We start from the raw sequence: 61,508 nt of genomic DNA, 5'->3' as shown, positions 1-61,508 counted from the left end.
GTTTTCAGTCAAAACACTGCAGTATTGTGAATTGCCGACAGGTCCAGATATTTAGGCCCTGTCCCAAATGGCACACTTCATATGCACTTTCGGTCTTATGGACTTACAATGGCTGCCGTGTGCGCATGTAATGAGAGTGTCCCATTTGTAATTTTTTGTGCTTGCGAGTCCCCATGCGGTCGATTTGCGCCCTCGATGCGCACTTTTGCTGAGCCCGCACTAATGAGTTCCGCAGCAGACTTCATCCCGACAGTCAAAGCTGCGTTACTTCACGAAAGTGCTGACTCAGAGGAAGACTGCGAGTGCTTAGGGTGCCATTTGGGACAGGGCCTTAGCATGCCAAATATCTCACGGGCGTCGGCGACTCGTCGGCGATTCTCTCAGATCGCGTCTTTGAACATTCACACTGCGTGATTGTCACTCACGTGAACAAGCACCGATTTGCCTATGATTTCGGGCATTTGTCGGTGATCTCCCAAAACCTGTTGGCAAGCGAAAATCGGGCTTAAAATCGATACACAAACAAGAAATGAGAAGCACCCTAGTAGGTTTAAGTTTTAGTGGCATTTTGTGTTTAGCAATATGCCATTTCAGGTTGCATTTTTAATGGCTAGTCTGTAGACGTAGGTCGTAGCAGCAAACAGTGGCTGCATACGAAATTGCATACTTCCCTATACAGTAGGGGAAAAACAGTGGCCCAATTGACCCTTCGCAGGGAGTTTGATTGACAGGTGATCTGACCGATAATAATCTGCCATCTCCCAAATCCGCCCTTTTTGTCCGACAAAGCAGTCAGGGGATTTAGTAGATTAACGTTGGAGGATTTGAACTTGAAAAACGTAGTGTAGGCCTACTGATGTCTTTCCGCGGTTAAAACAAAATTTTGTTTTTTTGATGCTATAAATTAACTAGAAGGAAGAGATGATCGGTTCACGAACAGTTTTAAGAGGCTCTACAGCGATCTGTCATGACACATTAAAGAGCCACAAAATGGTATTTATTTTTTAATTTTCTTTTAAAAATTACCAAATTTGAAAGTTGAGACTTTGTTTCATATCAAAAGTAACCTGGTCTGTCCTGTTTGTCAGCGAGTTGTCGGCCATAACAACAGTAACTAAGGGGGGGGGGGGGGCTTTGCGAACAGTCAATTCAAAAGTTGCATCCTTTGAAGGACTCAAACTTTAAAGGCCATGCCTTCGAAGCCCACGAAAAGAAGGACTATTGTTAAATGGGACAGTTTAGCCTACGGAGGACTATTCTTGTCGCCTAGCAATTGTGACAGCTATTATATTAATATATAATATTATTTTCAACTGCCTAAAAACAAAACAGGGTTCCCAACCTGTCTAAATATGTTCACCTTGGTACATAATAAAGAGTATAAACTATATAAAATTGCATCTTGGTAAGATATAAGTCAACATTTGAACCGCTTTATATATATATATATATATATATATATATTATTATTATTTTTTATTTATTTTTTACAATTGTATCATTAGATACATTCGTTATATTATTCAAGCAAGTAGAACCCAATACTTAAATTTAAAAGAGTAATTTGCCAATTTCTCTTAAAAGAAAATCCTGCCTCTAGGACAGAGTCGTTCATTCTTTTGTCAAGTGGCGTGACAGCCGGTAACCTCGTAAAGAAAGCAGCTGAGCTATTTTCTGTTTCTGAACAGCATTTAAATATTTCAAACAGCCATTCAGATTTTTCAGTCGCAATGATCATTAGTTATTAACTTAGGGGCCGCTTACACAACACTGTTTTAACAGAAAACTCTTAAGTTCTTTCTGCGCAAACTTCAAAAACGCAAACCAGTGAGAACACGGATGGCATGCACATGCGTATTACGAGTTCAGTCTATAAGTATGCGCGTTTGAATATATGTGCGCAGGCGTGTAGTCCTTCCCTACAAACCAACCCTCAATAAACTACTAGTCTGGCCTTAAAATTTATAATACAGAATTTCTATCACTTCTGTGTAGCCACGCGAACCAGAATCATCCCGACAACGCTTTATCTGTACAGAGGTAAAGAGAAGGGAAGGAGGCCTTCACAGGGGATAGACTAGTTGACACTTCAGGACTGTGTTGTCGTCGCGCCCAGGCGCAGGTCCTTCATCAGATCTGGATACGGCCTGGATCCGGCCTGCAGCTAACCTCGGGATAAACAGAGAGACTAATATTAGCGTAGACGCCATTCTTCTTATGATGTAACAAGTACATCAGGATTTATGAGAAGTGTTCCCGGTTCCGGCAGACCTAAACTATGCAGCCTAATATTGAATTATAGAAGTCTATAATGTGTTATGTGTATGCTATGTCAAAGAGATGTGTTTTTAGTCTAGCTTTGAACTGACAGAGTGTGTCTGCTTCCCGGACAATGGTAGGAAGACTGTTCCAAAGTTTTGGTGCTAAATAGAAGGATCTACTGCCAGCAGTCGATTTTGATACTCTAGGTATTATCAACTGGCCGGAATTTTGAGATTGCAATAGACGTGAAGGACTATAATGCGTTAAGAGCTTGTTCAAGTACTGCGGAGCTAAACCATTTAGTGCTTTGTAAGTAATCAGCAATATTTTAAAATTTATACAATGTTTAATAGGGAGCCAATGCAGTGATGACAGAACTGGGCTAATATGGTCATACTTCCTGGTTCTGAAAATATTGTGGATCATTCATTGCAACATTTAACCTGATTCTCATGTTTCAGTATCTCTTATCGGACTGTGCTTGACAAATAATGTATGCTATACTGACATGGTTTTAAAGCTATTGTTATCCAATTTTTTTTACCTTTAAACATATTAAATGCACATATGTAGACCAGTGAATCAACACTTTCTCAGGGGCCCGAACACCCTAGCATACTCTATTTTTCGTTGTTTTCTCACCACTCCAGAGACTGCATCTACCCAATCATCTTACCACCAAGCTTAGCCAGTCCTCCAACCCCGCTGCTGCTGGATGTCCACAGCCCTGCACCGCCTCTGGGGAGTCCCCCTGACGTCGAGCCACCTCGGCCTCCAACCTCGGTCTTCTGCACTCCATCTCGGCCTGTCGACCTGCTGGCTCCGTCTTGGCTCCTCCCACCATCAGCTCCGCCGGAGACCCTCGAACCTTCGACTACATCGGGTTCCCTCATCCTGCCAGCTCCTCCTTGGTCAGTTGTCACTATACCTCCGCCACGGACTTGCTACGCTCCATCCCTCCTCCCCTTCAGCTACTGCGGGCTCCTCCTTACCCTCGGCGTCACCTCTGTCCTCCCTCACTCCGACTCTGCCTCAGCTCTCGGGCACTCCAGCTCCATCTCCAGCGCTCGTCGCCCCGACGTCACCTCGATCTCCAAGTCCAGGGACGTCTTTTGCGTCCACCGGCTCTCCGTCTGCGCCGATGGATCCACCTGCCGAGTCTCCGTCAGTCGTTCCCCAGCTACCGGCAGTCTTTTCTCCACCTGGTCTCCTCCCTCCATCTACTCCGTTGTGGGCTGTCGGTACTGGTCGGCTCTGGGTCTGTGCCACCAGGCTCCTTCCATCTGTGCCGCCAGGGATTCGTCGTCATCCCTTCACCGGAGGGGGGAGTAATGTCGCCATTAAGTTCTGTTCATAGACTTTCTGTTTGTTTTCATTCAACACCTGTGTTTCCCTGTCTGTTTCCTGCCACCAATCTGTTACCATGGACACTGATCACCTTCATCACAGCTGCCTGTCATTTGTAATCATCATCACTGTGTATTTAAGTTCCTGTCTGTTATCAGTTCTTGGTCCGGTATTGTTTGTGTTTCACACGCTGTCTCACCCGTTCGCCTGTTTCTGTATATCCTGAGTTATATTATTTAAAAAAGTGTTTGTTACTACATTCATCTTCGTCATCCTTCCTTCAAGCCGTGACAAAAATAAAGTAGGTTGAATCCTAGGAGCTCTAAAATAAATTTAGAATTATTTTCTGAATCTAAAGGCAGCATCTGCTACTGAAGGCAAGCCACCCACACTCCTGGACCTGTGTTGACAACTCTGTAGACCATTTAAAAAAATGAACTAGCTACACAAATAATATGTATGGGTTACAACCATAGATATCATATATAAAGGCTAGATGTCTCGTGCGCGCTGCTGGCCAATGGAGGTCGACGTCCGCACGTGGCGGCCATCTTGCGGCAGTGCGCTCGCTCACTCGTTTAATGGTGCAAATACTTTTAAATAACCATAACTTGCCCAATTTTCTACCGATTTTCAATGGTTTGGTTTGTTATAAACGTCAGAGATGTAGTTATGACACTACATACATACACTGACTGCATACATATGAAAAATTATAACATACATGTTCAAGCATTCGGAATTATAGCCACGTTAATAACATTTGTAAGAAACCAAACCGTTTGTAAATCCGTCAATATTTCAGCGAGATATGAGGATTTGTGTGCATGCTGATCACTCACCTTAATGCACAGAGCACTGACATAAGATGGCCGAACGGTGATGCCGGAAGTGACTGCGCCATAAGACATCTAGCGTTTATATATGATATCTATGGTTACAACTGCATCTGTCTCAATTCGTTTTTAATCCAGTTAACTTCAAAGATCTCTTATCCTCAGATCGCCATCTAGTGGACAGCATTGATATTACAGCCATCTCTCAGCCAAAGTCTATAGGATTTTTGGGAGTTTTGTCATCATTTATATGAAAACCAGAAGTCCGGGGGAAAAAAATGAGTTTGGTGCTTGTAGCATTAAAGCTCTAGGAGTAGCAATCAAAAATTTTGTCTCAGGAGAAGCAGGAATAGAAAATAAGTTTAAATAGCATAATAATTTGTTGGCTTTCCAACATAATAATCGCTTAATTTGCACAGTCTAGTTTTGTAAGCTGAACAAACTATTTCGCTGTAACAACCGAAAGCGATGCAAAATTAAACCAGGGAAAGAACACTAGAAGGATTTAGTCCAAATTTTCTGAAGGGACACTATCAGTATCAACGTATAATAAACAGACTGAATTTAGACTGTTACTCACCTATAAACATTTATCAGCGAACATAAACAGAAACTCAAATGAACTTGCTTGACGTGCGAGAACAAACCTATGGAAGCTTGTTTCCGCCACAGAAAAAAAATTTCTCGCAATTCTGACTTTATAACACGCAATTGCGACTTTATTTCACGCAATTCTGACTTTATAACACATAATTGCGAGTTTATATCTCGCAATTCTGACATCTTTTCTCAGAATTGTGAGATATAAACTCAGAATTGCGAGATATAAAGTCAGAATTGCGTGATATAAAGTCGCAATTGCGAGAAAAAAAGTCGGAATTCTGACTTTATAAGAATTGCGACTTTATTTCACACAATTCTGACTTTATAACAAGCAATTGGGAGATATAAAGTCAGAATTGCATGATATAAAGTCGCAATTATCTTTTAAAATGTTTTATTCTGTGGCGGAAACAAGCTTCCATACAAACCTCATTGGTTCTTGTGGAAGCTCAAACGTGATGCGTAACCCGAATGTCAGCTTCCCTTTACCAACTGCATTGATGAATGTTTATGTGTGAATGATGAATGTTTATGTGAATAAAAGCCTAAATTAAATCTGTTCATCATCGATCTGTTCATCAGCGATCGTGTCTCTTCAGAAAATTTGGACTAAACTGCTCAAATCATATGGATTAGATCTCTTTATGAACTTAGTGGAGGGACAGTAATCTCTTAATTTTCATTAAAAATTCTTTGTGTTCTGAAGATGAACGAAAGTTTTATAGGTTTAGAATGAAATGAGGGTGAGTGATGAATTTAAATTTTTGGGTGAACTAACCCTTTAACCCTTTAACTGTTCATTTCTCTATTTTCTCAAACAGAGCGGAAGATTTAACCCCCAAAAAATGACACACTGTGGTCAGGTACTGTTGTTTGTTGTCACGACCGTCTCAAAGCCGTGACAAATGAGTGGAGGACATAGTAGTTGGTAAGGTTGCAACAGAAATATATATTTACATAAATAGAAAAATATATAAAACAGGAAATCATTTACAAAATAACTACCATTTCTGTCTGACAAATGACGTTTTTCTCTTTTTTAAAAACCTTGCTACATGTACTATACTAGAATAACGGGGACTAGGCACAGCACTTGCATATTGTTGCCCTATTGTTGGTTTGATTGCTTCTATTGGTCCCCTCATTTGTAAGTCGCTTTGGATAAAAGTCTGCTTCTTTAAATCGGACTTCAGATACAACACAAGCAGCTGTCACCTGCAGAGGTTTTCTGATGATACTGCCATCATTGGGCGTGTATCAGAAGAGAATGATCAGGAATTCTAGGAGGTCATTGCTAACTTTGTCAACTGTGGGGAAGAGGAGGATGTTAGCTAAGCTGACTTCCATTATAGACAACATCTCTCACCCCCTCCATGAGACTGTGGGGTCCCTGAACAGTTCCTTCAGCAACAGACTGGTGTACCCCTCCCTCAGTGCAAGAAGGAGCGCTACTACAGGTCCTTCCATCCAACAGCAGTTAGACCCTTTAATTGCAGTAACAACACTATGTAGCACTTATTATATCTATTACTATTATCTGGTATTTTTTTATTCAATGTGTTTTTCCGTACTTTTGTATTTATTTTTTTGGAGCTGCTGTAATAAGTGAATTTGCCCGGTGTTGAATTAATAAAGTCTACCTATCCTAGCTAAATGTAAATGTAAAAATTTTGACAGAAAAGATGATGCACATTTAATTGGGTTAGAAAAAATAGCTTTATAAAAGTAAAATGCCCATAAAAGGTAAAAATCAAATCAAACTTATTGGAAAAGATCATTTCTGCCACTGTTGCAAACTGATGAAGAATATCAAAAGCTTTGGGAGTCAGATGTCCATGGCAGTCCTAAACCTATCATCTAATTATTGTTATCGATCAAATCCCTGTCAATATCACACACTCCTAGTTTGGAAAACCTGTTTTGTTTTTGAATATTCATCATCTTCGTAGCTGCTTACCACATTGAAACATTTATATAGCAAATAAAATCTGCAATAATATCGCGATATTGAATAACCGCAAGGGAAATTCCTTTACCGTGACAATCCTAGATTTCCTAGTTTTCCCTTTCCCTGTAGGTGCATATCATATTATGCTTGTCAAAATGAAACATTATCATTCGTCAATTTCTGTTAGATATGATGTTATCTTTACAACGCAAGGTTGTAAAACTTGTAATAGTAATTGGCATGTTTGTGGAGCTGAATTTGAAAATGGCGAAGCAAATATCAATCAGTTGATACACTGTAAAAAAAAATCCCGTAAAAAAACGGTAAATCTCTGGCAGCAAAGTTTCCAGACGGGTTCCGTTAAATTACAGCAAATAACCATTTCACAAAATTACAAGCAAAAACCGTAAAAATACAGAATTGACTTTACGGTCAAAATTAATTAAATTACAGTACATTACTGTTAATAATGGCTTATTAAACCGTGGAAAAACGGATAAATTATGTCAAATTACATAAAAAGAACATTTAACTTTAAGGTTAAACTGTAAATTTAGGGTTTTATAAAGTTATTTTATAATAATGCTCTGTCTATCTACAGTAATTATCTTTTAATATATAGTTTTTCTGTGTAAAATAACTATGAATATATGTATAAAAATGTAATAAGTACATAAATTCAAATACAAAGTTTGTATATTTACTGTTTTAATTTTTGCAGATCCAGTTTCACAACTTTGACCAATCTCTAATTAAGTACTTAATAATAGCAAATTTACAGTCAATTTCTGTTAAATTAACTAAATGTACAAGTACGGAATACCTGCACATTTACAGTATTACTCATTAAACAAACACAGAACATCAAGATACGTGAATAATAGGAACATGTAAAATAGAACAAGTAAAAATATCCACATTAAAAGACAATTGCTGTATGCTTTATACTCTAATATAACTTATTTCAAACATTTACAATTACATTTTATCCAAAGTGACTTAAAATTAAGAGAACAATAGAAGCAACAAGTGCAGTGACAAGTCCCAGTTAGTGTAGCACAGTGCACAATTATTATTTTTTTTTATTAAAACAAAGATTTAGTATTATTGGGTCAAGTGTTTATGAAAAGATGGATCTTTAGCAGTTTCTTGAAAATGTGTTGAGTTGGGCAGGTCATTCCACCAGCAGGGAACAGTCCAGGGAAAGGTCAGTGAAAGTGATTTTGTGTCTCTTTGGGATGATTGCACCACAACGCGCCGTTCAATTGCAGAACACAAGCTTCTGGAGACACACAGATCTGAAGCAGTGAGTTTAGGTCTTGCTGCAGCATCTGGATCAGTTGCAGAGGTTTGACTGATGCTGGAAGGCCTGCCAGGAGAGCATTACAATAGTCCAGTCTGGATAGAACAAGAGCTTAGACAAGGAGTTGAGTGGCTCCGATAGGAAGGGCCGGATCTTTCTGATGTTGTAGAAGGCAAATCAGCAGGATCACACAGCAAGGATGGATTGGCTGAAACCATAAGCAGTTCTGTCTTGGCAAGGTTGAGTTGAAGGTGAAGGTCATTCATCCAGCAAGAATTTTCCATCAGGTAGGCTGAGATAAACGTCAGATCCACTGGCTGGAATGAAAGGTAGAGATATGTGTCATTAAGTGAAAGTCATGTTTCTAAATGACAGAGCCTAGTTACACTACCAAAAAAATAAATAAAAATGTAAATAGATGGGTGGAATCTAACACAATTGTGGTCTTACTGTACGTTCACACCGCCGCCGGCGAGAGCGGCAAAATTCGCTCTCGCCACCCTGCCACCGACGCCGTAGAAAGATTCGGGGACGCTCTGACATAAATTAGAATGCGTGATTTTTTTCCTCTCAGCCGGAGGACTTCTATATTACGATTGGTTGCCGCCGAACCGCGTCATAGCTTATTACCATAAAGTTGACTTGATTTCAACTCCTCTCGCCGCTCTTGCCGTCCAAGACGCGCCGCCTTCGCCGGAGCTCGCCGCCGGCTCTCATTGAAAACAAATGGCTTCCGGCCACTTTGACGCTCTCGCCGCCGGCGGTGTGAACGCAGTTACTGTAGCAAAACCAAACCTTGTGCAGCTCCAGTGGTCTCACAAGGATCAAATGAATATTCACATGAGAAAATATACAGTGTAAAACAAATGACATTTTCTGCCACTTTTAGTGCAATCATATGGAATCAGAAGACTCTGCCATTACAATATTTTACTATTTTACTTTTTCCCATACCTTGTTTGCCATGATCATTCTGCTTTCCACTTGACCTGAAATCACACAAAAAAATATATATATATATTTTTTTTAACAACTCAGTATTACATTTACACATGTCAGAATATGTTCCACTGAGACAATGCAAAACCTCAACTGACTATGATCTGGAAGCTGAGCAGGAAAGGCTAACAGTGAAGTTTTGAGCTGAGACACCTAGGGGTGTAACTTTCTGTTCATCTGGATCAATGCAATTTTCATAACCAACGATCAAAAGTATCCTATGAAAAAGGCTACTATGATGACCCCAGGCCATCCAAAATGTAGATAAGTTCATTTCTTCATCAGAACACAAACATTCTATCAACTTTTATTTTATAAGCCTAATATATGCACATGCATTCTATAGCTAACGTTAAGGTTACGTGTTGGCAAGCAGATGCAGCCAGAATTTACAATTTATCATGATGTGTTCATATTCTAGTCTCATGTGCTTTCCTGTATCATCAAGTACAGTATTTACTGAATTCGTTTTCTTAACAGTCTTGATAGCCACGTCAACCCTTACGAAAATTAACTATGGTTTAACCACACAGAAAAAAAAACAAACAAAAAAAACATGGTAGGCCTATTTGTAGTATAACTGTGGTTATTAAAAATGGTAATAAAAATCCGCCAAAAACGTGGTTACTATAATTTTACTAACTTTATAATTAAAACCAAGGATATTTTTTAAGAGAAGAGTTTTCAGCTTCCAGACAGTGTTTCAAAATGTCCCACCATTTAAGAGATTGATTGACAGATACTATCGCGTATTAACGAAGATTTTATACACAATTAAACTGACTTTGATATGTATAACAAGTCTACGAAAGCTCGTTTTAGGTCTTTTGAGGTGTTGGTTCAACTGATCGTTCTTAAAACAGATGAAAAATGTAAAGACGCATGCTACATTTTCAGTGTTTTGCCCTCCAGCTCTCGCCAGTTAACTGAACATCATACATGCTAACGTTAGCTTGAAAACTGTAAACGTAACACAAATGTAATATAAAATATCGTTCACACATGTAACTTAGTATAATGAGACTCTTACCTCAGCCGCTGATCGGTTGGCATGATGTCCGCCGTGACGAACAAGGCTCACTGAAAAGGGCGTTTATTTCCGAAGAATCCAACGGACTGACTGACTGACAACAGGACTCCTGCTCACGGCTGCTCTTGACGAATACGATTGCTTTGAACCACTGTTGATCTCACAATCCACTTCACGAGAGTAGACTGAATTCAAATCTCCCGCTTGCCCAAACTCGACTGATCAGCTACAGCTAATGTTAACCGTTGTGGGCGGGAGTAAACAGCGGAAATTAATTTGAATCTGCGTCATCGCGCGCGCGCACTCTCACACACACACACAAAGCCCTGAATGTGAAGCAACGGAGATTTGGAAAAATATTCATAAAATATAACATGAAATTATGGGAGAATAAGACAATGAAATAATGATCAAAATGAGTATAAAATAAAATGTGAAATAAAAAATAATTCAATACAGGCCTACTGTAGCCTATGTAGGGTACTGTATGTACAAATACTATTATTTAACCTTAAAAAAGCTCACATTAACCCCCACATGCTTAATAATCTGTAAGGAAAACATATTGAATAGATGCTGATTTCCGCAGTTATACCTTCTTTTCTTTGTTTTCTAATTTCACAGAAAAAATCTGTAAAATATTACTTTATAATTTCTGTAAAATTACACATAACTCTGTAAAAATACAGACAAGTTCCTTTTAAAAAACGTAAAATTGCTGTAAAACCAAAATACAAGCAATTACCTGTAAATTTAACAATGGACCTTTAAATTACAGGAAATGCCTTTTATTTTACAGATATTTGCTGTATAATGACAAAACGGTAAAATTCTGTAAAAAAATACAGACAATTACCTGTAAAATTACACTTTTTTTTTACAGTGTACTTTCAAAAGCCATATTGGATATCCAATAATGTTCTGCTGCAAGAAAATAAGGCTAGCAATGCATCCGGGCGATTCCTTTAACGCAAACTGATAAAGACACTTGATTATGATGAGTTTATAGCCTTTTTTAACCAGAAGCTCCATTGTTTCAGAACAATATTGCAGGAGGACATGTAGAGGTAAGTACAAATATTTTCTCAAATATTCAAATGTTTATAGTTAAAAAATTCGAAACATATAGGCCTAATATTTACACTGACATACTTGATAGAAAAAGGAAGTTACTAACGGCGTTATTTTTTTCAGTAATGAGTAATCAAACTAATTACAGTTTCCTCCGTTACAACGCCGTTACCGTTACTGACAATAAAATACAGTGTTACTATAATTGAGCTCACTGAAGCAGTTTTCATACGAGTAGGCTCTCTCTCTCAACCATAGGACCTGCAACGTTTTTTTCTATGGTGTGTGTGTGTTTATGGGATGCCGGACTCGACAAAAGCGAGGCGAACGCCGCGAGCGCGCTCGACAGTGCGTGAGAGAGACATAGGGCCCTATCTTGCACCCAGCGCAATTCCTATTTTGCACCCACGCACAGCGGACTTTTCCCTCCACAGACGCACGTCGGTAAATTAAGAAATTAACTTGTGCTCCCGGGGGCGGTTCAGCGCAAAGAGGACGCATGTTCCAGCGCAAAGGTTCCCTAGTGCTATTTTGCAGGTTTAGAAAACAATTCCGCATGTTATTCATATGCTATTTTAAGGGCACATGCTTGTCCAATCAATGTAGCGTGTGCACAACGCGCATGCACTTTGCTCATCTCATCTACCCACAGACGCAGCAGTTCTCATTTTTAGAAAACCATACATTATTACAAGGAAAAATATTAACACACGAGGGAAATCATTGTTGTGTCCATGAAGATGTGAAAAAATAGGCATAAATCTAGCTTACACATTTACCCAAATTTTTATACGCCTGTTTAACCGAAGCTAATTTGGGTGGGTTTCTCCCATCCCCATACAATGTCACTTCTCTGTGTTTTACGGCCCTGACGAGAACGTCGGTCTCCTCGGCTGTGAACCGCTCCTGGTGTGTGCCTGGCAAATCCGCCGTTATAATAGCAATTCACCATGGAACAAGCGTGCCTGCTCTTAAAGGGAATGTGAGATGTCGCTCTGATTGGTTTATTTCACGTTACGCCCAAACCACACCTATGAATAATGAAGCTACTTCAGACCAACCCATTTTAGATTTGCGTCGGGCGCAAGAGTCGTTGCGTTTCGCGCTTGATACTTGCGTTTCAGATCGTTAAAATAGGGCCCAGAGTGTGTCCGAGAGCGCGCTCGACAGTACGCAAGAGAGGCCGAATGTGTCTGAGCAGAATATAGTTTGTTTATAAATAAATTACACATTTCAGCATTAGAATAATCTCTGTAACATATTAGTATCATCTGCAAAGTTTTAATTAGTTTAATTGAAAAGGAGGTTCTCTGCGCTTCTGTAATCCACAAAAATCCGGTGCAACCAGGGCAGGACAAAACAGAGCAGAAAAAAGGGAATCGCCGGTGCAGCACAGATGCAGAAGGACTCTGATGAAGATGTAACTTTACATCGAAACGTTAGTCAAGTCATTGTTATGCACCTTAAATAAAATAAAAAAATTATTAGTTTACTTTTGTAATGATGTAACTCAGTTACTAACTCAGTTACTTTTTGTGAGAAGTAACTAGTAACTATAACTAATTACTTACCCAACACCGGTCATGACAACATATGTTTTTACATTAGCCTACTTTAATTTCACAAATAATTTAAGCAATTTCCACTTTCTTTTAAAGTTAGTTTTAATTCAATTTAAGTTGAAATTATTTGTACAGCCAATCAATTATACTCAATTTAAAAGCAACAGAACTTAAGTTAAGTTGAAATAAGTGGACATTTTTTTACAGTATAGTTTTTATAGGTCATTTGTTGTTGTTTGCTGTTTTGAAACTTTGAACTTTAAACAGTGCTGTTCAAGGTTATAATCGTTAACGAAAACGAAAGAAAAAACTAAAACTAGGTGGGAAAAAACATTGTCGTTAACTGAAATAAAAATAAAAACGAGGCATTACAAAAAAACGATAGGCTAACTAACTAAAACTGTAATGTGTGTTTATGAAAACTAACTAAAATAAAATAAAATTATAGAGTAAATGTCCTTAGTTTTCGTCTTTGTCAAGGTCTTTAATTTTTTTAACGCTATTTAAAGAGGCTACATGCGATTTTCTGAAATTTAAACTCACGACTGACACCTGTGGCCAAAAAACGGAACTGCTCTTCCTTTCTGCTCGCTCTCGTACGTGCACACTTCACAAGTCATCCGCTGCAAAGAAGTCAACATTATGTTTACAGAGGTAAGAAAAGTCAAATACATATATTGTTTGAGAAACTAAGTTTGTTTGCTGACTAGCGGTGGTGGCAGAGTGATCTGAACATAGGATCTGAAACGTTTAACATGAACGCGCTTGACGTCACATCCGCAGACAGCGCGCGAAAAATCCGACCCGACAGAAAATAGGAAAAATAGGATACAGGCTTATAGGTGCACCCACTGTGAGCTGACAAGGTGTCAGTATGCTCATCAGGAGATGTTTGAGTCATAAATGGTCAAATAAAAAGGCTATTGTTACGTTTATTTTGGGGAAAAGGTTGCATGTAGCCTCTTTAAAACACGCAGCGTATTCGTTCAGCTGCATTTCCTTTCCCTGCTCTCCCTCCGTCTCTCTCTGTCACTCGCGTCTCTCACATGCGCACACACACAGCCCCTCCCCTCCGTGCGTCTCCGTGAGAACGAGTGTTCGTTCGAATTTCGACGTTGAAAGCAAGTTCGCGAAAGGTTGGTATCTCTATCTCGTGAACACCTTTACACAATCACACATTAAAAAGTGGTATAAAATATTTTAAATTTTGAATATAATTTTGTTAGTGTGTTAATGACGACCCGAGAAGCGATTACGCCTTCTTTAGAAAGTTAACTAGTCGCAAGTTTGAGGTAAAATGCACTTTTTGGTTGTGGCTGTCGATGTCAAAACACCAAGTTATATAAGCTGTGATTCAAATATTAAATAATGTTATGTCATTTTTTTTACTTTTACACTGAATGTTTGCTGCTTCAATCCAGATGAGTAGGCTATTGACTGTATAGGGTAAATTTAGTATAGGGTGTGAAAATTGTACAGCTGTGGTATTTGTATAGGTGTGAATTCTGTATAGAAGATGTGTAGATTTTTGGTACTGCGTGTGGATTTTGTAAGAGGTAAAGGAATTTCAATGGGGTGTGGATTTTTTTCTAATATTGTATGATGTTTTTGTTGAGTTATTATTACACAATACTTTTTCTGACCTTTTTGAATCTTGCCCCTGACAAATAACCCAAATTACAAAAAAAGACTAAAACTAATAAAAACTAAACTAAAACTAAGCATTTTCAAAAAATAAAAACTAAACTAAACTGGCAAACCCACTTTAAAAACTAATTAAAACTAAACTGAATTTGAAAACAAAAAGTCAAAACGAAATAAAAATAAAAACTAATGAAAAATGCAAAACTATAATAACCCTGGTGCTGTTATATGTTTTCCTGGTAATTTGCAATAGCATCCAGCTGCAGCCCCGCAGACTCACCTCCGGCTAGACACCACTGGCTGGACACCAGTGGATAGACAGCCTACGTCATATCCATTTTCTCCGTCATTTCCGTTTCGCCGCTAATTTCCGTTTTCACCGCTGGATGGACAGCAATTTTATTTCCTATTTTCACCTCTGGATTGACATATATTTATTTTATATTTTCACCTCTGGATAGACAGCATATTTAGTTCTCACCTCTGGATGGACAGTATATTTATTTTATATTTTCACCTCTGGATTGACATATATTTATTTTATATTTTCACCTCTGGATTGACATATATTTATTTTATATTTTCACCTATGGATAGACAGCATATTTATTTTCTGTTTTCACCAGTGGATAGACAGCATTCTTTGCAGGCTTAATTGCACACGTCTTTTCCGTATTGTCATTTTACTTTTATGACTTAAAATATATAATATAAAAGCTGTGTGCAAATTGAAATATGATCTTTATCATATCTCTTTACATAAAACAATTCTCAATAATATACTTAATATTATAACATCAATAATTCATGCAAACTGCATTCACAAGAACCACCTTGAAAATATATATTGTTCAGATCATATCACTATTTTTTGTGACTTAAATTCAGCCTAGATCAATGGACTATAACGTTTTGTCAATACAACAGACTTGTACATGTTAATTGACCACAGTTTTTTGCCTTGCCCATTTGGATATTCAGTTCTTTTTTTCTTTTTTTTTTAATGTAACCACTTCTGTTTTTAAAATATATGCAGATTCACATGAGCAGACAATTTACCAAACAATCCAGATCAAATTAACACTTCATGGTTTTGCAATATTTATTGGAAATTACACAATCTAATTAGTAAAATTAGTCAAATCTGACCATCAGAATGAAGATGCCACAGTCAGGCCTGTAAGGTTGTGGGGGAAGTCCCTATTTCAAGAGAAAATAAAACATGAACAGTTCCAAATAAACTATTGCACACTGTGCACACCACACCTCATTCCTGCCCCCTAAAACTGGCAGTCTGGGCTAGTGTTGTCACGATACCAAAATTATTGTTCCGATACCAAGTCAAGTATTGCGATTTCGATACTTTTTTCGATACTTTTCCTGAAAAGGGAGAAACACTCTCAAATATCATTGCTGTGCTTTATTTTAAAACCGGGACAACATTCTAATCATATAACACACTAATAAATGAACATATGAACAGCAGATATATTAAACATTTGAACAAAATATGAAATATCAAAATATAAAAAATACATTAGAGCAATGACATTCAAGGTAAAAAAAATGATAAATTTAGCAGCATTATCTCATTTATCATAAGAAACATAAGAGCTTTATCTTGATTCTGAACTTTGAATAAAAATATGAACAGCGATTATATTAAACAATGTTTAATATTGGTAACATATGATAAGCCTCATTGGTGATATATTTGACGTGGGAGAGAGAGTTGTGGAAGGCCTATACTTCATGTTAAACATAAATAGCAGCAAAGACAACGTCGGCAGTGTTGACGGCAAAATAGGCTACAGAATAATTCGTTCTGTATTGAGAGGTGCAATATTTGAAAATCGATCATATTTTTTTTAAATTACATTTATATTTATGTCAAAACTTTCAAACATCAAAATGTCATTTATTAATATGTATTCGTGTCAAAATGACATGACATGACAAATGACATATTTTGCCTAGAAACGCTTCCAACACGCTTGCGTGTCGCGTGAAAAATAGGTGTCGGTTCTATTTCTAGCATGCACACGTTTTCCGCGCGTCTCGCGCCCAGACGCGTGTGTCACGCAGGCAGTTAACATGGGAGCCGAAATAAAAACGGACACGACACGTGTGTCACCGGCCTTACAAATCTTGAACGCGGTCATTCTTAGAAGTATCGATACTAATAAATTAAGGAATCGTGACGTTTTTAATTTCCGATTTACTTTTGAAGTATCAGTGCACCGTGCAACAGAGCAAGGTAGGCAACGTACTTCCATATGTCACTCCTCGCGTCATCTTTTTCTACGAGTCGTGGGCCACTTGTGCTCGCACATGCAGCCATCTCGCTGTAGTGTTTTGTCACATGACACTGACAGCGGCAGGTTCTTTGCTGCGTGCGTCAGGAAAAAAACACAGACGTCCATAGGGAGGCGTTTTTTTTTTTTTTTTAAGTATCGATACTGATAAATTTAGGTATCGTGACGTTTTTCATTTCCGGGTATCGCGATACTTTTGAAGTATCGATACACCGTGCAACACTAGTCTGGGCAATGCTCAGGAAATTCAGGGTCTGTATAAAACCCTCGCAGGTCTCCATGTCTTCCGTTTCCACAGTACCCCACCCAGTCTTTGAAAAAACATCTGCAATTTCTACATTCTACAATTTTAAAAGGGACACACATGTCTCTTACAGCCTGGGGCAGTTTTTTTTACATTCACCACACCTAAAGCAAGAACAGATGTACAATATGATTAGAATGAGCATGTTTATATTTAACTATATTAGAGTACAAGTGTTTAAACTTTAAACATCATCATAAACATATTAAACATCAGGCATTTACACGTGCATAGGGAAAAGTACTACTTCAACAAAAAACAAAAAAACATAGCTAGCTAGCAAACTCTCGTGTGCATAGACAACCTAGCATTTTAGACTATTCTCTGCCAAGACTGTTCTATAAGATCTCGTTAACTGGGTACAATCTTCACACATCCAAGTGAAAAAAAACGTATTTACAATATTAAATCATACCACTCAAAGAACGATTTAATTGGAAAATCTATTGTAGCAACCTAGCTCTAGAATTGAGGCACACCAGAGTTCACTAATACCTTTAAAAAACACGACACAGTACCTTGAAAACAAGACGATTTTTTTTAACTAGCTAGTTTGTGCATTTGAATTCTGACATGACCTATAAATCATCGACAGTTTATTATTTTTTCTTACCGCTGACATCTGCATGGCGCGTCAAAATTGAAAAGTGAATGACGATACGGAAATGACGTCTGCTGTCCATCCACTGGTGTCCAGCCACTGGTGTCTAGCAAGAAGTGAGTCTGCGGGGCTGCAGCTGGATGCCTCTCGTAATTTGCCGTGCAGTTTTCATACTCTACACTTTGCCCTCCCTGTTTTATGAAGGCCCAGCCCCTTGAACATGTCTGGCCTTGCCCCTGACTGAAACTAGCTGTTTTCACATTCCTGTGTCAGACTGAATAGGGTTTTTGCCAGTTTTGACAAGATAAGGTAACTTAAACGTAAGTATAAGTTATGTATTTACATTTATAATGTATTTTGTAATTGTTTTTTAGTTTTTTTACAGTCATTGTGCCATAATCATAATATGTTTACTTCTGTTTTTCTTTAAAAATTACGATTATTATGTCAGTGCAATAACTCTGAAGTGTCTGAGGTATCTGTTTTGATTCAGTCTAAAAGTATTTTGGAGGGTTTGTAAGAAAAGTTGGGCTCTGCTTTACCTGTTATATAAGCTTTTAAATACAAAGACACAAGTGTACAAAGGCTGGAAAGGATTACCAGGACAAAGTCAACAAAGAAGTCTAGATTACTCCATATAAAATGTTTAGGTATGAAGGGAAACATGATTTTTAGCTGATGATGTGTTGCAAATGCAGTGGCAAGCTCAAAATGAAAGAAGATTTCTCAACGAACTTCCTGTTTGTGGTTTCTGCTTCATGCGATTGTGAAAGTAACTTCCCTGGTTTTCTGGGTTTCTTTTTGAGAGACAAGGTAGTCTCATTTTAACATGCAGTAATGAAGTAGTTTTCAATGATAGTTAACTTTCTTCAATTATTTTATGGTAGTATACCTTTCATTGGAAACATTTATTATGACAAGAATAGTGCTTCTAACAGGAACGAGAAAATGGTGCGCATTGATTTGATTTTGTAAGTTTCACTTCTCCTTTCATTATAATGCATGAGAATAGATGCCATAAAACATTCTACGTTTTTGACATGTATTGCCTTTACTTTTCTCTGAAGTTTGTTTTTCCATGATTGCATTTGTTTAATTTCTTCATTCAGAAGCAACAATGAAAGCCATTAAACATGCATTTCAAATTTAACCTGCTTTGATGCCTCCTGTATAATAAAACTGTAAAACCTTTACACCCTATGAACCTCTGTTAGCTATATAGACTGAAGTTGTCAAGTGAAAATATAGCTGTAGAAAAGCAAAGGAGAAGTAGGTTTAAAGGTAATCTGATAAACATTTGATATCTGAAAAAAGATATATCTTGTCATGGGGAGATTATCATGATGGATATATTTCTGTATATTCAGTTCCCTATCAGTCAGGCACGTTCGACATTACGTCAGAACTGAACTGAACTGAAGAATTGAGAACTCGCCTGAGAGCCCAATTACCTTCGAGTGTAAACTAATAAGCCATTTTGGCGTGCGAGCTTTGCATTACACCCTGTGAAGCGGGTATGTAAGGAAGCACTGACAGTCACGATCGCTGCCTAATTTCTGTCACTGCGACTTCCCGAACAGGCGAGCACACACACACAAATTTAAAATTGAGGATGCGGTGCATTGTGATGCATCGTGATATCAAATTGGACTGAATCAATGACATGATAATCGTAATCGAACCGAACCGTGAGACCAGTGTCGGTTCACACCCCTAGAGTGCACATCCAGTTTTGTCCGCTAGTGAAAGAAATCCGCCTGCGAGTGGAGAGATTTGTTACATGGATGCTCTCTCGCGTTACAATAATGCGCTCTTGACATCTGTGATTAAAATAATGCCATAGAAACAGCTTCAAATGAACTATAAAAAATGAGAAGAAAGTCGTGTCTAAGGGCGTTTTCACACCTGAAAGTCTGCACCAAGGTCCGAACCAAAGTTCATGTTTTGATACATTTTATATATTCGGTAAGTTTTGGATTGGTTTCACATTGCAGTTATGCGAGCGCACTAAAGAACTTTACATGACATACTTGCGTCCTGTCATCATCATCTATGTGGGCTGCTTCTTTACATTGATTGGTTTGTAAACGGACATGCGTCTGACGTCAGCGTATTGTCAGTTCGGCGGGTAACTTTGACGAATGGAAAAAAAGAAAAAAAAAACGTTGACAAGAATGAATAAACAGACGCATATCGTTACCACTATACTGTTTTTATTACGGAATTACTACCTGCAGCACCACCTATACTAGAGGCTAGTTCAAATTCGCCAAATGAACGTCCTCGTTGTAGGAACATTTTATTGTTGCCGGCAGGAAAGGAGGAGAAGACTGCAAGCAATCCTGCGAGAACCACCGGAACTTCCTGTAAATGGTCTGAAAGTCTGAACCATACAGAAAATGCTTTCACACTAGAAATGAACCAAACCTTTGTTCAGTTTGATCCGGACCGAGACTACCTCTTTTCGTCGGACCAAATTTCGTCTGTTTGGTCCGGACCGTGGTCCGGGGGAGGTTTCACACCTGTAAAAAAGTCCGAAAATCCAGACCAAACAAGGTAGGTGTGAAAGGGCCCTAAAATCTGCAATTATTTTTTATTATTATTATAATTGGTTAAAATGAATGGAGAATATCTTGTGTTTTTCCGTTGGTGCTCGACCATTTCCGTGGGTGCTCAAGCCCCCGAGAACCCATGGGATCACCGCCTATGACTCTGACCCAAACAAATTAAATCCTGAAATCCTCACTGAAGTAAAGGCCGAATTGTTGTTTCAGTCAAGTCAAGTCATCTTCATTTATATAGCGCTTTTAACAATGTAGATTGTTCCAAAGCGGCTTTAGATTAATAATAGGAAATTAAAGTAACAGAGATTGTTTTGGCTTTATAGCAGCTCTAGAATAAAGCTATTGTCCAGCTAAAGTTAGTTTGATTGATTCACTTCAGTCGCAACGATCATTAGTTATTAACTTAGGGGCCGCTAACATGACACCGTTTTAACAGAAAACTCTTAAGTTCTTTCTGCGCAAACTTCAAAAACGCGAACAAGTGAGAACGCAGATGGCATGCACATGCATATTACGAGTTCAGTCTATAGGTATGCGCGTTTGAATATATGTTCGCAGGCGTGTAATCCTTCCCTACAAACCAACCCTCAACAAACTACTTGTCTGGCCTTAAAATTTATAATACAGAATTTGTATCGGTTCTGCGTAGCCACGCGAACCGGAATTATCCCGACAACGCTTTATCTGTAGATAGGTAAAGGGAGGGGAGGAGGTGGGGGGCCTTCACAGGGGAGATACTAGTTTACATTTCAGGACTGTGCTGTCGTCACGTCCAGGTGTAGGTCCTTCATCAGATCTGGATACAGCCTGGATCCGGTGGACTGCAGTAAACCTCGGGATAAACAGAGAAACTAATATTAGCATAGAAGCCATTCATCTTATGATGTAACGAGTACATCAGGATTTATGGGAACTGTTCCCGGTTCCGGCTGAGCTAATCTATGCAGCCTAACATTGAATTATAAAAGTCTATAATGTGTTATGTGTATGCTAGGTCAAAGAGATTAATTATAACATTTACTAATACATTATTAAAATCAAACCTTGTTCTCGAGCCACCAAACACTGTTTTCTGTTTTCAGTTAAAACGATGTTGTGTAAGCGGTAAGTTAATAACTAATGATCTTTGCAACGGAAGTGAATCAATCAAAAACTAACTTTATCTGGATAATAACTTTATTCTAGAGCTGCTGTAAAGCCAAAACAATCTCTGTTACTTTAATTTCCTATTATCACTGTAAAGCTGCTTTGAAACAATCTATATTGTTAAAAGCGCTATATAAATGAAGGTGACTTGACTTGACTTTTTACCAATGATCCTTGTGATAGAGCTGTGCTTTCCTTACTGCAAGAAGGACTGGAGAAAGGCTGTCTTCCAGGCTACCAAGCCCAAGATCAGTTATACCCCCTGGGGGTGAGGGCTCATTCGACCCAAAATGTTGGAATCTGCACGGCGCCTCGCTAGCAGACAGCAGACATTTGTAGAGCTGCGGGTGACACCCAACACATTTGTGAGGTTTTACAACCTCCGTGTAGAGCCTGTGTACTCCTGTGTACTTGCCACAAGTAGCCATTAATGCTTTGGACCCGCTCGGTGTCTCGCTTGCAGCGCCATTCCCCTCTTAGGACCGGATACGTGTACTTATTTGCTCTACAGGTGAGTTCCCTGGCGAACCCTGCATGGAGTTCCTCCAGCACCCTCAGCGGTCAGACACGGCGAAGGCGTCCGATGCTAGGTCTAGCACTCATGTGTATGCCCAGAAAGTCAGCCCACTAGGTGCCCATGTGTTGTGATTCCCCTACAGGTGATCCCACATATGTATTCTTCCACGGAACGGCTTCCCAATCAGCAGTCCTGTGTCTTTCCCTTGGCAGAGTACACTCTTCCGTCTCTGCTCGGTATTGACTTCACCCTAGCTAGGCTGAATCTACCACAGAGACCTTCATATGTAGCACTCCATATGTTGAGTATCCATATCGAAGTAGCCCCTTTGTTGGCCAGCAGAGGAACTAGATCGGGGCATATCAGAGGGGACTCCACCTCGTCTGAGCACACGTATGTTGGCCAGTCCATATGTGTAATCCCCACATGACACCTCCCTACGGGCAGGAAGTGGTCTCCGTAGCATCCCTTTCCATAGGTACTTTTCCCAGTGTTATCCAATAGTCTCACTGTGTGGTCAACAGCAGCAGTTGTCAACTCTCCCTGCATAAAGCCCTGTCCTTTCTCCGCCCCAGCAAGTGTGGTGGGATTAGGTGGCTCACGCAGGGAGCTGGAAGGGGCAGCAATTGTACTGTTTTGTTCTGACGTCTGTCGCCACAATTGCTGTTCCACTGCTGAACGGCCAGCACACACCGTCTCGGCTCCTCGGCACAAAGTTTGAAGTACGATCACACGCGTACTTCCTTATATATCCGCTTCGCGATGCAAATCTCGCACGCCATTGTGCATTGGCTTGTTTACTTTACACTCCAAGGTGATTGGGCTCTCAGGCGAGATCCCAATTCGTCAGGTCAGTTCTGACGTAGCGTATCTGTTCCCTCCATTAGGGATAGTAACCTAGATGTTCTATAAGGTATTTAGTATTAGTCACCGTTTTTTTTTTTTTATCTTCCATTTTTGTTTAACAAATTGGTTTGTGTTTAATTTTTACTGTTGACATTATTGCAAATTTACCAGTTAAATAATCTGTACTGGATTTGTTTGCTTTAGAGTTTATTTTATTTTTCAAAATAAAGCATCTTTCACAAATCAGTCAGTAAACAGTAGATTTCCATTGTGACAACTTGACATCATGCTTCCGCCATCCAAGACACTTAACCTTAGAAATATTTATTTTTAAATTAATTTATTTCCAGCTACGATGGACATCATAGAACCAATACTGGCCATTGCAGAAAAACTGTACGCCCTGTGTGGGGAGGTCCAGGCCAACAAGAAGCGCTGCAAGCGTTTAGCCGACCGCGTGTCCACTCTGGCTAAGCTTGTGGAAGCTGTGAAGGTTCATGGCTTTGGGAGTGAGCCTGAACAGGTTATAAATGGACTTAAACAACTTAAACTCACTCTGGAGTCAGCAGAGATGGTGGTAAGGAAATACACTTCCTTCAGCTATATTAAACGTATCACAAAAGCGTATGAACTCGGCGAGGAGTTCAACGGCCTAAATGAAAGGCTGAACGATGCGGCTCAGTTACTTTCTCTAGCGCTTCAGTTTGAGCACAGAGGGAGTATAGAGAAAGTGTTTCAAGAAGCAACAAGGCGACGGGAAGATGAAGACGACAGGCAGAGTGACTCTCTGGAATTTCGGAATTGTAAGTTATAGGCTACTTAAATTTAATGTTCTATGGATTTGAATTGGATTGAAATGGCTACTTTGTAGGATACAACTGCGTTTTACATGGTATACATTTTCCTTCTAATAGTGCTCCAGTCTTTAGTCCAGAAGAGCAACAAAATAAGCACGACAGTTGACCAAACGCAAAGAGATGTGCAGGACATTAAAGACATCCTGGAGTCATGTAAGTACAAACAAGTTGGTTAATAAAACTGTCCACAAAAAAGAAAGAAATGTATGCATGTATACACTGTATATCATGAATTATTAATTCATAAATATCAATTAAGAGTTGGACTACATGACATTTTACAACCTGAACTAAATTTTCTTGTCATAAAATATGTTTCAACATACTTACTGACCCAGACACACATAATTTTATATTTTGTTACTTTTGTTTCCATGTTGGTTGCACCACGTGACTTTGATTTGGGAGACAAAAGTTGTATTATTTAATTAGAATTAATATTTAGATTGGTTGCTAAACTGAACAGTTTTATTTGTTATTTGTTGGCAGTGAAAAAACCCTGCCTTCATCTGCAGGACATTAGAGAGATTAAACCAGAAGAGCTGACCTACAGTTTCCCTGCTAAACCAATTCTGAAGTGCAGCCATTCCGAACTATACAAAGGGATGTACAACAAGTTCACTGTGGCTATCAAGAGATACTCATGTCCGCTGAACACCAACCCCAGCCCCAGGTAGATGGTAAAGGCAGACTCTATGGGAAACTGTTCCATAATAGTAATAAAATATATTTTGTGGTCAAATGTTATCATGCCATTACATTTTTATTATGAGTGAGACCAGTCTATAGGGGCTTTCGCACCGGAGGAACCTTTTCATTGTTCCTAGAACTATTGGCAGAAGTACCTGGATATCGGCGTGTTCGTACCGCAGGAACTAGGAACGAACCAGCACTATAGGAACTATACGTGACGTTAGTGTACGTGGATTGGCAGAACACACGCGAAACACCAGCACCCGCCATTTTTTAAAAAGCTTTGTAAACACACAGATTATAGCCTATATATTTACTCCAGAAACGAACTCTACAGACATGGAAAACAGTGATAGATGGGCCTCTTAATCTTTACGCTGAGGAGAAAATTCAACGCAACTTTGAGGGGACCAAGCTAAACATGATCATTTATTTCTGCTCAGTTAGCAACACTGGACATCAACCACACACCATACGCTAATAACTTTTCATTTACTATCTACTTTCTATGTATAACAGTTCTATCTAATAACGTGTTAGACAGATCGTAAACTAATGAACACGGAGAATGCGAGCACCGTTTGTTTGCTCAGGCTCAGTCATTCTCAGCGCTGCCGCCGTCAAAATAAAGGTCTGCAGCGCCATCAAAATAAAAGTCACAACAACGAGCGTGGCTTACATCACTTCAGAGTTCCTACTGGCAGTGAGAATGCAACCAGAAAACGTTCCTGGAGGAACCATTAGTTCTCGGGGGAACCACTCCGGTGGTTAGTTCCTAGAACTAAGTTTCTAGAACTATCCGGTGCGAAAGCCCCTTATATGGTTGCAATCAACATCTTGACTGATTAAAAAACTAAAATTTCTTTGTTGTATTTGTTCATTCTCTCCAGTGAGTTGAGGAGTCTCTTTAACAAGGAGGTGGAGACCATGAAGCGCTTTGAGTCACCAAATATCTTAAGAATGTTTGGTATCTGTGTCCAGGATGAGAATGGTATGCTAATCTAATTAAAATCTATTTTCAAAGATTGAACTTTTGAGTTCAAAGATTTGTCTGCTTTTGATCTGATTGTCATTGTTTTCTTACAGGACCAAATCCAAGTTACTTGATAGTCATGGAATACTGTGAGAAGGGTAGTCTTCGACAAGTCCTGGACAGTAATAGCAATCTGCCCTGGGATAGAAAGACTCAAATGTGTCTGGATGCAGCACAGGGGCTCTACAGGTAGAAATCCAGTTAATTTATTCTCATTTATGTCTCTTGACTAAAAACAAAGTTCTTAAATACTAGGGATGGGCATGATTAATCTACGATCGATAATTGATTGTTAAGAATTTCGTCGATCACGTTAATTTGTTATCGATTAATCTAATGCATTTTTTTTTATCTAATGCAGTTTGCGTTGCGTAGTGTGAGTCTTGAAGCAATTAAATGAATTTCACTGTGTGGTAGCAATTAAACATTTTACCACCTGGGGGCAATATCTGACACCATACTCGGTTATCTGTGATCTTCCGTTTTAATTTCAAAAGAATAATCATGAAGAGGTCACAGCGAAGTGTGGCGTGGGACCATTTTGATTTAAAAAGCGAAATAGTTCACTGCAAACATTGCGATGCCGTGTATAAGTACAACACGGCCACGACTCAAATGATGTACCACTTAAACAAAGTGCATCCGTCCCTGGTTAATGTCGGTGGCGGTGCTTCCTGCTCTCAGTCTCAACCTAGCATCAAGTCGGCGTTAGCACGGACTCAGAGCTGTGATGCACAACGAGCAGAGAAAATTACCCAAGGGATCTGCAAGTTCATTGAGATAAATATTCTGCCCTTAAATATTGTATATATACATAAGGTTCCCCGGGCTGGCCAAGTTAGCGCGGAGGTACCTGTGCATCCCGGCAACGTCAGTCCCCTCCAGTGTTGTGCAAGTTACTTCCAAACTGTAATACATTATACATTACTTGTTACTGTTATTTAAAAGTAATTCTTTACCTTACAATATTACTGTCTCAGAATTGTAATGCGTTACATTACTCCTGTATTACTTTCGAGTTACTTTCACCAAAATAACTACAGAAGTAGAACTTAACATTCTAAAATGACTAGGGCTGTAAAGATATGTTATATGAAACCGCGACACTCAGATCCACGAACCTGTGTCACGGTGCGCGGTGTGAGAAGGCAGAACTCCCCCTTCCAATTCCCAGAGTTATCCTTCCCGTCCAGATCCAAAGCTACCACATCTTTAAATTACTATTAGTATTATTTGAAATTAACATTATAAAATACGGACCTACACCACAAAACTAGTTGAGAATAAATTCTTTAAAATTGAGCAATTCCAGCGTGGACCTGACATTTGCTGTAAAAACGTGAAATATAAATTCTCAGAAAATGCATTTAATACCAATATATTGAAACGACTGTTTATATATCCATAGGCTACTCCCTTAATAAAGGAGACCAGATATTAGAAAAATATCAATCTACACACATGCATTTTATATTTAATATGAGGGAAATAGACATGTATGCATGCGTGACACAAAAAAATCTTTAACGTTTAGGTAGCAAAATATTTTTTAGTAATTCTGTGAATTACGCTAAGCAAACCAAAATTAATACTACCCACCGGATGAAGAAGGGTTGGCTCTCCACAGAACATAATATATTCATTTTATTTTATTTTATTTTATTTTTCGCATTTATGAGGAAAAAACAATGGTCGTGTCAGTTCTCAGTTACGGACGTGAGCGCTCTGAAAGCGGCACTAAAAGACTGCTTTAAAACTTTCACAGAGACCTCAAACAGAAAGCACAAAGCCTTTCTTTAAAGTGAATTTCGTTTTGTATTAATTGTATCTTAATTTTAATCAATGTTTCATCAACCAATTGCTTGGATAATGATTTAATAAATAAGAAGTAAATATAGTAGACGAGATAATCAGGGCACGGAGGCGCCCGCGCGTGAATTGAAGCGCGTCTCATAAATGAACCGAAACTCAGAGTCTACTTGCCTCACAGTCAGACATGTCTACTTTTAAACAGAGCAATTCAAAACGAAAGAAAACATACTGCTCTCTGGTTAGAAAGAAAACACAGAACAAACAGAGTAATGCGCATATGTCCATCCCGCGAATGTACAGTCTTCTTCTACCATATTCTCATTATTAGCCGCTTTTCCACTGGCCAGCGCGATCACAGAGACCGAAATCATGCCTCGCGGCACTCCTGCTAAACCTGTCCTACACACGCTTTTACTGGACTATGTCACACAATACAAAGGTACACCAGCAAGAGGGAGATGGATGAAATAAATCGCCATACAAATATATCAGAAGCTGTCATTTAGTCGTTATTTACAAACTTGGACACCACACGCGGCTATTGACTGACCACGAACATGTAATAACTTAGGCATTTTTCATTTGTTAATGTCTCGCGGTCTGGCTGTTTTTTCCCCTGTTTTTTTTTTTTTTTTTTTTTTTGAACAATTAAATTTTGGGCTAAAAGTGTGTTGTAACGCAAGCGTTACTGAACATGTACCGAGTAAAATATTACTGAAAATTGATTAGTAATGCCTTACACTACTGCGTTACAACAAAAAGTAATAAGTTACTGTAATACATTACTTTTGTAACGCGTTACTCCCAACACTGGTCCCCTCAGAGCGGGTGTTTTCGGCGGCTGGACTGACGGTCACCAGGTTGCGGTCGCGTCTGACCCCAGATCATGTCAACATGCTTATATTTCTGATAACTAAAATCAGTAGACTGGTGCAGAAGTTGTATGCGAGTTACTAAAGTTAGTTATTTTTCACAAGGCTTTAAGTAGCCTAATTTGTTAAGTTAGCCCAATTGTCAGGAAGGCTAATATCTCTCACCCTCTTTCTTCTGGCTTGGATAGTTTTGAGTTACATTTTGACAAAACCTGTGAAGGGTTACAAATTTAAGAATCTATTTCAAATATGCTTCTGTACATAACATCATGGTAAAGAATCTTTTAAGGTTAAGATCTCAGCAAAGTTGCAATTTCTGTTCTCTCCTTATTGTCAGACTGATGGGATTAGCACACAAATGATTCACTGAGAATCTCACCTTTTGTTCTGCAAATGGATTTCTGACCCAAATGGCTCTTGGAGCCTTATGCTGATTGAATTAGGATGGGCCAGACCCTCAGTCTAGGGTGTTACCTTAACCTGTATACTTAATTTGCATGCTTTGTTCAGAATCTCCACCTCTATGTAATCCCTCCCCCTTGGAATGTATATAACTACAATGCATACTGTATTAGAGTTAGATCATGTTGGAAGTACTACAGCAGTGGTTCTCAACCTCTCCTGCAGGGACCCCCTGACAGGCCATGTTTCTGTTTTAACCCTGAAATGGCACACCTGATTCAATTAATGAGTAGTTATTAGAGTAGGAAGAGTAGGAATTAGTCAATTAATCAATTAGTCAACTACTCATAAAGCCTTTAATTAATTGAATCAGGTGTGCCATTTAAGGGTTAAAACAGAAACATGGCCTGTCAGGGGGTCCCTGCAGGAGAGGTTGAGAACCACTGTACTACAGCAACGTACAGCGGAGTTCTCAATAAAGAATAACTTCCGTTGAACGCGATCCCAACTGTCTCCTGGTCTCTGCTTCGATGAAAGAAAACTTTACAACAGATGGTGCCGTGAACCGGATGGAGAAAAAGGAAACTCAAAGAACTTCAAGCTCAAAGAACTGAATCTTAAAACTTCAAGCTCAACAAAAGATCTGACAAAGATTGCCAGACTGAATCTTTCCAGCTTCCTCCAGATTGAAAACTTCAAGCTCCAAAAAGATCTCAATGCCTGACTGAGTTCCAGACTGAATCTTGAAACTTCAAGCTCAAAGATCTCAACAAAGCTGACTGAGTTCCAGACGAATTTTTTTCTGTACAACCAACGATTCGGTGAGTTTCACTCCATTCAAAGAACCAATGCAGACCAGTACAAATGTGTTTTTCCTCTGCGCCGTTCAGAGAAGTAGTTAAACAGCTGTAGAGTAACTAAAGATGAGCCTCTAAAAAAGTTTTTCTTTTAGAGATGAAATTTATCCTCTGTTGTTGGCAGGGAAGATTAACAGTTACATGTTAATATTGTGTGTATGCTCTTGCTAGAGAAGACCTATCTGTAAGCTAGAGAAAGTTAACATCAAGTGCTAATAGTTGGTATCCTTTGCTTTAGGCAGAGAAGAATTAGCTTTACGTGCTAGTTATTTCTGTTGATCCTCTGTTCTTGTCGGCAGGGAAGTTAAGTGTGGTAATTTGGAAAGTTAACAATAGTTAAGCTGTGTTAACAAGATTGTACCCTCTGTTTGTAAGACAGTAGAGAGAAGTTTTGGTGTTTTGTGATTGTGAAGTAACAAAGGAACTCACAAAATGGTTAGAAGGAATGCGAGACTATTTCCCACAACTGAAAAAGCTGGACGAGCTACACCGTTATGGACAGACAATGAGTTTAAGTCTTTGTTATCAGAGCACATGGACACAATAGTGACTGAGCAAGTCAGATTGAATTTAACAAGGAAATTTGACATTGATGCAGACAAAGTATGGTCAATTGAAGATTGCAAGAAAGTGTTGGGTGCATGTATCAGGAAGAAAAATGTGAAAGGCATTATCTGTTGTCACAGAGAATTTAGCTTATCCATTGCACAAGAACAAGCTCAGTGTATTGCTAAAGTTAAACGATCAGAACAAACAATTGCAGACTCACATGTCCTGTCTCAAGACAAAGGTGGGCCATAACAAAGCCTCAACCAAATGTGATTTAGAAGACCAACTGTCAGATGAAAGCTATCCTGATTTACAGTCTTTTGATAGAATAGAGGACAATGTCAATGCAGATGTAAATGCAGTTGAAGTGTGTGGAGCTAGACAAAAGTCTCAGGGAAAAGGTGTTGATACAGTTCCATTTGCAACCCCCATACTTCAGGTACAAGCAGTCAAAACACCTTTAGGTCCTAAAGACATGGAGAGACTTGCTGAAAGTTTGCCATCAGTGCAAAGAAATTTTTCTGAGTTTAGAAGAGAGTTGTCCAAAAAGATGCGGCTCTATGAAATGTCTCTATCTGAAATCACCCAGCTAATATTACAGATCTTGACTGAGTCGGAATTCAATGATTTTGAAAGTGCTGTAAGCAATTCCGAACTGCAACATGTCAGTAAAGGTGATTTGAGAGAAGGTGTTTTGAAAATCCTAAAGAATATCTTAGGACCCAAAATCGATTGGTCGAAAATTACCAATTGTGTACAGAAGAAGGGTGAAACTGTTTGTGAGTACACAGAAAGATTTTGCCAGACCGCTGCCGCTTACAGCAGAATTGCTGACACGCCAGAGAAGGTGTTAGGTGATAATGGCCCTTTGGTTCGCACATGGTTTCATTGTCTTTTGCCAGAACACAGAAAGGCGTTGCCTTACTTAAACATCACATGGTGTACAAGAACCCTGCAAGACAACTTGGACAGTTTAGTTACTTGGGAAAGAGACTCTGATGTCAAAGAGAGAGTAAGAATTGCAGCAGTTTCTGTTATGGTCAACTCAGAGAAGAAAAAGAAACGCAAAAGTCCTAGAGAAGCCAGTTGTTCTTACTGTGGCAAGCACAAACATTTTGGAAAAGAATGTAGAAAAAACAAAAATAACTTAAGACAAGTTAACAATGTTATGCAGCTTTTACTACATTTGTTTGCTACTTTGAAGCAACCCCTCCCCTCGTCATTGGACTCGTGGGTAACCTTTTTGAGGTGTTAACCATTTGGGCTGTGATTGCTTAATCTCCCCAGTAACTTACAACAAAGACGAAAGACTTATTGACTGTCACAGCCTTTGTTTGGGGGACATTCAGTATACTCACAGCCTTAAATGTTATACCGCAGAACATTACAATCAGACAACCATCCTCTGTTATGATGCCTACTAGGACTGATGTTTCACTGGAGAATGGAAATGTGCCAATTTTCTCACACACTCTACAGTGTGCACACAACAGGGACAGAATAGGACACACAGATCAGTGCGGAGCCCATAGAAGAACCGAAGTGCAACAGGCCTCGGGGGTCAGCCATGTGGTGAAGATTTCCTCATCCCCCCTCTTATCCCCACCTCACTGGTCCATAGGTGTCAAATAAATTAAGAAATAGGGAAAGAATGAAACAACAAAAGCAGACTCTGAAAACGATACAACCCGTATTTAAACAAATACTGCTACAACCCTAGTGTTTGAAGAAATACTGCTTTGTCGTCTCTTGTTTTCTTTCTTACTCTGTGCAGATAAACACTTGTCCTGAGACCCATATGCAACGACCGTCTCATCTGCATATGAAGCCACAACCTCAAGACGACAACTAGACCCACTGCTGAACGAACTATCACAAAAGAAGAAAGAAAAATACACAACGCAGAGACCTACGGGAACTTCAGTCATCCATCAGAGAACTTGAACAAACTACAAGAAGACATTCTTGATCTTACAACATATGACTGAAGATAACTCTTCATGGTTCGGAAACCTGTTAACATCAAGTGTGTCAACCAACAAATGACTCACGTCCAGCACAAGGAAATAACAGTTTTCAACCAGAAAAGACTATTACTCGTAAGGACTTCACGGACCATAATTGCATGTTTTGTTTCTGTGTCAGCATGCAATTACAGATGAACAACACAGATCATGCTTGTGCCTGTAACTTTTTCAAGTTACAAGAATGAACTTTTAAGTGTCTAAATTTGTATTTTGTCAGAGTTTTTAAGAACTCTCAAACGGGGGACTGAAGGGTTACAAATTTAAGAATCTATTTAAAATATGCTTCTGTACATAACATCATGGTAAAGAATCTTTTAAGGTTAAGATCTCAGCAAAGTTGCAATTTCTGTTCTCTCCTTATTGTCAGACTGATGGGATTAGCACACGAATGATTCACTGAGAATCTCACCTTTTGTTCTGCAAATGGCTTTCGGACCCAAATGGCTCTTGGAGCCTTATGCTGATTGAATTAGGATGGGCTAGACCCTCAGTCTAGGGTGTTACCTTAACCTGTATACTTAATTTGCATGCTTTGTTCAGAATCTCCACCTCTATGTAATCCCTCCCCCTTGGAATGTATATAACTACAATGCATACTGTATTAGAGTTAGATCATGTTGGAAGTACTACAGCAACGTACAGCGGAGTTCTCAATAAAGAATAACTTCCGTTGAACGCGATCCCAACTGTCTCCTGGTCTCTGCTACGAGGAAAGAAAACTTTACAACACCTGTCAGATCTAAGTATTATTATATTTTTTGTTTAAGTTATTATTTAACATGATTCTTTTTTATTATTATTATTTTGGAACAAATGAGGTCTCTGTTTAAGAACGCCGGCTCGCAGCTGCAGGTTCCGCTGCTTTAGAGCACCGCATATGCACGCGCATATATGTTCGGTTTGCCTAACTGAACGTAGTTTAACTGTCTGCCACAAGTTGATCTTGTAATAAAGGTTGTGTAAAGGAAAAACACGCTGTATTTTGTATTAATTGCATTTTTGAATTATAAAAGTTAAATAATGAATTTTATTATAAAAATATTAATGATTAATCGATAGTCTCTCGACAATCGACTAATAAAATTTAATCGAATGCCCATCCCTATTAAATACTATAGTGAAGGAACTCCTTTGTCCTTTGCACAATACAGATTGCATCAGTCAGAAGAAAAGTTTAAAGTGCATGGTTCCATCAGAAGCTGCAGTTTTCTAGTGGCAGCTGGCTACAGAGTGAAGGTAATTTATTTTCTCTTTCACAATATTGCCATAATTTAAGCACAACATGTTTTTGTTAAACATAACTCACATCCCACTTTAACCCTGGATTTAACCCAAGTCCGCCATTACCATTTAACTGGGAATGGGATTAGTACTCAGCGGGCATGAGTATCTCTTGATAGCCAGAGTGAACTTGTTGTACGTCCTTTGTATCGTTTGGAATGGCTGCTCTTTGGAAAGGGTTTTAACAGGGAAACTTTAACCACTGGATGTACACAATAGCTAGGTAAACTGGCTACGACACTTTGGGGAACACCCTTAGCGTAACGCATCTGAAGTATGAATGAAACTAATCCAATCCTGATTGGTGCTGCGTCATGACGTAACATGTGACGGCATACACGGAAGCTACAAAGGGACGCCGACACACAACAGAGTTAGCTTTTTGCTCTTCAGCAAGTGCTCTGTGTCAAACTGTCTGTCCTATTTGGTGTTGTTTGTCCCATAAGAACTGTCCCAACTAAAGGTCTGTATTGCAATATAGAATCTAGTGGCTCGGATCTCGCATTTCGCATTTGCCGAGGCAGCGCGTAGATTACGGGTCTAATCTGCAATAAATATTCTATGGCTGGGATCTCGCGTTGCCGAGGCAGTGCGTAGATTAAAGTCTGCATTGCAATACAGAATCTATAGTGGCTTGGATCTCGCATTTGCCAAGGCAGCACGGCATGCACAGTCAGCTCCTGAGGGTGTTGGCTGTGTTCATTGAGAAATATCTTGACACGCACAGCCGTGCATTTTCGGGTGTTTCAGCCTCGCGCCCATTGACTTTCTTCTCAAGAGATGAAAGCCAAATATATTGTGAACGACTAGGATCTCGCGTTTGCCGAGGCAGCGCGTAGATTACGGGTCTGCAATAAAAGGGACACACACTATCTGTGAAATAATACTGTTTGGGTGCGAGGCATTCACAGTCAGCTCCTGAGGGTGCTGGCAGTGTTCATTGAGAAATATCTCGGTGCTCATACATCCATGCGCCGTCGGATGTTTCAGCCTCCCACCTGTTGAATTCCTTCTCGAGGGATGATAGCCAAATATATTGTAACGGCTCGAATCTCGCGTTTGCCGAGGCAGCGTGTAGATTACGAGATAAATAAATATTAAAACAATATTGTCTGGTGATTATGGCTGCATTTCATTCTTAGAAATTAAAATGGAATATTATCTGACTTTAAGTTAGATATTTTAATTCAGCCTACCATTCAGACCGTTTTTTCACTTATCCAGTGTTTATGGCTGCACTTAATTCTGAGGAATTAAAATGATCAGCAGCGAATGCAGTGTTCCATCCGCACATCGAAAATCGTTTCGACCAAACCCTGCCAGAGAACCGCTTAAGGGATCGAGAATGAATCTCGAATAATACCCCAAATCAGTCTCGAGAGGCTGGTTCCCTTAGTAGAATATTTCAAAGCAAGGCAAGACCTGCCAAATATTTCTCCTTGGGTCATGCACACAATAGAGAAGGGATACAGGCTTCGATTACGCCCACCGAAATTCAACGGGTTGGTGTGGACTGCAGTCGACCCAGTGCAGGGTCAGGCATTGGAACAGGAAGTAAATTCCCTACTGATAAAAGAGGCCATAGAGCGTGTTCCTCCGCCGGACAGGGAGTCCGGGTTCTGCGGCCGCTACTTCATACTTCTCAAGAAGGATGGAGGGTTGCGCCAATTTTAGATCTAAGGCATTTGAATCGGTCTCTTGAGGAGATTCAGGTTCAAGATGCTCACTATTCCCATCATCGTGAGTCAGATCAAATCTGAGAATTGGTTGGTCACGATGGATCTAAGGGACGCATACTTCCACATATCCATCCTTCCATCTCACAGGAGGTTCCTAAGGTTCACTTTCGGGGGCGAAACGTTCCAATATTGGGTTCTTCCGTTTGGCCTAGCTATCTCCCCTCGCACGTTTACCAACTGCATGGATGCAGCTCTAGCTCCGCCGAGGTTTCAGGGTATCAGGGTGCTAAATTATATTGACGACTGGCTTATTATGGCCCAGTCACAAGAGCTGTCAGTTCAGCATCAAGATTTCGTCCTTGCCCACATCCAGAGCCTGGGGTTGAGATTCAACACGAAAAAAAGTGTGTTGGCACCAGCCCAGAGAACCAAATTCATGGGAGTGGTGTGGGACTCGGTCACGATGCGGGCACAATTGTCTCCTGCATGAATCGAGTCCATCCTGGCCACGGAGACCAGTATAAAGCTAGGCGAAGCCATCACTGTAAAACATTTTCAGAGAGTGTTAGGGCTCATGGCAGCAGCGTCCATTCCATTTGGCCTGGGGGAACCCATTCTGCATGATCAGGGTTACATGCGCAGATGCCTTAGTTCCCAACTTATGTGGAAAAAAGCTTGGTTTCTGTCCCAAGGCCCCGTGCTGGGAGCGTCATTTCGCCAGAAAGTCGCTTTGACAGACGCCTCCCTCGCGGGCTGGAGCGCAGTCATGGATGGCAGGACTCTGAGGAGCTTTCCCAGACCTCAGGGGTCACCACGCAGACAATGTGTCGGGGGTCTCCTATTTGATTCATCAGGGGGTTCTGAGACTGTGCGCTCTATCCAGATTGGCGCATCAAATCCTCCTGTTGTCCCAGGGGAAACTGTAATCTCTCAGAGCAATGCACGTCCCAGGGGTCCAGAATCAGAGAGCAGACATCCTGTCAAGGTAGGGGCTGAGGCCCAGGGAATGTAGACTTCACACCAAGGTGGTGAAGTCGATATGCGAGAGGTTCGGCCCAGTGGAAGTGGATTTGCTCGCATCTCGAGGGACACCCCACTGTCCACTGTGGTTTTCTCTCACCCATCCAGCCCCATTGGGTGTGGATGCCATGGTACATACGTGGCCGAGGCTACGCCTGTACGCTTTTCCCCTGATCGCTCTGCTCCCGGGAGTTCTGAAGAGGGTCCGTTGAGACGGGATCAGCCTACTTCTAGTTGCCCCGTACTGGCCGGCCCGGGTATGGTTTTCAGACATCATAGCACTCCTGGCAGGCCAGCCTTGGCAGATCCCTCTGAGTAGAGACCATACTCAGTTCCAGAGCTCCTTCCACGAGGAGATTGTACCTAAAGTGGCTTAAAGTGGAATGTGTTTCCACTTGGTGTAGAGAGCGTGAGGTGGACCCAGTTAACTGCCCGGTTGGCTTCAGTACTGGAGCTCCTCCAAGATCGCCTCTCAGCTGTTCTTACCCCATCCACAGTCAAGGTGTACTTGGTTGCCATTGCGGCTTTCCACGCTCCTCTGGGTGATGGGCCTCTGGGGAGACATCAGCTGGTCGTACGTTTCCTCCGTGGGGTTTGGAGGATGAGACCTGCGGCTCGTACCAGAGTTCCCACATTGGACCTGGCAGTGGTTCTTGAAGGGCTGGTCGAGGCCCCCTTCGAACCTCTGGAGTCGGCTGAAGCCAAGAACCTTCCCTCAAGGTAGCTTTTTTATTAGCCATTACTTCTCTGAGGAGAGTAGGAGATCTTCAGGTGCTCTCTATATCTCATGGGTGCCTGGAGTTTGCTCAGCCGTTTCTTGAACGTGGCTACGGACTCAGCAGCTCTGGTTGAGTTAGGCAGATAATTCCACCAGCAGGGAACAGTAATGGTAAAGGTCAGAGAAAGAGATTTTGTGCCTCTTTGAGATGGCACCACAAGACGTTGTTCGCTTGCAGAGCGCAAGTTTCTGGATGGCACATAAGTCTGAAGTAATGAGTTTAAGTAAAAGGGAGCAGAGCCAGTGGTTTTTCTGTAGGCAAACGTCAGTGACTTGAATTTGATGCAAGCGGCAACTGGCAACCAGTACAATTTTGTGAGGAGAGGAGTGACGTGCTCTCTTCGGCTCGTTAAAGACCACTCTGGCTGCAGAATTCTGGATCAGTTGCAGAGGTTTGACCGTGCAAGCTGGAAGACCAGCCAGGAGAGCATTACAATAGTCCAGTCTGGATAGAACTAGCGCTTGGACAAGGAGTTGTGTAGCATGCTCTGATAGGAAGGGCCTGATCCTCCTAATGTTGTACAAGGCAAATCTACATGACCGGGCAGTTGGAAACATGACCCTTTGTAGCTTCTGTGTATGCAGTCACATGTTATGTCATGACACAGCACCAATCTACCCTGGAAATCCAGAGTTCTCGCGAGAGCACAAATTGAATTTGCTCAGCGAGTTACTCTCGGCGTTGAGTAATGATGCTCATTAAATATGCCCTTGTATCCAAACTGCACCAATCACATCGGGTTATGTGATATAGGCGGGCCAGAGGCGAGCTAAACAGATGACGACAGTGCTGTGACGTCAAAGTTATTAGTAAACATTGCAAGATGGCTATGGATGAACACCAGTTGTTTGAAACGGCTTTAGCCGCTACAATGAACAAGTTAGACTTGGCTTTTTATCAAAAGAGGAACAGAAGACGGCACTCGAATCCTTCCTTTGCAAGAAGGACGTTTTTGCTGTTTTGCTGATCGGATACGGCAAGAGTCTAATCTCTACCAGTTAGCTCCGCTGGTAGCTAAGCATATGGGGTTTATTAGTAGATGCCAGACCCTTAATCTTTCAGATTTGGATCTGGATTTCCAGGCTAGCACCAATCAGGATTGGATTAGTTTCATTCATACTTCAGATGCGATACGCTAAGGGCGCTCTCCAAAGTGTCGTAGTAGACGTAATGTTACAGTTGTAACCCGAGACGTTTTCTGTTACTGAATTCATTGTTTATATCAGCAGGGCTGGAATGTTGTAATGACCAATCAACACCCAGGAAAATAACATTTTAAAATATAAATTGGGGAAATTGGAGAATTCCTAGTCCAGGAATCAGTGGAAAGTGAAAATTTTGGCTTTGTTATATCTTATTAATATATATTTTTTTCTTTATACTTAAGAAAATATAGTGTTATATTTTATAAGGATTCATCATATTTGGAGGTCTTGGGCATCAAAAAGTACAAAAAACTTCTTAGAGAACTTATATAATTTTTTGACAGATATTTATTCAATCAAACTCTAAATGACACTTAACATAACCTAAGCTAAACCTAAAGGGAATATTACTTGTTGGGGTTTCATCCTAATTTTTATGTTATGTGTATTTGCTCATTTGTATGTTTCTAAAGTTGGGAGGTTTTGAGCTGACAAGAACAGAAACTTCTCTTCAGAAGAATAAATCCAAAAAGAACAGTGCTTTCCATTACAGCTCTCCACAACAGCTTCAGAATATCAACCATCCTTACGACAAGGCATGTGAGATCTACAGGTACGGCACACTAACTCAAATATCAAATGTGTATCTTATTAAAATAAAGAATGACTGTTACTTACTGTACATGCTCCTTTTAGTTTTGGCATTGTCTTGTGGGAAATTACAACACGAGATGTTCCTTTTAAAGGTGTGTATCACCACTACAATCAATTTTGATAAAAAAATAAATAAACTCTTCTGTTTATCTTTTACATACTGTATTTGTGTTTCCCTATACATTACTTAAATGTTCTGTGCCTGTGTTTTTAGACTGTTCTTCCCATAGTCAGATCTATCAAAAAGTGTGTGTAGAGAAGGTCATGGAGCCACTTCCTACAGATTGTCCCAAACAGCTAGAAGAGCTCATCAATGCATGCCGTTTATTTGAGCCCTTCCAAAGACCAACGGCAGGAGGTAAGACCCTATCACACAAATAAAGTTACATAAAACAAGTGGGCCATCACCTCATCCTTTAATTATGTGATTAGTGATGCGTAACGTTACATGTAACTTTACATAAACAGACTTTTTGGAAGTAGTGAAAAAGCAGCATCACTTTCCCTATACCCGCAGTGGGCAATTCTGGCAACTCGAGATCCATTTTCCTGGAGGCACGACGCAAATATTTTTTGCTAGTTTCAGCCCGACACAGTTATAATTTTCACATCCTGCGCCACGTTGTTTAAATAGCAAATGCATTCGCGCCCATCTGTTCGCCCATGGGCGTGTTGGTCTGAAACAAGGTGTGTTCAGGCTCATTGTTGGTGCGTTGCTATTTTGAGGCAACTGAAATAGACTGAGGCATTGACCAACAAAAACCTGGTCTAAAGTAATTGGCGCAGTATTATAATTTTTTTTGTCATTTAAAGGGCGCATTAGTAATATGCGCCTATAGACGGGTGCACAATATGCGTACACTCTGCTTATTACACACACAGGGCAGACTTTTTACGTGCAGCAGCACATAAATATGGCAAATCTAAAAATAAAAGGATTACAATATAAAAGATTATTATTGTGTACATAAAGATATGGTGGAATCCGGCTAGTCCCGTAGATGGTCTGCTTGGCCGCTTGAACCTTGCGCACAAGCAGATCCGTTTCCTCTCTGGAGAAGTATTCAGTCTTTCCGCATGCACATTCCACCATGTAAATATAGCAATCCGCCATGGCGCGAGTGCAACTGGCTATTAAAGGGAATGGGAGATGAGACTCTAATTGGTTTATTGCACGTTACACCCAAAACACACCCATTACTCATTAAGAGAATAGGGACAAGCCTTTTAGACCATGCACACTGACAATTTTTCCCATCATTAAACTAGCAAAAGTGGATTCGGACACGCCCTAACTGCACTTGCATCATGCGCTTTTGACCATGTGCTTAGATCGTTGAAATAGGGCCCTTAGTGTTTGTCAGTTCTCGTTAATGATATGATACTCTCGTCAGTGTATATGTGTATTTCTCAGTTTTTCATACTTAGTGGTGCGACCATTACTGTCGGATCCAATATAGTCGGCTCAGCATCGTCTTTTAGTTTCAATCTTTCTGAAAATCCTGCGTCGAATTGTGCCTTGTTTGTAAACGAATCTACGGTCTGGAACTTCATTAAAAATAAAGTTCATCCACTCTTTCCTAATGTTGGGATCAGAAGGAAGGCAATGCAAAGACTGTTTTTTCCCACAACTTGGCACTGCACAGCGTCGTGTTGTCCTCGAAGGCATCTTTATCGATTGGTTTCTGCATAGACCTGCGCTTTCCTCTCTCGTTATTTACCTACTACATGCGTGAATCAAGAAGCAGGCATTGATCTTCTTCTGCAGAGGCGGTGTTTAGCTACCTTATTAAGTAATAAAGTAGAACATTCCATGACCTCTTAAATGTCAAAAGATCAATGGAATTTTAATTTCTCAGTTCTGGACCCCTTTAAACATACATCACCCAAAACACAACGTCGCAATCGGTTACGAAGCAGATGAGAGCCAGCGAGCATTTTATATCACTGCCATCAACTGGATTTTACGTTTGTGGTCTTTACTGAGAATGGAGATGAAGATCGCTGAATAAAGAATTAAATTTTGGTCAATTCCTCACAATTATGGATTCTGAAGACGTGGTTTACAGCGCACAAAAATAAATGTATTACTTTTGTGAATTTATGTTTTTGCCATATTTTATGATTCTATTGTCAGTCCCAGCATAGGACTATACTGAGAAAACGCCTATTGTGTTCCACAGCAACAAAACAAAAAATATTCATGATAAACAATGGTTAAACAATTACAGAAATCCTATTCATTTTAAGGTTTTAAAGTGTAGACTTTTTTAACATGTAATCTTTCAAAACGAGTTTGCAGCAGAAGTCACCGAGCGGAGCGAAATGTTATTTATATAAAATTAAACTGCATTTAATAAATGTGATTGAAAACATAATTTCATTTATATACAACAATACAATAGAATCAAAATAGTAATGTTACGATTTTAATATTGATATTAAATAAGGATTCATACACATTTGTGTCTAAAAGTTGTTCATACATAAATAATTTACATTTTAGAAGAGCCCGACCGATATGGATTTTTTGGGGCCAATACCGATATTAGGGAGTAAAAAAGCCTGATAACGATATATATCGGCCGATATTATTTATGTGTATATTATAATACAGTAGCAATATTATTTATGTGCATATTATAGTACAGTACCAGTCAAAGGTTTGGACACACTTTCCCATTCGTGTGTACAAACTTTTGACTGGTACTGTATATAGAATACAGTATACATGGTAACACTTTACAATAAGGTTCCTTTATTAAACATTAGTAAATGTATTAACTAACATGAACTAACAATGAGCAATACATTTACTACTGTTTTTGTTAATCTTTGTTAATGTTAGTTAATGAAAATAAAGCTGTTCATTGTTTGTTCATGTTAGTTCATAGTGCATTACCTAATGTTAACAAGATTTTAATAAAGTATTAGTAAATGTTGAAATTAACATTAACAAAGATGAACAAATGCTGTATAAGTGCAGTTCATTATTAGTTAATGTTAACTAATGTAGTTAACTAATGAACCTTATTGTAAAGTGTTACCGTATACATAAACAGAATATAAAATATATAAACACATTTTTTGCAATGATCACTCAAATATGGTGATCAAACACTTGTGTGACAAAGATATATAATGGAGGCAGGGTGAATGATAGAACAAGAATTATACATTTGAGCTAGTTTGCATTGCATGTACTATTCTACAGTAAATTATATTCTAAATACTGTTGCATAATCTTCACTAATGACTTTGTCTTTTTATTTAGTCACGTTATATAAAAAATAACTTGTGGAGGAAGTAGGCTACTCAGATCTTTTTACTAAAGTAAAAGTAATAATACCATAATGAAAATATGTTTAATTACATATGTACAGTACTTTTACTTAAATACTATTTTAAATAGGCCTAAGTAAGTAGTCAGCAAAATGTACTAAACGTGGAACTACTCATTATCCAAAATGGCTCTATATAAAGTGTTATAATTATATAAATTATTGGAATATTGCTTTATGTTGTAACATAGCGTTATATGCAGAATGGGCTCACACTGTGTTTACCCTGGATGTGGCAAAGTGCCCTTTACAAAGCAGAATGAGGCATCAGTTTACTGTCTGAGATTTGTTGCTGCATTGCAAGAAGAGAAGAAGAGACCTCCTTACTGAAGTGAAAGGGTTGGCTGGTGTTACTACAGTAACCTGGGTCGCCATTAGCAAACAATGGAGCGCGCTCTGCTGGACAAACTACATAGTTACACAATTTACAAGCATTTTATCTGCATTATATGTTCTGTAAAAGTTCATATCGGCGGCATATCTGTGTCATAAACGCCAATACCGATATATCTGCGACAGGCTCATATCTGCGACAGGCTCACAGGCTCACGGCCTCTACATTTTAGTGCTGTCGATACGTCAATATTGGTCAATATTGTATGTTTCAGTGTGTATGAAAACATAAGTAAATGTCCATATAGTAGAACCACACTTTAAGTAAATACACACCAATAATACTAGAACACATTGTCAGGATTACTAGAAAGGTACAGGCAAATGAATCTGATCACAGTTAAACACAGCTAAACAGGAAAGTGGATCTCAAGGGCCAGAGTTGCTCAGGATGTGTTTTTCTGCAAACAACTTTAAAACTGCATATTGTTACTTTATTGAAATGTTTCTGTATTCCTCATTCTATAAGCAACTTAACACAAAGAATCTCTTGTTATATCTCTTTCTCTGTGATATGGGCCATTAGTTTAGCAATTAGTTTGAACTAGATACAATTAAAATTGGCCCATTGAAAGTAAGATGATTGTGTTTGTTGCAGAGGGAAAATAAATCTGGTCTGACTACAGAACCAACTGAAACAAAACAGGGCAGTGAGCTGTTGAAAATTAAATGTTTGACCCAAGACAGGGCACACATAATGGCTATAAATATTTATGATTATATTGTATACACAGAAATGCTAATTAATAAGCAATGAACCAGTAAAAAAAAGAAAAAAACAAGAAGGGGAAATGATGACGAGAGACTATTCAAAATTATATACATGAACAATATGACTCATTAAAGCAAACCAAAGGTCAACATATCTGTTACACCTACACAAACTTTTGGTGAGATATTTCAAGAAAGGACAAACAGCCTACAATGGGCCAAAAAAGGCATAACCTTACAGCTAATCTTTACTCTTACTCAAAAAGCACAAAACTGACATCATTATAAACAAGATGATTTAAATAGATAATGTGAATATGTGAAAAAGAACATACAAATTATAATTTTGGATGGTAAAAATGGAAAATCTGAATTTTAAGAAAGCGTTATTTATGGTCTCTTTTTTTTAAGTGTTGGTGGACATGCTCCTTAAAATGGTGGAAGAGGATTGATGGAGCACCTCTGCAACTCTATCCAAGCCTGCTGGCAAATTGTCCACATCAGATTCTAACGATACAATCTATTACCATCTACCTGGGGGGTATTTCCAGAAAGCAGGATCAACTTTACGTCACATAAACCCTGAACTCTTGGGGAATGCCGGTTCCAGAACACCTGTGAGGAATTCAATCAACGTCCTATTGGTAACCTAGAGTTAACTCATGCACAAAAAGACATTGTCTATGGATTGCAGATTTCAGGAGTCAGCATGGAATCAGAAGTTAAGAAACATTCTATACTTTTTTTTCTGTTTAAAGTCGACATGAAATGAAAATTCGCTATTTCTATTTTATAAATACATATTATGTATCTTATTGTGAACGATTCATTCTTGCATATTTCACTTTTTTTTTTAACCTTGTAGCTTTCCTGGCCTTAAAACAAAGCCATTGTTTTCTGTTTCTGTTTAAGAATTTTAGATTTACTGTAAATCCTTAAGAATGTTAAAATTGAAAAGTGGAAGAAGAACACTTGGTTTATTGAAGAAATTTAAACTATTAGAAGACCCGGATGTATATATTTTTTCCTCTTTTTTTCAATGGCAGCATCCGAAATTGCATACTTCCCTACTTAAGTAGGCAAAAAACAGTATGTGACAAAAGAAGTATGTCCGAATTTACAGTACTCATAAAAGAGTAGGCAAAAAGTACCCGGTTGACCTACTTTTTCCGACGAGATTCTGAAGTGTACATACAATGGAGGATACTAGATCCTTTACTAGAGGATTTTGAATGCCAGTGAAAGCAAGGTAGCTGACGCTGGTAGATCACATGATAATGGCGGATGTAGTGCGTCCGGATTACAATCATACATAGGGTTGGAAGGGTTACTTTTAAAATGTATTCTGTTACAGTTACAAATTACTTCATAAAAAGGGTATTCAGTAACGTAATCCAAGCACCACAATATGAAAGTAATGTAATCTGATTAATTTTGGATTCCTTCAAGGTCACACATGTAAATAAAGTTAAGTAAAAGCAATATTTACTCAATAGTCATGACTGGCAACAGAACCAGCTGTCATTTACAGATATGTGGATCAGTTCTAACGTCAACTGATTTGCTGTTAATATAAATCATCTACTCGCGATCCACTCGAATCTATGATTTTCTCTGATTTAGATATTCTGCACCCGATCATCACATTACAATTATTCAAATTCTCAGCGTTAAGCATAATAATATTGTAACATATTACACTAAAGTAGGCTGATTTAAAGTTAACATTTAGCTATTTCAAGTTAACATTCTTCTTTGGCAAAATTGCATTTCCTTAATAGCCTGTAAGAAAAAATGATGTGGACGTCGAAGATCTCAAAAATGAAGTTTATTACAGCATAGCAGTGGCAAGATACACAAAGCACCTTGGGTTCACCGGCGTCAGAATGAACCCAGAACATCCAAATCTTAAACCTTTTATCCTGTTACAGTTTACAACTCTTAATGTAAATTAAGTTGCCCTTGTTGTAACAGCTGTGGTCTGTATGTTAATGAAGTTGAGACACCCCATTGTCTGAGAAGGTTCTCTGTGTCCCACACCCATTCCCATTCTACAATTGACTACCATTTGCTCAGGATGTTATCAACCCAAATGGTCAAGAAACAATATAACTTGACTGCCTTAATCTATATGATAATTAAGCCATTTTGGGGACGAGCTCATTCTAAAATATATTTAGGAGTGGAATCTGGGTCGAGGCAGACTACAATTTCTTACAAGCCTGAACACAGGCTTTACTCCTTTCAAACATAAATTGACACTGTTTCAGTCACTGCAACTTCCTGAACACAAGCAAGAATTTAAATACGTTCATCCGAGGTTATTGTCAAAATACTAAATTTAAAGTGAAACCATTGTAATCCTGAAAATATTCCTGTATTCCCTTAATTCCTGTTTTCCCTTATTGTTGCATTGTCTACATTATTTGTTTCCATAGTTACCCTCATTTTGATCAGCCCCTTGTTAGCCTGTTAGCCTTTATGAATTTATAGCCCAGTGTTTCTGATGTTCGAGTCATTTTCCTTCATGGATGTTTTGTTTGGTACACTTATTCTGTAGGCTACCTGGTTCTCTGTTCTTTGTGTTTGAATTTTTATTTATTTTTATCAATAAAACTCACTGAATTTGGATTCAGCTCCACTTTGTTTTTGAGTTCAAAATATTCAAAATACTCGAGAGGATGCGATTTCCATCGCAGCGCCTGTATATTTGTTTTCTGTTTTCTTTTTATAGAGTTGTGCTCTGTTATTTAGTCATTTTAGGTGATTTTGTATTGCCTTTTTGTAATTGTGTTTTCCTGCAAAAAAAAAAAAAAAAAAAACTCATGATGCTTCCTCATTCTTCACTCTTGCGTCAGCCAGGGACGTGCGGTCAGGGTAGGCAGGGTAGGCAGTGCCTCACCAAAGGAAATGTTGACATTACATTTATTAATTCCAAGAACTTTATTAATTCACCACATTATGATTTATTTTATTCCAAATATTAATTTTTGTAACAAAAATTCTCAGGAATACACATATAATATACTCATTTTGCCATTGTTTGCTCCTAAAACCATTGTTTCATGCAGGAAATTCATTGGCCATGGCCATTGAGGCAGAGGTTAGCAGTGCCTCTTTGGTCCATAGAACGTAGTTTACGTAGGTTTGCGCATGCGCAGTCAGTTCTCATGCTGTCTTGAATTATCAACATTGAGGCAGAGACCGAGCTTGCTTCATGTCACGTGATCCACTCACTCTCACTCAATCCGCGCTTCCCGATCTAGCGGCGCCTAGCGTTGGCTGTCAACAGGCCCGGGGTGGGTAATCGGGAGAATTCCCGGTGGGCCGCTTCACTTTTGGGCCGGTCGAGGATTTTTTTTTTCACATTTGTCACGTTAGTTACGTTAGGCTACACACGTTCCGCATTCTGACACCGCAGCGCGCAGCCTCTGCATAGGTTGTACCCAAGCGGCAACATTCTGATCTGAAAAATGAAGCCTACCCGGAAGTGCGAAAAACTGCAATACATCGAAAATCCGCTAGGGGAAGGTCCCAAAAGGGAGCAAATGTCCATAGCCCCCATGTTAAAATGTCCGTTTTCACAGCATAAATTCATGTTTTTACAGGTTGGTCCCATGGACTTTTATTGTATTTTTCGATAGGTTCCGAGTGCCTGACAACCATGAGGGCTGTGAATTTTTTTCTAACTCGTTAGTTTAGATCGTATTTAGATATAAAATGTATGACAATAAGGGCGTGGTTAACTTTGATTGACAGCTTGATTGACAGCTGACAAGGCAGCGCCATGGAGAATGACAACATAAGAAGCGCCATTTTTTAATACAGTTGACATATAATACTACTGTTTCTGTATCATGAAATGTAGTTTTAAGAGTTTTTCAGGCGAAAATGTAGTTGTTTAAAGCTCAAATCTGTGGTTTATTTATAAAGATTTATGAAAATTGTATCCAGTTGTGAGATCCCGCGATGACCGGGCGCTCGGCGTTCATGTACCCCGCCTGGAACAGCCTTTCCTCGGCTTGTCGTTATGAGGTTTGCCGCGGACTCTGGCGTCTCTGTAGTGGTTAAACATGATTCGTCTTGTGTAGATCTAATGGGCGATTTTTGGTTTCGTGAATCTATAATTTGTTCCCTGGCCAATCGTTTTGGCTGAGGGGAAGTTTCATAACTTTATAAGCTATTTAACTTTACCGATGTATGGTTAGACTAGAGCGCTGACTTTGTATGTTTGACTGAATTGTTTGCTTTATTTGTATAGCTTCTTGTAACTTTACCTTTTACTTTTATAATGGCTAATATTGATAAAAGTGAAATTTAACAAAAAGAGACTGGGTTGAGTTTTGTCATTTTAAATTGTAATACAACGAATATGATCTGTAATGTTGTTTACTGCAACATCTGTTGTTTAGTACAAACGCACATATTGCCTGGACCATATTAAAATGTTTAATATTTTTATATTATATTTAAAACGAAAAGAGGCAGGTTTGTGTTTTATATTTTGTTTTTTTTATAAATAGGCAAACGTTATGTGCAGTGAATATAATCAATACGCGTTGCCTGAACCACATTTGTGTGGCTATAATGTTTAAGATTTCTTTAAATTAAAACGAAAAGAGTTAGTATGGTGTTTTATAACATATTTCGTTGCCTAAAATATACACAGAGATAACCGGAGTAGCAGAGCGAGCCGAGTGACGTGCGCTGCGTCAGAAGGTGGGCGGGGTTAGGATTTCTCAAGATTTTCCAAGATGGCACCGCCCATACCCCCCATAAACGGCTTCAAACCCGTTCTTCAGAAAGTCTATGGGTGACGTCACAGACGCTTTGTCCATATTTTTTACAGTCTATGGTTGTACCATGTGAGGGAGTTCTCCCCTCCCCTCCTATAGAGTTGGTTGGGTCCATAGCCCGTCTTTTCCAAAACGTTTTCTCAGGTAACTACCGCGCCACCGCCGGCGCCTACCGATAGCTGGGCCGGCCCGGTAGCTATGCGTCAGGGAGGATGGATGGGAGGAAGAGGCCAGGAGGTATGGAAGCTTGTTTCCGCCACAGAATAAAACATTTTAAAAGATAATTGCGACTTTTTATCTCACAATTGCAAGTTTACATCTCGCAATTCTGTCATTATTTCTCAGAATTGCGTGAAATAAAGTCGCAATTGCGTGTTATAAAGTCAGAATTGCGAGATATAAAGTCAGAATTGCGTGAAATTAAGTCGCAATTGCGTGTTATAAAGTCAGAATTGCGAGATATAAAGTCAGAATTGCGTGAAATAAAGTCGCAATTGCATGTTATAAAGTCAGAATTGCAAGATATAAAGTCAGAATTGTGTGAAATAAAGTCGCAATTGCTTCTTATAAAGTCTAAGTGAATTATTATTTAACCTTTACATTATTTGTTGAACCATGGCATTAATACAAACTACACAATAGTGACTAGGCTGCTTGTCGGTTCGCTGACACCGCGCCGCCTCCCTCTTACTGTGTCCCGCACAAAACATTTGTTTTGTTGTATAAGTCATAAGATAGATGTGTCCATTAATTTGATTATTAGATTTGATTGTGCATTAGCCTCACATATGACTGACTTTGCTGTATGCAGGCAGCGATGTGATGCCGGATATGAACTTGGGTTGCTACATTAACTGAATGAATATATGCCACATTGATAGGTCACAGCCTACCCATGACAAGATTTCACCGCACGTTACTGACGTCAGCGATGAACAAATAAGAAATGAGAAGCACCCTAAGAATGCTAGAGAGTGCAAGTACAAGTCTGCAGCCAGACTCTATTGAATGAGCCAGTGAGTGATGCTCTGCCGCCATTAGTGGCTGTTCTTGAAATGTCATGTTATTTTACTTTTAAATGTGTTTTTTTTTTCAGTAGATGGCAGCAATCTTCCACTAAACATTGAGGGATATTACTGAGAGTGATGTTTGTTTGTTTTTCAAATACATTAGGCCTATTTTAAGCCGCAAACATTCCAAATATTTGTGAGCTCTTCAGTTAGCAGAAATAATTTGCACTTGCATTCAATTGCAGAGAGCAGCTTCTTGGTGTACCTCACACGCGCACTTAGTGATGTCCATTAAAAGGCAAGTGGGAAATGTTATGGACATGTTATTATGGTCATGTTTATCATTGATTTTTATGTCCAGTCCTTGTTGCCCATTCAGTAAGCCAGCTCTTTTCAGTGAGCTGAGTCAAACGAGCCGGCTCACGAAAAAGAGCCGAAATGCCCATCATTAGTTATTAGGTGGCCAGTGTTTCACTTTCCCTCCAATATTATTATGTTCCCAGTAAGCACACATACGTCGCGATGACATATGTGTGCTTACTGGGAACATAATAAAGACACCTGGACTCGGTCAAGACCAAAAGACCAGTGGCCGAGACCGAGACAAGTCTGAGTCGGAATACCAGCAAGTCCGAGACAAGTCCGAGACCATAGAAACTCGAGACCAAGACCGGACTCGAGTACTACAAGCCCTAGTGTGTAATGTTGCTGTTTGAGCTTGAAAAAGCTCCAGTTCTTCTCTATATCAGTGTCAGTGTTTCTGAACTCCCTGAAACGCCTCCATTGTAGTCTTGAGTTTCTTCCGGGAACGAACACGTCACAATATTCCTCATTATAATAATTCATACGCAGAATAAAGGGACGGGGCCTGGTTGAGTTAGTTAGTAGTGTGTTAAACTGGTGGTTATGGTAAGAGAGGGACATTTCCCAAACACACTCGAAGCGCTCGACCAATCACAACACATTGATCCAGCCGACCAATCAGAGCACAGTGTGCTTTTCAGAAGGAGGGGCTTCATAGAGACAGGAACTAAACAGAGCGTTGCTGACAGACTGGGAGGGAGGAGCTGCAACAAAGTTGCGAATTTAACTTGTGCGCAAAATTGGAATATCGCAGAAAATACAAATAAAACCGTTTCCATCCATTGAGCCAAAGTGAACAAAATCGTTACTTCCTGATAAACTGGCACTAAATGTCACTAAGAAAGATTGAATTTGGTGCAGAAGGAAAAGCACTATATATAATAATTGGGTTTATAATAAATTGCTTGCACCTCGTGCAGTCGAAGCACAATAAAGTTATCTTGCTTTCGGAGGCGGATGCGTGTTTGGGAACGCAGTCGTGTAAGGGAATTATACCAAACAACTTTGATGACAGACTTTTGCTCAGGCGTTTCTGTGCCACGAGCTGGTTAGTCCAGTTATGCCGTCCTGTCTCAAAGTCACGTGACGTTTTTGATGTGCATCGAGGAATTTATTCAGTAAATGTGTTTCTATCGTAGTTTATGTGCATGTTTTTTTGTTTTTTTTAATAAAATGTTTATTTTGACTCAATTGAGCACATACATGTATTATGGAATTTTTTTTTATTTTTAAAATTATTCATTCAATACTCATTCTTATTAAAAATCTAATCTTGTTAAACAAAAAATATGGGTATGATTATTATGATTATTCTTTTATGGTTATTTCTATGATTAATCCTTTCACACATTATTCTTGTATTGATCCATTTATGCTTTTAGTCTTTTAATATCATATACTCATTGTTATACTCATATATTATATGTGTTCTATTCAGACCAGACATTTAGTTTACTTCTACTCTGACAAATGTACGTCTGTTTGTGTGTTGACATGCTAGGCTATTTATTTGTTTTTTTCCTGTTTTCTCCTCAGTGTGGTATCCTGTCTAATATCTGTGGTATCTTGTTTAGTTTCACATATGATGCTCATCTTACTTGGTGTTAAAGTACAGCTGTATTTGCATAAGGTCTAGAAGTGATGGAAATGCTTATTTGGCCATTTCTGCTTCTTAGGGCTGGTTCGCTGGTTTTTGCTAATTATTATTTCATTTCGGTTAGTTTTTCAGTAGTTTAGTTTAGTTTTAGTTTCTCATTTATGTTAAAATTTCGATTTTTTTCAGTTTACAAAAATGTTTTTTGACCAATAGTTTTAGTCTTACACACACACACACACACACACACACACACACACACACACACACACACACACTCCTCCACAAACAAACCATCAGATCCATTCATCTCTGTCATATAACACTAACAGAAATACAATCAAGAGAGGAGCACAGAGAAACATCACACACACACACTCAACACAGACACACAGACATACACACGCACACACACCACACACGCTCACACACACAGCACTGCTGTTCTCAACTCACATCAGAACTTCTGACAGAAGCTTATTGAGAGATTTACAGATTCATAGACACTCTGTTGCTAAGAGTGTGTGTGTGTGTGTGTGTGTGTGTGTGTGTGTGTGTGTGTGTGTGTGTGTGTGTGTGTGTTTGCACCTGCTGCGGAGAAGCTTTCTCTTAACTCATTTGCATTTGTTTGTTACTTTGCGTCTGTTCAACGTGATCTCATGTAGCCTGGTTAAAACCAGACTATTATCAGTAGTAACTAGGGATGGGTATCGTTAAGGTTTTAACGGTATTACTACTCTTACCGATACTCCTTAACGATCCGGTACTTTAACGGTATTCTTATCGGTTCTTTTTGTTATATTAAAAAAAGGGAAAAAAATTATTCAGAACATAATTAATATTGCTTTATACTGTATTTTGAAATGTAAAATAAATATCTATAGCAAAAGAAAAAGCAATGCTTTAACAAAACAAATAAAACATGTATGTTATGCAGAAGGGTGCAGGCTTTTGTGTTTTATATAGACAGGACGCCAAAAACAAAGTACAAACACATGGTCAAACAAACAAAAAAAGTATACAATAAAACAAATATACAAATTATATACCCAGTGCTTTAATTTCAGTAATGTCTACTGACATTACTGTTCAGGAGTAATATGGGCTAAAAAGACATCTAATAAAGTCAGATGTAAAATAACACTGCATAGTTTATCATAGATAGATTAAAGCTTATATCATTCAAGAGCTGTATGACTGATTTTCTCTTTGCCTTTTGTTGTTTGATTCACATTAATGGAGCAATCGTCAGCAGGTTTATTAGACTGCTGCCTCTTTAAGACCAAATGCAGATCTAATCATTATTACGTATCATATTTTCTCCCAACTATTTACGCCCATTTAGCTGTATTTAAGTGAATAAACTGTTTAAGTGAATCTCCAAGACGGCCATTTTGACATATTTTTGTGTATATTTGATCGTTTAGATGCGTACACGAAGCCCAAAATATCCGTTGCTTGTCTCATTTGGGCGCGCCGCATTTGGAACAGCGTCTATCGCGTAAATTTTGGTACTTTTAATAGCCTTTTATTATCCAACGTGTCCCGCAGTTTAGCAACAGTATAGACTACATTTTACAACAATCACTGATCGTGCAGATTCTGACGTTACGTTTGGGTTTTAGGGAGAAATGACAGCGCACCGCTGTGAAGGGAAGGAAGTTGCGCTAGACAGAATGCAGCTTTAGTTTTGAATGGTTATACCTCAAATATCTTATTTTTTTATAATCATTGGAAGCCAAAATCTAAATCTAAAATAAAATTAGTTAATATCAAAGATCTAAAGTGTAACCGTTTGAATGTTCTGTCCTTATCGTCACTCATTAAGCAAGGCTGTTGTGTGCGCCGTGGCTTTGCGTGAAAGATCGCTCTCTCTCACACTCTCTCACACACACACACACACTCTTTAGCAAAAATGCATCACAGACAAATGGTTCAATATTATTATAGGCCTATATAGAAGTGGCTGGCGATATTAAATTTGCAAGATAATAATTTCTTAATAGCAATAATAAATAGCACGTGTACTTTCTTAATTTCTCCAGTACCGACAGCAGAACCGATAACGTCTGAGCTTAACGATCCAGCGGTCTTTCAAAATTCAGCACCGGGGCCCGTTTAATACCGGGTTTCGGTACCCATCCCTAGTAGTAACTGAGTTATGGTCTGGCAAAGCTCCATAGACAAATCATTTCCAAAGGGGCATCATCAACGGACGTCGCTCAGATGCCTCTGGGCGCAGTTGGATAGACCTAAAACCAATCAGAGCGATCGTCATTGTGTAAAGCCCGCCTCAACGTTTCTGAAGCCATGTGCTGCGTCCCAATTTGCCTAAGTTACACTACGCCATAAAAGTATGTAGCCTACTCTTTTTGTGAAGAAAAGATATTTACTTTTGAATGTGTAGCAAAAAAGTAGGCAAGCTTTAGGACATACTACTTCGTCATCTTTATCGGACAGATCTGTCGCGTCACTCGCGTGCATCCTGTCACTTAAACTGCCCTGTCAATCATCCTGTCACAGTTAAAATCCTCTATTAAATCTAATTTAATTCCCTACCGTTTCGGAGAGAAATGTAGTAGCACGTTCATCTGCCAGTGGGTCTTTTATGGAGACTGTCCTCATGTGCTTGCAATTTGAATATAATAATGCATTTAAAAGTTGAACGGACGTAGCTCAAATATGCCTCTGGGCGCAATTGGATAGACCTAAAACCAATCAGAGCGATCGTCATTGTGTAAAGCCCGCCTCAACGTACGTTTCTGATTGGTGCCGCGATTTCGACGGCATGGAAATGGGCTTGAATGAGCTCTTTGCCAGACTACTTCTCGAGCAAATCTGAATTTGCCGGAAGTTGTCTGGGTTTTCCCAGGCTAGATCTCATGAGAATACGTGTGTATTTTTACATAAAGTGTAGTTCTACCATACGTACATTTATTTACGTTTTATACACACAGAAACGTATAATACTGATGTATTTACAGCACTAAAACGTATAAAATGTACGTATTGACAGCACAAAAACCTAATTTATTTACGTATAAACAACTTATGAACGTCTTTTCTGAACTAGTTCTGGCTGTCAGTAGACGTTTAGATTATGGCCAGATTGGACATCATTTCTCAGTGTCATTAATCGACTAGTTCTGGCTGTCAATGGACGTTCAGATCATGGCCTGGACGGACGGACTTGACCTGTTTTGTACGTCCACAGACGTCGCTTGCTCAGTGGGCCTTGTCACATAGCAGCTTTTAGGCATTATTCTGTCTTTTGTTAGAAGCAAGAAATGACAAGGAGGCAGCCTCTCGCAATGCAAAGTCAATGGAGACCGTTGGACTGTTTTCCCCCCGGTGGGCGTGGTCTTCACATTATGACGCGTTGCGCTCTGTCTCTATTTGAAATGGAGAAGCGCGCGCGCCTTCACAGAGCGAACAGCGAACCGAAACCGGATTAACATTTTCATGGATTAATAATTTAAATTCTGCTCTGTAACGTTACCTCATACAAAACTATTATATACTGCCAGAGAGGACTGCGACACATCGTCATGTGAACGACTTTTGGTACCGGTTTTGACATTTTCTCAATAAATAAATGATTGTGATTATACGTGTCTGTCTGTTGTTTTTCTTTATAATTGTAGCCTACGTAGTTTTAAGAAATTGTTAGGTTTAGGGGTAGGGGTAGGATTAGTGGCTCAAACTATCTTTTAATGCTATATTGTTAATAAAACTGCCATTTCCCTAACTTGCACATGTCCATTACGTTTTATCCTTTTAATATTGTCAATAAAATGGGTATGTTTAGGTGTGGGAGTAGTGTTAAGGGATCTTACATTTATAATCTATAAAATGGTATAAAGGAAATTATACAGATATCTTTATGATATGAAATATTCGTAAATATTTTACGTTTTTTTAGCTGTAAAAACGTAATAATGTTACGTTTAAACGTCGCAGATACGTCCATATTATACGTTTCAGCATATATCCAAACGTACAAAAAAGTACGTTTTCTATCTTTGAAAATTACGTATTAATACGTATTAACAATGAGACCTGTTGAGCTTCAAGGGATAGTTCACTTTGAAATAAAATTTTGGTATGTTTTAGCTTACCTCAAGGGCATCCAAGATGTAGGTGTCTTTTTTTCCGCAGTAGTTTCAATTTTGATATTTTTAGGTCAAACCGTTCTTGTCTGTCAGTCATATAATGCAGGTCTATGGTCACTGTCTCAAAGAGCATGCACAGAGTCCAAATTAAAACAATTCCCCGTCGTCCAAATTAAACAATTCCCCATCGTAAGTAGCCTACACATTCATGGCCTAAGACACGAAACGAGCGTTTTTTGTGAGAAAACGAACAGTATTTATATCGTTTTTACCTCTTATACACAGCCACGTCCAAGTGCTGTTGATGTTGATTGAAAGATTAGATGGGCTCACTCCTATGGAATTCCAAAGCTGCCAATATTAAAAATAAATAAATACATAAATAAATGTACAAATAAATGTAAAAAATAAAAAAATAAAAATAAATATACAGTACCAGTCAAAAGTTTGGAAACGTTACTATTTTTAATGTTTTTGAAAGAAGTCTCTTATGCTCATCAAGCCTGCAGTTAAAAAAACAACAAAAAAAACAGTAATATTATGAAATATTATTACAATTTAAAATAATGGTTCTCTTTTTTAATATACTTTAAAATGTAATTTATTTTTGTGATGCAAAGCTGAATTTTCATCAGCAAGTACTTCAGTCTTTGGTGTCTTATGATCCTTCAGAAATCATTCTAATATGCTGATTTATGATCAATGTTGGAAACAGTTGTGCTGCTTAATATTTTTTTTATAACCTGAGATACTTTTTTCAGGATTATTTGATGAATAAAAAGTTAAAAAGAACTGTATTTATTTAGAATAGAAATCTATTGATAAAAGGTGATGGTAATGATTTATATTGTTAGAAATGTTTTTATTTTGAATAAATGCTGTTTTTATGAATAAATGCTGTTAACGTTTTACTCATCAATGAATCCTGAAAAAAGTATTCCAAAAAAAGATATTAAACAGCACAACTGTTTCCATCATTGATAATAACTGAGTATCAAATCATCATATTAGAATGATTTCTGAAGGATCATAAGACACCAAAGACTGGAGTACTTGCTGATGAAAATTCAGCTTTGCATCACAAAAATAAATTACATTTTAAAATATATTAAAAAAGAGAACCATTATTTTAAATTGTAATAATATTTCATAATATTACTGGGTTTTTTTTTGTTTTTTTTTTAACTGCAGGCTTGATGAGCATAAGAGACTTTCAAAAACATTAAAAATAGTAATGTTTCCAAACTTTTGACTGGTACTGTACATAGAAAAGCAAAAAATTATTTAAACATTTATTTCCTTATTTATGTATATATTTATTTTTTTCCATATTTATTTATTTATTCTTTTATTTATTTATACATTTATTCATTTCTACATTTATTTATTTATACATTTATTTATTTTTACATTTATTCATTTATACATTTATGTATTTCTACATTTATTCATTTCTACATTTATTTATTTATACATTTATTTATTTTTACATTTATTTATTTATACATTTATGTATTTCTACATTTATTTATTTCTTCATTTATTTCTTCCTACATTTCTTCCTGCGTAGGGTAATGAGGAGGGAGTGGTTTACCTCAGACATAGCAATCGAGCTCAGAGTAAGCGAAGGCGAAGGGTTGAAGCCACAGTGACACCCTGTGGCGAAATACAATAAGTATAGCTCACTGACGTTGATACGGTCTGTGACTGCGAGGTATATGGTCAAAATCTTATTTTGTGACATGGATAGGCTAGCCTACTCTTTATTCCGGACATGGCCGTAGAACATCGTTTGGTCTGGATTTGTAAAATGTCCTGGGCTAACAAACATGAAACAGGGACTCTGAAACGGAAGCGCTTGATATTTTCCATTCCCTTTCGTTGTCACTCCGAGTTACGTCGGATGACGACGAATGGGGGTTTCGCTTAGAAATCCTATCATCTTCGAGTATTAAAACACGAGCCAATGGCAAAGAAATGCCATGGGTCTGCGGAATTTGCATAGCGTAACTCCGCCCCACCCTGGGGGTATATAAGGAAGTCGCGAGCAACATGCAGATATGTTTTCGCTTCGGAGCCAAGTTGATGTACTTCACTCCACAGCCAAATCCTGAGTTTATCTCTTCATCTCTTCGAGACGAGCCTCTCTCCAGGTGTTGGTGTGACAGCGAGTTCCAGCGAGTGCACATTCCCTGCTGATCTGTGCAGTGATTTGCCAGAGTTTGTGTGTTCTCTCCCTGGTCGCTTCAACACTCTGCGGAGAAATCTCCTTTCACAAAAGAGCATTGCACGTGGCACGTCTTTTTAAAGATGCCTCGCCCGTGCACTTCTGGTTGCGGTCTATTCGTGTCTGACTCTGATGGGCACAATCGCTGTCTTGTGTGTCTGGGTGTTGAGCACGCTAAGGCAGCGTTTGTGGATGAGTCATGTTCCCACTGCGGGAACATGCCCATCGCACGGTTGAGATCGAGACTCAATGATCTTCATGTGAGAGTCCCCTCATCCGCACCCCGATCTACTGGTCCCGAGAGGGCTGGTACTTCGGCTGGCGGCCAGGGTGATCTGAGGGTTACAGTGTGGAACAAAGCGCCGACTATTCCACGCTCCACACTTCCCTCTGTTCCCGTGCAACCCGCGAGTGTCCGCGTGGAAACCGCTGTACAGTCTTCTGACTTGCCGCGAGTTTCATTCGGCGCTCCAGAGGAGGACGTGATGTCGATCGCTGCATCACAAGGTGGGCAGGAGTCCTCGGGAAGTGAGGATTCGGCTGTGCTGCCACCCTCGGGTGTCCCAGCATTGTCCGAGTCTGATCCCGAGATGACGGCCATGCTTTCCCGGGCAGCCGCGGCGATCGGTCTTGAGTGGTCCCCGCCACCTGGGCCGGTTCGTTCGCGGCTGGATGATTGGTTTTTGGGTGCGGCTGCTGATCCGCGTCGGCGGCCAACCCCAATGCCTTTTTTCCCGGATGTGCATGAGGAGGTCACGAGGTCCTGGAAGGCACCATTGTCTTCCCGTGATCGCTCGGCGACCGCCTCCGCCTTGCCTCCCCTTGATCAGGCGGCCGCCAAAGGGTACACTGGGGTTCCCCAGGTTGAACGCTCTGTTGCGATGCAGCTGTGTCCTCAGAGTGCTTCTTCCCGCGGGGACCCAAAGCACCCCTCCAAGGCCTGTAGGTTCTCCTCCACCCTTGTGGCGAAGGCCTATAGAGCTGCGGGGACGGCGGCCTCCTCACTGCATGCCATGGCGACTCTGCAGGTCTACCAGGCCCAGATGTTGCGTGATATGCACGAGGGGAGGTCTGACCCAGCACTCTTTGATGAGTTGCGTGCCGCCACCGACCTTGCTCTCCGAGCGACGAAGGTGACCGCACGCTCGCTGGGTCAGGTGATGGCCACTTCGGTGGTCCAGGAGCGACACCTATGGCTAAACCTGGCTGATATGCGGGAGGCCGAGCGGACCCGGTTCCTCGACACCCCCATATCCCAGGCTGGCCTATTCGGCGGTGCAGTCGAGGACTTTGCCCAGCAGTTCTCGACTGCCCAGAAGCAGACTGAGGCTTTAAAACATGTCCTGCCCCGGCGGCCCGCTGCTTCGGCGGCGCAGCCGTCGGCACAGGTGCCTCAGCCCGCTCGCCGCCGAGGGCGCCCTCCTGCGGTTCCCGCCCCTCCCGATCGGCCCCAGCAGTCCGCTGCTCCCGGGTCGCGTCGTCGAGGAAGCCGTAGGAAGGCGCCACAGCCCTCTCCCGCCCCGCGCCCCGCTAAACACCAGGCTAAGCGGCGCTCCTGAGACGGGCTGCTCAGAGATGGCGATGAGTTCTGCACAGGAGCCGGTAGCAGGGCCGCTCCTTCCCCCGGTGGAGGGCCGGGGGAGAATCCTTGGTTTTCCCATCCCCGCTGCTCGTCCCACGACGGGCAGCACCCTAAAATGGTTAAAGAAAGAACTCACTATCCCATCTCTGAGCACACGGAGTGTGCGGATGAGAGCACGCGCCGCCCACGGGCCACGCTCCTCTCATCCCCCTCTGTCGCCAGACCCCTGCCAGAGCACGCCCCCGTGGGACGCTGGTCCTCCCCTGGCCTCCTCTGGCAGGACGCGGCTAATGACCGTGCCCCCGCACCGGGCCGCTATGCCACCCACGCCTGGGCCGGTCATTCCGCCTCGCTGCACCCCCGACGGTACGTCTGTGGTTCGTATGACCCCGCTGGTGCACTTTCTGGAAGCCTGGCTAGAGCTTCCCAGACTGTCCCGCTGGGTCGCGAGAACCATCAGGCTCGGCTACGCGATTCAGTTCGCGCGATCTCCTCCCCGCTACAGCGGAGTCCGCTTCACTATGGTCGGTGGCAATGCCCCGGTCATGAGAGCGGAGGTCGCCACCCTACTGGCGAAGGGTGCGATCGAGATTGTCCCTCCAGCCGAAATGAGGTCCGGCTTCTACAGCCCTTACTTCATTGTTCCGAAGAAATCGGGTGGGTTACGACCGATCTTGGACCTGCGCGTCCTGAACCGCTCCCTTCACAGGCTGCCGTTCAGGATGCTCACGGCCAAACGCATTTTCGAGTGTGTGCGGCCACAAGATTGGTTTGCAGCGATCGACCTGAAGGACGCCTACTTCCATGTCTCCATTTTACCTCGACACAGACCGTTTCTACGGTTTGCTTTCGAGGGGCAGGCATACCAGTACGCGGTTCTCCCTTTCGGGCTAGCCCTGTCTCCTCGCGTCTTCACGAAAGTCGTCGAGGCAGCCCTTGTTCCCCTCCGGGAACACGGGGTTCGCATCCTGAACTATCTCGACGACTGGCTGATCCTAGCTCACTCTCGAGACCGGGTTTGCGAACACAGGGATCTGGTGCTCCAACACTTAGCCCGTCTGGGCCTTCGGGTCAACTGGGAAAAGAGCAAACTTTGCCCCGTGCAGAGGATCTCTTTTCTCGGTATGGAGATCGACTCGGTCGCCATGTGCGCGCAGCTTACGAGCGAGCGCGCGCAGTCACTGCTGACTTGTCTTCGCCAATTCGAGGGCAAGAGTGCGGTTCCACTGAAATTATTTCAGAGGCTCCTGGGGCATATGGCATCCGCAGCCGCAGTAACGCCGCTCGGATTGCTTCATATGAGACCGCTTCAGCTTTGGCTTCGCGATCGAGTCCCGAGGTGGGCATGGCAACACGGCAAGCTCCGGGTCCCAGTGACTCCGACCTGCCGTCAGACCTTCACCCCGTGGTCGAACCTCAGCTTTCTACGGGCCGGAGTGCCCCTGGAACGAGTTTCCCGGCATGTTGTTGTCTCAACAGATGCCTCCACCACGGGCTGGGGCGCCATGTGCAATGGACATGCTGCCGCGGGCTCCTGGACAGGACCCCAGCGCCTATGGCATGTCAATTGCCTCGAGTTGCTGGCTGTACGTCTCGCCCTGCACCGCTTCCATGCGCTGCTCAGGGGTCAGCACGTATTAGTCCGTTCAGACAATACCGCGACAGTAGCGTACATCAACCATCAAGGTGGTCTGCGCTCCCGCCGTATGTCACAACTCGCCCGCCACCTCCTCATATGGAGTCAGAAGCATCTGAGGTCGCTTCGAGCCATTTATATCCCGGGACACCTGAACCAGGCGGCCGACGAGCTGTCTCGAGTTCAGCCTCTCTCTGGAGAATGGCGACTCCATCCCCAGACGGTCCAGCTGATTTGGGATCAGTTCGGCGACGCACAGGTAGACCTGTTTGCCTCCCCCGACTCGTCCCATTGCGACCTGTTTTATTCCCTGTCCGAGGGCACGCTCGGCACGGATGCACTGGCGCACAGCTGGCCGCGGGGCCTCCGCAAGTATGCGTTTCCCCCAGTGAGCCTTCTTGCGCGGACCCTGCGCAAGATCAGGGAGGACGAGGAGCAGGTCATATTGGTTGCCCCATACTGGCCCAACCACACCTGGTTCTCAGAACTCATACTCCTTGCGACAGCACCTCCCTGGCCAATTCCTCTGAGGAAGGACCTCCTTTCTCAGGGACGGGGCACCCTCTGGCACCCTCGTCCCGGTCTTTGGAACCTCCACGTGTGGCTCCTGGACGGGACGAGGCAGGTTTGAGTACCCTACCACCAGCGGTGGTGGCTACCATCACTTCCGCTAGAGCATCGTCCACGAGACATGTCTATGCGTTGAAGTGGAACCTCTTCGTCAACTGGTGTTCTTCTAAACATCAAGAACCCACAAAATGCCCCATCAGTGTCGTGCTTTCCTTCCTGCAAGAAGGGTTGGAGCGAAGGCTGTCTCCCTCCACCCTGAAAGTGTATGTTGCCGCCATTGCCGCACATCACGACGCAGTTGATGGTAAGTCCTTGGGAAAGCACGACCTGATCGTCAGGTTCCTGAGGGGAGCCAGGAGATTAAATCCTCCTCGTCCTCCCCTCGTACCCTCTTGGGACCTCTCAGTGGTTTTAACTGCCCTGCAGAGTGCTCCCTTTGAGCCTCTGCAATCTGTGGAGCTTAAGTTCCTGTCAATAAAGACAGCGCTCCTGGTTGCATTGGCCTCCATCAAGAGGGTAGGGGACCTGCAGGCATTTTCGGTTGACGAAGCGTGCCTGGAATTCGGGCCGGCTAACTCTCACGTGATCCTGAGACCCCGGCTTGGATACGTGCCC

At 40.5% G+C, this 61,508-nt stretch overlaps 1 protein-coding gene and 1 long non-coding RNA gene across 3 annotated transcripts; one reads left to right on the top strand and one right to left on the bottom strand.

The window, feature by feature from the left end:
- Nucleotides 1-7,700: 7,700 nt before the first annotated feature.
- LOC311071059 lies at nt 7,701-10,723 on the bottom strand. The gene is made up of 3 exons (XR_014603742.1): nt 10,329-10,723; nt 9,254-9,288; nt 7,701-8,616 (listed from the first exon to the last, which is right to left on the bottom strand). It is a non-coding gene; the product is annotated as an uncharacterized lncRNA (long non-coding RNA).
- Nucleotides 10,724-18,005: 7,282 nt separating this feature from the next.
- Nucleotides 18,006-45,634, top strand: LOC311070883 (mixed lineage kinase domain-like protein). 2 transcript variants are annotated; one of them, XM_084094983.1, is made up of 11 exons: nt 18,006-18,145; nt 23,249-23,701; nt 23,813-23,908; nt 24,245-24,428; nt 25,339-25,439; nt 25,535-25,670; nt 33,152-33,236; nt 38,378-38,517; nt 38,601-38,650; nt 38,773-38,916; nt 43,415-45,634. In XM_084094983.1, the coding sequence occupies exons 2-11, from the start codon at nt 23,254-23,256 to the stop codon at nt 43,453-43,455; spliced, it is 1,425 nt and encodes a 474-aa protein (XP_083951109.1). In that variant the 5' UTR covers nt 18,006-18,145; nt 23,249-23,253; the 3' UTR covers nt 43,456-45,634. The 2 variants fall into 2 exon arrangements, with proteins under 2 accessions (XP_083951109.1, XP_083951108.1); XM_084094982.1 differs by lacking the exon at nt 18,006-18,145 and adding an exon at nt 18,609-18,796.
- Nucleotides 45,635-61,508: the final 15,874 nt, after the last annotated feature.

The sequence above is a fragment of the Abramis brama genome (assembly GCF_963993115.1).
Source record: "Abramis brama genome assembly, chromosome: 20".
Taxonomy (NCBI): domain Eukaryota; kingdom Metazoa; phylum Chordata; class Actinopteri; order Cypriniformes; family Leuciscidae; genus Abramis; species Abramis brama.
The sequence above is the reverse complement of the archived record's forward strand: the minus strand, read 5'-3'. Positions and strand labels throughout refer to the sequence as shown.

Coding starts and splice junctions, on each gene's coding strand:
- LOC311070883 (XM_084094983.1), top strand. CDS start 23,254: ATGGACATCATAGAACCAATACTGGCCATTGCAGAAAAACTGTACGCC. Junction 25,440..25,534: donor CTGTGTCCAGGATGAGAATG/GTATGCTAATCT, acceptor GTTTTCTTACAG/GACCAAATCCAAGTTACTTG. Junction 33,237..38,377: donor CAGCTGGCTACAGAGTGAAG/GTAATTTATTTT, acceptor ATGTTTCTAAAG/TTGGGAGGTTTTGAGCTGAC.